The 70,238-nt window shown below is 44.8% G+C and overlaps 3 protein-coding genes and 6 non-coding genes across 9 annotated transcripts in view; 1 reads left to right on the top strand and 8 right to left on the bottom strand.

Annotated features, from left to right (window-relative positions):
- Positions 1-5,858: 5,858 nt before the first annotated feature.
- Positions 5,859-10,939, bottom strand: AURKB (aurora kinase B). Its single transcript, XM_007952234.2, has 8 exons — positions 10,892-10,939; positions 9,164-9,266; positions 9,000-9,057; positions 8,552-8,743; positions 7,934-8,072; positions 7,675-7,823; positions 6,385-6,559; positions 5,859-6,032 (listed from the first exon to the last, which is right to left on the bottom strand). The coding sequence occupies exons 1-8, from the start codon at positions 10,937-10,939 to the stop codon at positions 5,859-5,861; spliced, it is 1,038 nt and encodes a 345-aa protein (XP_007950425.1).
- A 6,523-nt stretch (positions 10,940-17,462) lies between these two features.
- Positions 17,463-17,534, bottom strand: TRNAW-CCA. Its single transcript has one exon. It is a non-coding gene; the product is annotated as a tRNA-Trp (tRNA).
- Positions 17,535-19,160: 1,626 nt separating this feature from the next.
- Positions 19,161-19,232, bottom strand: TRNAD-GUC. Its single transcript has one exon. It is a non-coding gene; the product is annotated as a tRNA-Asp (tRNA).
- Positions 19,233-19,834: 602 nt separating this feature from the next.
- Positions 19,835-19,906, bottom strand: TRNAP-CGG. Its single transcript has one exon. It is a non-coding gene; the product is annotated as a tRNA-Pro (tRNA).
- Positions 19,907-23,065: 3,159 nt separating this feature from the next.
- On the bottom strand, positions 23,066-23,139 carry TRNAT-AGU. The gene has a single exon. It is a non-coding gene; the product is annotated as a tRNA-Thr (tRNA).
- A 295-nt stretch (positions 23,140-23,434) lies between these two features.
- On the bottom strand, positions 23,435-23,516 carry TRNAS-AGA. The gene has a single exon. It is a non-coding gene; the product is annotated as a tRNA-Ser (tRNA).
- A 418-nt stretch (positions 23,517-23,934) lies between these two features.
- TRNAI-AAU lies at positions 23,935-24,008 on the bottom strand. Its single transcript has one exon. It is a non-coding gene; the product is annotated as a tRNA-Ile (tRNA).
- A 1,120-nt stretch (positions 24,009-25,128) lies between these two features.
- Positions 25,129-52,603, bottom strand: CTC1 (CST telomere replication complex component 1). Its single transcript, XM_007952348.1, has 23 exons — positions 52,568-52,603; positions 49,964-50,127; positions 42,700-42,937; positions 42,340-42,551; positions 41,854-41,998; positions 39,216-39,500; positions 38,986-39,114; positions 38,036-38,268; positions 37,713-37,890; positions 37,397-37,597; positions 30,478-30,604; positions 29,762-29,876; positions 29,305-29,632; positions 29,125-29,214; positions 28,674-28,867; positions 27,681-27,766; positions 27,414-27,585; positions 26,855-26,932; positions 26,274-26,418; positions 26,115-26,179; positions 25,663-25,828; positions 25,426-25,552; positions 25,129-25,268 (listed from the first exon to the last, which is right to left on the bottom strand). The coding sequence occupies exons 1-23, from the start codon at positions 52,601-52,603 to the stop codon at positions 25,129-25,131; spliced, it is 3,654 nt and encodes a 1,217-aa protein (XP_007950539.1).
- An 11,792-nt stretch (positions 52,604-64,395) lies between these two features.
- Positions 64,396-70,238, top strand: part of PFAS (phosphoribosylformylglycinamidine synthase) — a 17,127-nt gene continuing 11,284 nt past the window's right edge. The window contains exons 1-10 of the mRNA XM_007952233.2: positions 64,396-64,567; positions 64,649-64,784; positions 65,853-65,958; positions 66,337-66,526; positions 66,630-66,735; positions 67,336-67,476; positions 67,580-67,704; positions 67,854-67,982; positions 68,820-68,951; positions 69,097-69,225. Of these exons, the coding sequence (XP_007950424.1) occupies positions 64,426-64,567; positions 64,649-64,784; positions 65,853-65,958; positions 66,337-66,526; positions 66,630-66,735; positions 67,336-67,476; positions 67,580-67,704; positions 67,854-67,982; positions 68,820-68,951; positions 69,097-69,225 (1,336 nt within the window). The 5' untranslated portion in view covers positions 64,396-64,425. The remainder of the gene's footprint in view (positions 64,568-64,648; positions 64,785-65,852; positions 65,959-66,336; positions 66,527-66,629; positions 66,736-67,335; positions 67,477-67,579; positions 67,705-67,853; positions 67,983-68,819; positions 68,952-69,096; positions 69,226-70,238) is intronic.

Raw genomic sequence — 70,238 nt, 5'->3', positions numbered from 1 at the left:
TGTAGTGTTTTGTACATTCTAAGCTATTCTTTAGGGTTGCATAGTATTCCATTGTGTGTGTGTACCATAGTTTGGTTATCCGTTCTTCTGCTGATGGACACCTAGGTTGTTTCCATCTCTTTGTTATTGTGAATAGTGCCGCGATGAACATGGGTGTGCATGTATCTGTTCTTGTCCTGGCTCTCACTTCTTTAGGATATATACCTAGTAATGGGATTGCTGGATCAAATGGTATTTCTAATTCCAACTTTTAAAGTAATATCCATACTGCTTTCCACAGACTTCCCCTTCTCTTGGGATCTCAGTCTGGGTATTATTGCAAATATTAAAATTCATTCAGTTTGAACATAATGTATATTCTCAGCAGTTATTCTATATGCATATAAGTAGACCATTCTGATTGCAGAAAAAAAAAATGGCTCCACAAAGACAGGTGCAATGGGGCTTATAAAGAAAAGAGGAGGGAGAAATGTATAAAAAAAGAGGATCAACCATTAGCAAAATAATTAGTCCAAGGGAGTAGCGGGCCATGGGAACCTCAGCCTACAGGACCCTGAGACCAGAAGAACTAGATGGTGACCAGTTACCACTGTCAACCACTTGGAAAGGGATCAGTATAGGAGATCCTGGGTAGAGTGGGAGAAAAATGCGGAAAAAAATCTCAAAATCATTTAAAAGGACCAGGCTTACTAGTCTGATAGAGACTGGTGAAGTCTCCAAGACTGTGGCCCCCAGTCACCCTTCAGGCCTGGAATTGAACCCACTGCTGTGGCTTCCAGCCAAACAATCGGCCTGTAAGGTGAACAGTTACACCAGGTGGGTACACTCCTTAGGACAATCAACCACGGGAGGTCAGAAGGGCAGCCTTAGCACAGGGGGAAGCTCAGAGGGCAGGAACGCAAAGGGGAGAGGGACACAGGGGAAAGGTAACCACAGGGAGGAAGTGGGAAGAGAGCTGTTACACCATGGGGATTGCCATCAGTGTTCTGAAACAAAATGTCTATGAACGATTGAATGGAAAATGCATTTGCCCTGTAAACTTTCACCCATATCACGATAAAATAATAATACCGTTCTGCTGGAGTAGCAGAAGAAAAAAGTAAAGTCTGAAATATCAACTGTTGGTGAGAATGTAAAAAAAAAAAGATCAACCATTGGTTACCAAAATTCAAACTCACCACTTTCAAGTTGGATCTGACTGGAAAGTAGATTGTCTACCCTTACTCCCGAGGACTGGCTGGTGGGTTTGAACCGCCAGCCTTCTAGTTAGTAGTCAAATGCCTTAGGCACTATGCCACCAGAGCACCCCAACTATTGGTTAGCTAATCTTAACATGATCACTCAAACCTTGCCTTCTCCTTTACTGAGATCAACTGATATCAGGTTACTTCTGGACCTTCTACCCACCTGCAGCCATGAGACTTTTTTTGAGATTTAAATTAGGAGATAGTGGTTTGGTGAGTGTCCTTTTCTAGGAGGATGAAACAATTTATATTGCTACACAACAGTTTCTGGCAGGCTTTCGCAGTTTAGGCCTGGCTTTGTGTGGTTATTTGTTTTTGTCTGCTCCTCATCTGTCAGTTTGTCATACTGTGGTGGCTTGCGTGTTGCTGTGAGGCTGGAGGCTATGTGCCACTGGTATTTCAAATACCAGCAGGGTCACCCGTGATGGACAGGTTTCAGCAGCTTCCAAACTAAGACAGACTGGGAAGACGGAAGGGGCCACCCACTCCTCAGAAAATTGGCCCGTGAAAACCTTATGAATAGCGGTGAGACACTGTATGATACATTACTAGAAAACTTTGTGAATAGCCCTGAAACATCGTCTGATATAGTGCTGGAAATTAGCCCCTTGGGTTGGAAGGCACTCAAAATATGACTGGGGAAGAGCTGCCTCCTCGAAGTGGAGTTGACCTTAATGATGTGAACAGGGTACATCGTTCTGGGTAAAGTAGAGGGTCAGCAAAAAAGTGGAAGACCCTCAACAAGATGGATTGACACAGTGGCTGCAACGACGGGCTCAAGTATAGCCAGGAGCGTAATAGCTGGGCAGTGTTTCATTCTGTTGTATATAAGGTCACTATGAGTCAAAGTTAACCTGTCGGCACCTAACAGCAACAACATTTGGTTTTGAGGCTAAGGAAAACTTTAAAATCAAAGCAAGATGTCTGTTATTAATTTTCTGTTCAACAATATTATTTATTAGCTGGGGCAGCTTGTCCATCTTCTGTGGCCAAGAAGAAAACACTGTCTACAGAAGGAGAGAATGAGGCTGATAAGTCAAGGGAACTACAGATTAAAAATAGAGAGAGAGAGGCATGGGCCTGCCAGCATTTAAATTCCTGTGTGTAAAAAGGACATGGAGGCGGCATCTTCTGACCTCCTCTGAGTTCACAAGAGGAAGACAGAATCACCAGCAGCAGCACGTGGCTTATTCCTATGAAGCCAGACATGTCGCCACCCTCCAGCCTTTTTACCAACTTTGACACCAACCGTCCCTCCCACAGCACTCGCTACTTCTCTGCTGCGTTTGATGATTCATTGCAATGGCCACACAGAACTCACAGACAATACTCATGATTATGGGGTTTATTAGGGAAGTAACAGGCTACAATTCAGGTTCAGGAATGCACTCAGGATATAATTCTTTGATCAGGACAATCTCCCCTATGCTGTGCACTCAGACATGCCTCTCTGGCCCCTGGCCTCTCTGGCCCCTGGCCTCTCTGGCCCCTGGCCTCTCTGGCCCCTGGCCTCTCTGGCCCCTGGCCTCTGCCTCTGTGGGCCAGGTAAGCCTGCCGCTCTGTCTCAGGCCTCTTGGTTCCACTGCCACCATCTCTGCTGGAGCATCTCCCTGTCAGGACTTCTCTCAGCTAAGGAGGTCCAGCATAGAGATCTCTGCTTGGTGGGGACTTTCAAATAAGATGTTTGTGACCTACCAAGGGGAATAGAAGGAGCTCTGGTAGCACAGTGCCTAAGGCACTTGACTGCTAACCAGAAGGCTGGAGGTTCAAACCCACCAGCCACTCCTCGGAAGGAAGGTTGGGCAATCCTACTTCTGTAGTGATACCGCCTCGGAACCAAAGGGGGGGTCGCTATGAGTCAGGGCCGACTTGATGGCATATCACAACAACAACAACAAAGGGGAATAGACAGTTTACTAATAATGCAAATAAGGTCCATGGAACCCTTGCAGGGGTGGGGCTAAGCAGAACCCTTGTAGGGGATTGGTAAGTTTTGCCTAAAAAGAGAGGCAATCCCAAAACAGAGGGATTCTACCATCAAGAAAGATACATTATTAAACTGATATTCGTTTCTGCTGCTACTTAGAAAGTACTTGAACTACGGTGTTGGTGAAGAATATTGAATATATGGAAACCGAGTAAAGTGTTCCCCAAGAATGTGGAACAGTATCTATTCTAAGGGGGAATTGAAACCCAGTAAAGTCAAAGATATTTCCCCCACCCTGGTTAAAACAGATAATTAGAACAGATAGGACCCCAGATGGGAATAGATAAGTAAACTTAATTACCCCCAACTATTTCCCCACTCTGGTTAAGACAGATGAGTAAACACATAGGACCCCAGTTGGAGATAGATGAGTAAACACAATAAACTCAGTTCCTTAAGAACTGAATGGAACAAAAAATATTTTTTCCTGCTATTTCCTTAAACACTGATGATAAATGCATTAATGTGTCTTAGGAAACAACTTGAAAATTGACTCTGGTGGCCCGTGGACATGCACATTGGACAGAGAGGAGCCAAGTTACTGGGAACTAACGCTCTCCCCTCTGCCTAAGCCCCAATCAGCTGATGACAGGAAGCCGGTGTGACTCATCCAGTATGCAAGACTACTGGATTAAAACACTACTCTCCCTTTAAACCAAGGCGGTAGAAATTTCAGCCAATCGTCAACCATGTCATGCCCAAATTCCTGAAATTTTTATGAATATGCATAACCCTCTCTTCTGAAACCTACGAAACTAATTCGATGGAGATTCGGGGAGTCAGATCTGGGTACAGACCCCTGCCTCCTTGCACTGTCACTTTGCAATAAATAATTTTCTCTCCTCTTAATCACTTGGTGTGTAAACTGTTTTGGCCTGACTGTGCCCAGGGCAGGACCTGCGTTTGGTCCTATTACAATACCACTGACTGCTAGAAGAATGAACAAATCTGTCTTGGAAGAAGTACAGCTGGAATGTTCCTTAGAAGTGAGGATTCCAAGACTTGGGTCTCTCATACTTTGGTCATGTCATTAGGAGGGACCAGACCCTAGAGAAGGACATCATGCTTGACAGAGTGTCAGCAGAAAAGACCTTCAAAGGGATGGATTGACCATGGGCTCAGACATAGCCAACTGCCTCATCTTTCTCCCACAGATCAGCTGTTGGGTTCAAACTGAGAACCTTTTGGTTAGCAGCCAAATGCATTAACCACTATACCACCAGAACTCCTTTAGAGTTCTAAAGATAATCAAGAGAGCAAGATGTAAGAGAAGGCAGGCAGAGATGTTCAAGTGAGGTTGGGGCACCTGAGGTTTTTCAGCCCCCCAGGTTCTAGGAGTCCGAGCCAGGGAAATAAAGGTGAGGGTGTCACAGCCCAAAAAGCAGGGTGTTCCCATGGGGCAGCTATGTACCCTTGGCATCTAGGGTGGGAACCCACCACCTCACATTCCCATAGGGCACAGCTTCCTCTATCTATAAACATCTCCATGCACCTGTATAAAGCTTTAGCCTCAAATGATCAGGTATGGCTAGGCAAAAGGGAATATATCCATGGCCATATATAAGGGTGGCAGACAATATTTCTACATAAGTATTTGTATGTGCTATTAGAATGTCCAAATACATAATAACGCTAACAAGGGACAAAGTTATAACTTTTTGGCTGCAGCCAACCATCCTGATGGGGTGAGTAGTTGGATTTTGGGCTCGGGACCATGGTCGTAGGGGACATCAAGCTCAATTGGTGTAACATAGTATACAAAACTGTTGTTCTACATTCTACTTTGGCAAGTGATGACTGGGGTCTTTAAAGCTTGCAAGAGACCATCTAGATGCAACAATGTGGGTCTCCTTGTCCAGAGCAAAGAAGAATGAAGAAAACCAAAGATGCATAGAAACAATTAGTCCAAGGACTGGTGGACCATGTGATCCTCAGCTTATATGACCCTGAGACCAGAAGTAGATGGTGCCCAGCCAGCAACTACTGTCAACCACTCAGAAAGGGATCAGTGCAGGAGATACTGGAGAGTGAGAGAACAATGTGGAACAAAACTCAAAATCATAAAAAAAAAAAAAAAAGACCAGGTTTACTGGTCTCATAGAGCCTGGTGAGACCCCTGAGACTATGGCCCTTAGTTACCCTTCAGATCTGGAACTGAACTCACTCCTGGAACTAAACTCACTTCCAACCAAACAATAGACAGGCATATGGGGTGAACATTTACATCAGGTAGATACACTCCTTAGAGCAATCAATTGTGGGAAAACAGATGGGCAGTGTTTGCACAGGGAGACAGCTGGGGTGGGGTCTGTGGCACAAGAATGCACAGGAAAGGACACAGAGAAAAGCTAACTACAGGGAGGAAGTGAGAAGAGAGCTGTTAGTTACATTGTGGGGACTGCAGTCAATATCATGAGACAAAATGTGTGTGAACTGCTGTATGGAAAATGAATTTTCTCTGTAAACTTTCACCCGAATCATTAAAAAAAAAAAAAAAAAAAAGCTTTAGCCTTTATTAAATAAAAAGGAGGTGTAAGACAGGTAAGGGAACAGGCCAGGGACACCCCCTTATCCCTACACATAAACAGACATACAAACACAGACACATCAAGTAAATAACGGACAGCTCAATGGGCAGACTGAAGGGCAGAGGGAGGTAACACCCTCCGAGAGTGGGCTCGGACCCAAGGGTGGGCTGAGACCTGGGCCAGGGGCAGCCGTTCTGAGGGGTTATGCTTGAGCAGCTTGGAGATGAGGTCCTGGGCTCCTGTGGGCACGGAAGAGGGGAACTTCAGGTCCACCTGCAGAAGTAGAGCATGGAAAAGGGAGGACCCATTAGTTTCATCCTGGCTACAATTTCTTTCATGTTGTTGTTGTTATATGCCGTGGAGTCGGACCCGACTCACAGTGACCCCTCCTAGGGTTTCCGAGGCGGTATCACTGTGGAAGTAGACTGCCCAACCTTTCTTCCAAGGAGTGGCTGGTGGGTTTGAACCTCCAGCCTTCTGGTTAGCAGCCAAGTGCCTTAGGCACTACACTACTAGAGCTTCAGAGGGCTGCATAGGACGCTATCAGGTGTCACTCTGCTTACTCCTGGACCTGGCCCCGACAACCCACATACAGTTCAGCCAGGCAACAGGCCAGCCTGCCCACCTTGACAATGCGCCGATATGTCTCGTTGTGTGAAGAACTCTCAAAGGGTGGATTTCCCACCAGCAGCTCATAGCAAAGTACTCCAATGCACCAAAGATCCACCTTCTCATTGTGGGTGCGCCCCTCAATCATCTCTGGGGGCAGGTAGTCCAGGGTGCCACACATCGTCTTCCTCCTGGGTACCAGGGTAGGGGGAGAGTGGGCAGGGTCTCAGGGACAGGCAGCCTCTCCTTTCCCCACTGGCTGATGGCATGGAGCCAAGAGACTCCATTGTGCAGGGGAGCAGTGCAACCAGCCTCTGATGGGCCACTGGGGTGTGGATAGGCTTAGCCCTGTGGGACTGGGGTGGGATGAAGCTATGAACCAGAGCCTCAGACTAGGCATACATAGGCCCTGCATTTCAACCCTGAGATATGTGTCTTAATAAAATAATCAGATATGAGAGCACTGTTCATCTTAGAATAAAGAGAATAATTGGGGATATACCAAATGTTTAAGCACGATTGCCTTTAAACAATAGACAGGCATCTGGGGTGAACATTTACATCAGGTAGATACACTCCTTGGAGAGATTAATCACCGGAGAACAGAGGACAGTGTTTGCACAGGGAGACAGCTGGGGGGCGGGAGGGCATGGGAGGGAAGGACGCAGGGAAGAGGTAACTACGGAGGAAGTGGGAAGAGAGCTGTTACATTGTGAGGAACTGCAGTCAATGTCATGAGACAAAATGTGTATGAATTGCTGTATGGAAAATGAATTTGCTCTGTAAACTTTCACCCAGACCACAATAAAAATCAGGAAAAAAAAAAAGAATGTTCGGCTAAAATAAATCAGGTCATATCCCAACTACATAGTACTATGAACCCATTAAACATGACATGGGAGTGTTCTTCATAATATGGGAAGACGACCTCAATCTACTGAGTGCAAAATCTGGACAACAGAACTGTGGGGACCCTATCCTTGTTCAAGCACTTCTGTGTCTGTTCCTGCATGGGGAGTCCCTGGGTACAAATGGCTAAAGGGCTCAGCTGCTGACCAAAAGGTTAGAGGTTCGAGTCCCCCCAGGGCACCTCAGAATAAAAGCCTGGTGATCTACTTTGGAAAACTCAGCCATTGAAAACTCCATGGCACACAGCTCTATTCTGACACACGGGTCGCCATCAGTCGGAATTGACTGGACTGCAGCTGGTCTATCTGCATGAGAACAAAACCAAATTTCTCTGCCTAACCAGATTTGGTTTCTTTCCACCTTCCCAGGCTCCCACCCAGTGCCCACCATTGTGTACCTCAGAGACGGGGCATGCACAGACCAGCCAAAGTCGGCTATCTTCAGCTCTCCCCGGAGCCCCAAGAGCAGGTTCTCCGGCTTTATGTCTCTGTGGATCACTTTCTTCCCGTGGCAGTACATCAAAGCATCTGCCAACTCCTCCATGATCTGGAAGGGCCGAGGACAGACAGTCAGACAAGGACGGACCTCCCAGCCACAGGCAATGCACCCCCAGGCTCCAGCCCCTGCCAGCGGCCCCGGTGCCCACCCGCCCCGACCGTGGCTGTTCGCTGCTCATCAAAAGTGCGGCTCTTCTGCAGTTCCTTGTAGAGCTCCCCCCGGGGGGCATACTCCAGAATCAAGTAGACCCTCCGTCGGTCATAGAAATAGTTGTAGAGACGCAGGATGTTGGGGTGCCTGGGGGAAGCACAGAGAAGCAAGCCTCAGGCCACATCCTGGTAGAGGAGCAGGGGGAAATAACTGGTCCTATATGGGTGGCATAGTGCCTATGGTATTTGACTGCTAACCAGAAGGCTGGCAGTTCAAACCCACCAGCCACTCCTTGGAAGGAAGGCTGGGCAATCTACTTCCATAGAGATACCGCCTCGGAAACCCAAGGAGGGGTCGCTATGAGTCGGATTCCACTCAAGGACAGTGAGTTTGGTTTTTTTCTTATATGGGGCAAACAGGGCCAGGCCACCACCCCCAGGGCTGGAAGTGGTGAAGGGCAACACAAACGGGGATAGGGGCAGCATTCTGAACTCAAGACTCCGGCCCAGGTGGGAGCTAACCGGACACAGCTGCCAAGAAACAGTCTGGATATGGTGGGAGAGCAAAGGAGCTTGGGGCTGGGGGTGAGGTGCGGAGGGGCCGGGCTCAGAGGGTGTGGGTCGTACTGTAGGTGGGCCTGGATCTCAATCTCCCTGCGCAGCTGGTGCTCCACACCCTCCTTCTCTATCTGAGACTTGAAGAGGACCTTGAGCGCCACGATGAAATGGTTTTTCTTCTCCCGAGCCAAATACACATTTCCAAACTTGCCTTTGCCCAGAGGACGTCCAATCTCAAAGTCATCAATTGTGAAGGGCTTCCTGATTGGAAAGTAGGGGAAGAGCACTCAGCGCTGGGAGGTGACATGTGTTTGTCAGTCATTTCCAGTGTTTGCTTTCTCCCCGCTCCCTGAGTCCTTCCTGCTCTCAACCCTATTTCTCTTTGAAGGGAGCTGAGAAGGGATCAGGCTTTCCTGCCCCGTGCCGACTCCATCTGCCTCTGGGTTTTACCTCCCCCATTTTCTGCCTGCTTAATGTTGCACCTCCCCTCTTCCATCCCAAGGCTTGGGGGACTTACATTAAGAAGCTGGGTGTCCCACTGCTATTCTCTACTGTCTTTTTCTGGCCAGGAACAGCTAAGGAGAGAACAGGTAAGCTGAGGCCCTCATTTGACCTCATCCCTACATTCTCCCCATAGGCACCAGTCCCTTTGGGTGAATCCTCTCTCCCCATCCCAGTTACCTGTGAGCTGGGCATTGGAGCGGCTCATGAGGACAAGCGCAGATGAGTTGGCAGCCTCCTTCTGGAAGACTCTCTGGGACAGGATGTTTAGGCCAGATTGAGCCTGAGAAGGAGCAGGGGGTAGCTCTGAGGCGCCTTTGTCCTAGTGACCAGGCTGGAATGTGCTGCACGCAGCCTTCCAGCTACTTGCCATGGAGCCACACACCCACCCATCCCCAGTTCAAAGAGGAACATTGATACCACAGTTCTGCTACCCAGCCCCAGACTCTGTTCAGAGCACCGTATTAAAATGAGCTATTAATAAACAACCTAAGTTGCCCTTAGGTAAGGGGCAAAGGACTTACCCCAACATCTAACATTTCACCTCTCTGGCCCTGGCCCACAGCACATTCTCAGGCACAAAGCTCTCCAGCTTCTATAGTCCTGTCCATAACACCCCATGAGGTCACCCAGGCCCTCTTCCCGGGGAGCAGTGGCCACTGAACACCCACCATCCAAGGAGTTTTACACAGATGTATTCTCACAGCCCCCTAAAAGCCCGGTCTCCAAGGTTTGGAGAAGGTCCTTAAAGCCATGAATATTGCAGTAAATACCACTGTTTACCTCTTTGCACCAAGAGGCTTTTCCAGACACCGAGGGCTACTCTGGTGGCCTGGGGACCATTTCTCATTTTCAGCCTCTCAGGTTAATATACACAGCTTTCTTTTGGGAGTGACCAATGTAGAGGCTCATTCAGTCTCGACAACCTCACTAAGCACTCTAGGCGGGAGAGAGCTGATGGACACAGGGCGGATGGGCCCTCCGGGCTGCCTAAAACCAAAAATAACCCAAACTCACTGCCGTGGAGTCCATCCTAACTCATAGCCACCCCTCCTCGGGTTTCCAAGGTGGTATCTCTATGGAAGAGATTGCCCAGTTTGCCCTCCGAGGAGTGGCTGCTGGGTTTGAACCACCAGTCTTCTGGTCAGCAGTCAGACGCCTTAGTCAGTGCACCACCAGAGCTCCTAAGCCCCAGCAGAAAGGGAGCTAAGCCAGTGAAGAGTTTCTTCAGCCAAGAGAGGAAAACCCCAGTGCCCTTAAAAACCTGTCCCAAGAAAGCAACAAATAAACAAGTCCAAAAATAGACCCACGTATTATGTGGGAAAAATATATAATAAAGATGACATTTCATATCAGAGTGGACTCTGCAAAGAAAGGTGTTGGGACAAATGGCCAACTGTCTATACAATAATGTTTAGATCTTTACCGCAACTAGTTATTAAAATAAATGCCGAGTCATTTAGACTTGTCTTTCTTGACCTTTTAAACAGTCACTGTACCGAAATTTTTTTAGAGCTTATTTCTATTTCCTGTCCAGACTATTTCTTTCAGGACAAGGGTGGGGAATCGTGGCTTGAAGGCCAGGCTTTGACTCTGGCCAGATGCTCAGTCCCAGACATCACTTGCATGTGTTAACTAGGCTCAGTCAGCCCAGCAGAGGGGCCAGTGGTTGGTCAAATTCAAGTTCACAGCATTTGACAGGCCTTCCCTAGGACACGGCTGCAAAAGACTAGACCTAATTCTGCTAGCAAGCTCTTAGGGCTCATATATTAGCGCAAAATAGATAAGAAAGTGCTAAGAGGATAGACCTTTTCAGGACCCCAAAGCTGGGACTGGGAGCCTTAGGCAAACTCCAAGCAGGAACTCCGCCACGCGGGTAGAAGGAGAAGGGAGAGGAAAGGGCCTTACCGTCTGCCGGACGTAGGGCCAGGGGTAGGCGTTCTCCTTCTGGGCCATCCTTAGAGGGAAAGGGGGCGTGGAGCTGGGAGGGAGGAGGGAAACAGAGAAGTGAGAAGAAAATAGAAGGAGCGAGAGAGGGAGGGGTCGGGCCTATCTAGCCGGAAGCGCCTGCCTGGGGCTGGGGGAAAGGAGCGGCTATTTCCTTGCTACAGTACACTGACCAGAGTAGGGGGCATCCAGGCGCTCGCCTTGTCGTCCCGCCCATCTACTGGTCCCACTCCCCTCCAGGACCCTCTCCCACCTTTGTGCGCCCGGTAGCCCGGCGGAAGACACGCAGAACTGCCCAACGGATCCCTGACCTGCTTGCTCACCGGTCTTCTCCCAGCACAAGGCCCAGGGACCGGGGCCAGCTCACCTGGAGCCCGCAGTACAGCTGCACTCCAGGCCTCCCGCAAACGATTGAACCTGCCCCGCTGAGTCCCAGTCGAGGCGCTTTCAAATCTCCCGCCCTGGCCCTATTGGCTGAGCGTACGGCTTATGCCAAAGCCTCATTGGCTGGATATTCCATGACGTAGTCCGCGAAAGCTCAGTGGAAAGGGCTGAATACCTGTTTCCGCACTCTCGGGTTCTGGTTTAGGGAAGGTTTCTTTCTCCCAGTTAAGTATTCCCTTATTTCTTATTTTATTATTATTTTTTTTTTTGTCAATTTAAATCTTTAATATCTCTGAAATTTATCTGTGTGTATTAGTTCTAACAGGTGGATAGCCAATTATACCAAGAGAATGTGTCACATTGCCATTCCCAACGCAATTTAAATGCCATCCTTGATATCTAAAGTTGTATATACTTGAGCATACTTCTGGGCCTTCTATTCTGCCCCATTATTTGTTCATTTGCATGTGTCTGTTTCCTTGTGTCATTACTACTTTGTTCTTAAAAGTTTTCAGCTCATGCTGTATGAAAAGTGAATTTACTCTGTAAATCTTCTCCCAAATCCTTAAAAAAAAAAAAAAAAAAAAAAGTCTTCAGTTCACAAAGGGATCAGCGCAGGAGATCCTGGATAGAGTGGGAGAACCATGTGGGACAAAACTCAAAATCACACACGCAAAGAAAGACCAGGTTTACTGGTCTGATCGAGCCTGATGAGATCCCCTAGACTATGGCCTCTAGTTACCCTTCAGGTCCGGAAGTGAACTCACTCCTGTGGCTTCCAGACAAACAATAGGCATATAGGGTGAACATTTACATCCGGTAGATATACTCCTTAGAGGGATCAATCATTGGAGAACAGAAGGGCAGTGTTTGCACAGGGAGACAAGGGTGGGGGCAGGAATACATAGGAAAGGACACAGAGAAGAGGCAACTACAGGGAGGAAGTGGGAAGAGAGCTGTTGTGTATGTTGTGGGGAATTGCAGTCCATGTTATGAAACAAAATGTGTATGAACTGCTGTATGGAAAATGAATTTGTTCTGTACACTTTCACCCAAATCACAATAAAAATTTTAAAAAGTAAAAAGAAAGTCTTCACATCTCCAGCACGAGGTACATGGACACTTCTCTGCAAGTCCTCCGATGGCTCCGATGGCTGTCAGGTTGTTTGGACCCACACATTTCTAATTTTTCATTTATTTCATCATTTTGTTGTTGTATTGTCTTTCAAAATTGTTGTAGGGTTTTCTCTGTGTTTTCCTCAATTTTGTCAGTGTTTTCCTTGATCTGTCTCTCAATTTGTAGAAGATACCTAAATATCATTCTTTTGAATTCCTTATCAGGGAGTTCCAATGCTGCGTCTTCCTCAGGGATGTGTTTTGGGTCTGTATCCTGGTTCCTTGTTTCTCCTGCTTTATCTTGCTTCTTTGTGGGAACTGTCATGCTCTGTTGTCTCCAAGGCATTGTGACATTTTTGTGTTTATATTTAAGTGATGATTGTATGTTGGAGTGACTTGCCTACGATTTTCGTTTTCTTTGTTTTGTTTGTATGTTATCTACGCAAGCAGGGTACTGTGCTGTGCTGCTTTATTCACTAGTTGACAGCACTTATACACTCACCACCTGTCTCCTTTCCAGTTGTCAGCCTCTCCTATGTCCCTGCCGTCCTTGGCAAACAGAACCTATTCTTAGGTCCCTGGAATCCAAATGGGAATGCTATCACTTTAAAATCCAAAATGGTTGCCACTGGTAAAGATTTAAAATGGCCGAACTCTCGGTCACTTTAAATATCCAAAATGGCTGCCACGTGAAAACAATCAAAATGGCTGCACCCTCCAGACAGAGGAAAGCCAAAAGCTCAATTTGCCTCCCTCCTTGCTGTTTCCCTTCCTAGTCATAGGCCACCAGCACAGTCATCCCTGCAGCTCTTGGTGACCAGGGTTGATCTTTAGGTCAATTCTCAGGTCCCAACACCACTTGGATATATTCAGGCTGTTGGTCCTGTCAGAGTAGCTGACAGTCTGCAGCTCCAACTGTGTCTATACTCACTGTTTTCATTCAAGTTTTTCCACTAGTTGGTGTCTAATCCACTTCTGTATAGTTCCTTTCAAAGCTCAGGGCTCCAGGATTATCTTCTGTATCTCTGTCAATTGGGTTTTCTTTTCTTTATTGAAGAGGGTCTGTGTTGCTTGTCTGCCTATTCCTCCATCTTACCGGAATTCCCTGTTTTAAATTTGTTATCAGACTGTTCTATAAACTTATTTGTATCTGGAGTGAATCCATATTCCCATTGTTGATTTTTTCAGCTCTCTAATTATAACATTTTTCATAAATTTTGAGATTTGTTTTTGCAAGATCTTTTTATTTTGTTTGTTCTCTCTCTCTCTCTCTCTTCTTTTGAGGGGTGTTGGTCACTCCTCCCTGACCAACAATTGGGCCATTGCCATTAAATAGCTTCCTTGCTCCCAGTTAAAAAACAAGTCTTCTAGTGGTGTTTTGGGGTTCCTGCCCCACTGTGATATTGGGGGTATCTCAAATGTAGTCAGTGAGCAGAGGGCAAATAGGTTCAGTTCTAGGTCTTGAGGCTACATCTGTGTCTTCCTACCTTTCTGGGCCTAAACCTCCAGGCAAGGAGTTGGTAGTTTATGGCCTCTTTTTCAGATATAGGGATTCCATTCTTGCTCTGGCTTCAAACACTGAGTCTGGCTCCAGCTCCCCATCCCCAACTAGGCCCTGTTTCTGTACCAGACATGAATACCCAGTTCCTGCTGTCCACTTGTAGGCCTCAAGCCCTGCAAATCTGTAACAGCCCTGTTTAAGGCTTTGTATTTGTTGTACTGAATTGTTTATTTTGTTCTTATGCTAGCTATGGCCTTTTAGTTCACATTTTTAAAATATTTTTGTATCAATGCTATGCATTTGAAGCAAAAGGGGAATGGCAGAGTGGGGACTTATGATGCTGCCCCTACCAACAATCCAGGGTCTTTTCTGAATGCCAGGCTTTCAGAGTATATGTCAGCCAGGGTGGTAACAGCAAAACAACTGGAGCTTCAGTTGGGGAAATGATAGGGAATAGTGGAGAATGTGGCAGATGAGAGAGTATGTGCTGCAAAGAACAAGACAATACTCAGTTCTACTGGCTTGTTACTATTTGGCAGTGTAGGTCTAGCATGGCCAGGCTTTAAGATTTTTAAAAAGAAGCTAGATATCTGGATTTCCATGGTTAATTTGTTGTTGCTGTTATGTGCCGTCGAGTCGGGCCCCCACTCATAGCGACACCTCCTTGGGTTTCTGAAGCAGTATCACTACGGAAGTAGATTGCTCCATCTTCCTTCCAGGGAGTAGCTGGTGGGTTTGAACCGCCAGTCTTCTGATTAGCAGTCAAGTGCCTTACGCACTATGCTACCAGAGCTCCCATGGTTAATTTATTGAGTTGCAAATGTTGGCAAATAAATTACCAAACAAGTCCATGGGCTTGATTTGGTCTGCAGATTATCAGTATGCCCAGGGAGGAAATCTGGTGGTATAGTGGTTAAGGTATTTGGCTGTAACCAGAGGGCGGTGGTTTAAACTCAACAGTTGCTCTGTGGAAGAATGATTTACAGCCTTGGAAACCCAGTGGGAGTTGCTATGAATTAGAATCCACTCGATGACTTTTTTTTTTTTTTTTTTTCAGTATGCCCAGGACTCTGGATCATAGCCCAGACCTCATTCAGTCACCCATCACTCAGGCTCTTATGGAACACCATGCAGCAAAATGTAGTAGAAACGGGCTTGCAGGTCACAGGTTTGACTCTGGGCTTGCCACTTATAATCTGCGTTGCTTAGGCAATATGTTCAATCCTTCTAAGTAAGAGCTCTAAAATGAGCTTATGTACACTGCCTTGCAGGACTGTTGTCAAAATGAAGTAGGGTCATTGAAGCTTTTAGCATAATGCCTGGCACATAGTAACCTTCAACGTTAACTATTCTTACGAGTAATAAGTCACCCAGCCCCAGTGAGTAAGAGAAGCATGTTTACCAACAAATGTCAGCTAATAATAAATGTAGAAGAAAAGATAGAATTAGAAAATTACCATTTTGTAATCCCTATAAAATAATTCAGGCAAGGTGCTCTGGTTTCAGTGGGCTGCCAAGAGGATGCAGGATTGCAGGACCAGCTGCCTCCCACCATTCCAAGTGGGCTGCCAGAGGTCCTGGGCCATTGCCTTGCTAACTCATCAGCAATTCTTCAATTCAAGCAAGCACAGCTCCTGCAACAAGGCCTGGTCTATTGTCTGCCTCTGTCTTGGTACACGTGACACAGTGCCCGCTCTGACAGAAGGCTGGGCAGGGGCAGGGGAGGGAAGGAGAGGTCGAAGCACAGTTTCCATCCTGGGAGGATGTCTGGTGGGTGACTGGTGGTGACTAACAGGGGCAGGCTTCATTTTAGACGTCAAGGAAAGAAATCTTCCATGTGGGAAGACAAAGCTGAAGGGGTGACTGGCCTGGATTGTTCCTTCCTTCCTTTCTTTTTTTTTTTAAATATACCAGAGGCAGCAAAAAATGCATATGGCTCCCTCCCAGCTCCTAGTGATTTCCAAGAAGTAATAGGCAAATGTAGTATTTGTATTTAATATCCTTGTGTTCTACTTCTTGTTGATTGGGTAGAACATTGGAGGTGTTTAAAAACAATTTTTTTGTTTTAAATTTGGACCAATATTCTAAATACAAGAAGACAACAATGAAAACAATAATACAAAGAGGAAAAGAAAGAAGGGAAAAGCATTTTTGCTTGAAAAATGTCCTTTGGACAGTAGTACAGTTGCGGTAGAAGTTGGGGCCTGGTGATCGCCTTCCAAATATCAGCCGGTTATTACCCCACGGATCCAAACAGTTGAATCAACCAATCATGGGAATGACGCAGGACCAGGCAGCGTTTTGCTCTGTTCTGCACCTGGTCATCATGAGTCAGGGGTGAGTGGATGGCAGCTAAGGACACCACTATAGTCATCAGTATGGCTAAGGATGACCTTTAACCCAGGGATGCAAATGTCAGGAATTTATATTTTAGACCTAATTCTGCATTGGCAAAGAAAAAAGGATGCACAAAGATGCTCGTGGCGATAACAAGAAAAAAGTACAGGTAACAAAACCACCCAAATGTCTGGCTTTAGAATAATTGCTTAATAATGTGCAGAATTGCTCTAGAATTTTAGGTGGTTGTTAAAATGTAATTATGAAGACTAAAGAGCTGGACAGGAAATAAGAAGGACCAAAGAAGAACTGATACCTTTGAATTATGGTGTTGGTGAAGAATACTGAAAATACCATGGGCCGCTAGAACGAGCAAATCTGTCCTGAAAGAAGTGCAGTCAGAAAGTTCCTTGGAAGTGAGAATGGCCAGACTCTGTCTCACCAACTATGGTCATGTTGTCAGAAGGGACCATTTCCTGGAGAAGGATGTCATGCTTGGTAAAGTGGAGGGTCATCGAAAAAGGGGAAGGCCCTCAACGAGATGGATTGACACAGTGGCTGCAACTATGGACTCAAGTATAGCAAGGATCCTGAGGATGGCACAGGCCCCAGGGGAGTTTCGTTGTGTTGTATGCAGGGTCGCTATGAGTCAGGTGACTCGACCACATCTGACAACAACAAAGAGCCATATATGTATATTACAAGGAAAAGTCAAAATAATGAAATGCAAAGTTATGGACATCACTGGGAAGTGGAAGCTCATTTGCCAAAAATGAAAATAGTGCTTAGGGTAATGATTATAAATGACTATTGTTAGTTTAAAAATTATCAGTTATTGTAGCAATCTTTGCAAAAAAAGAAAATTTATTTGAAATGAAGTGTGCCAAAAACGTTTTCTGAACAAGATGAGAGACTGTTCATTAACAATTCTTGTGTTAAAATAACCTAAAATATCTGTGAGATTAAAGGAATTACTAGTTTAATTGGTTCATTGAGGAAACAGTAAAATGAAAATAAAATTTCCAAATTTGGTCTTTAAAGAGAAAATTCAGATATTATAGCGAAAACAAAAACACAGAAACATTCAAGTTTTTATTCCCTCGTATAATAAAAAGAAGGGTTGTTATATGTTTTTCCTCTTAGGAAAACCAAAAGGTTAAAAACTATCTTGACATTGAAAAGATGTGCTCATTTTGACCCCGACGTGATTTGAACACGCAACCTTCTGATCTGGAGTCAGACGCGCTACCGTTGCGCCACGAGGCCTTTCTGAAAGCGTTATTTCACGGATCTCGTGAACAGATGTATCATCAGCACTAACGGGTGGCGCCTTGTCCTCAGGCTCCGCCCCCAAGGTTTTGAGTCATTTCCCAGCCGGGAGTTGACTAGATGCGCCCGCACATAGCAATTTTTTTTAAAAAATATTTTATTTTAGGTGAAGGTTGTTCAATGACATTACTTATATTCTTCACAACCGCACATAAAAATTTAACTCTTCTTGTGGGGAAATGACAAAGAGATGCAAATTGTGGTTAGATGAGCTTGGCTTAAAGCCCAATCTTTTAACCTAGTATGCATTGAACTCAATCTACAGGGAAGCGAATTTTATGTTTTTGGGACGTTTTTCCTGCGGGTAAATCATTATGGTCTGGCTGCACTTTTTTTTTGTTGTTGTTAATTGTTTAGGCGCACATTTACAGAGCATGGCGGCACTCTTTGTACCCTAGACAAATCTTAGATTTAATCTAAACTCTGAGGGTGACTCTGTCTAGTTAACGTCTCTGGCTGGATGTTGGTTTACTCATCTGTAGATTGGGTATGATCACACAGTCTCACATGGGGTGACTGAAGAGCATTAGAGGTGATGGGAGACGCGCGCCTCGAACCACAAAAGTTGCCTCCACCTTGGACCCTCAGACTCATTCGTGACCGCCCCTTCATATAACCCTGGACCAACCCCGATCATTCATCTCTGAAGCTGCGACCCTGCTGAAGAGTTTGAGCCTTAACTATGTTCCAGGGAAAACAACAGCCAGCCAGGGTTGGTGGTGAAGTGGTGGAAAAATCTTCCTTCCAAGAGTTAGCCCGGATTCGATTCCCAGACTTTTTTCCGGTTTTTGTCTTTTTTTTTTTTTTTTTTTTAATATTTTCGTCTGGTTCCCTGAGCTCCAGCGTTGCGCGGCAAGGAGTTTCCCGAGGACCCCTCCTTTCCAGCGGATCTACTCTCCTTGCCTGCAGTCTCAGCCCAGCCGTAGGTTCCAAAGAAACCCTGCTGGTTACAGATGCTCCCTTGCACGAGAACAGAGAGCCAGGACCCCGCTGGGATTGCCTACTCTTCACGGTTCTCTGTGCAAATCTACAGCCGCCAGAGGGAGGAGGAGAAAGAAAAGAAACAAAAAAGCAATCTTGACATCTCGGACAGTGCGAGGCTTCTGCCTGGGTCCTCGCGGCCGATGGGGGAGGGATGAAAGTCTTTTGCTCAATTTAGAGCTGAGACGGAAAATGCACATTTATATCGAGAAGAAAACACGGTGTAAAAGTGATTATGTCTGGCGTTGAGGTTATGCGGCACGTCTCTGTTTGCTGCTAGGTGATTTTTAAGTTATCGTCAATGAACACAGATAATCATATTTAATAAAGAAAAAGAAAGATAAATTAGCTACACGTTTAAAATGCAGGTTACTTGAAGTAAAATATAAAGTAGAAACTCAGAATGGGGGAATGAAGAGTCAGGGCAAAATCCTCCGAACTCTCTCTCCCTCTCTTTTTATTTCCGTTCCAGGGCTCAGTACAGGTGTTTTCTAAACAAATAGAATTCAACGGATTTGGAATGGAAAAGAACAAAACAAAGGTGGAGGGGGTAAAGAAAAAAAAAAAAAAAGGCCACCAGCTCTCCCCGTCGGGGAATCGAACCCCGGTCTCCCGCGTGACAGGCGGGGATACTCACCACTATACTAACGAGGAATGAGCTGGACAAGCATGCTTGTTCTAAGCCTTTGATCTAAGATCTTCGCCCAGAGCAACGCGCTAAACGCTGGATTCTTGGGGATTCTGTCCTTCCGACAACTGGAAATGTTGAACAGAAAACCATACACATAATAGATTACCACGGAACGCGAATCCCTAAGAGGGCAGAAACCAGCGGGAGGGTCTGAGAGAGACCATCCAGAAAGACAACCTTCAGGACAGCAGAGACTCGAGTTCTGACAGTCCCTGGATCCTCCCTAACGCATCTCCCCAATCTACTTCACTACGTGTCATCCTCAACTCTATTTAGTGGCATTATTCAAACAGAAACTAGGGCTTTGGTGGCCGGAGTGGGGCACCAAGTAGGAAGGTGTGGAGCAGAAAGTGATCATCTTGTCCAAGTCAAGGTGTGCCCCAATCTTCCTCACGAGCCAGCCGGGGCAACGTCTTGTGAGTTTCTTGCCACAGACGTGTTCATTCAAACAAAAGAGCTCAGTGCAGTGTCACCTCCTCCAATCACTCTATTCATACCGATGGCTTTCAAGTTCAGTCAACAAATACCTTTGAGGCACTATTTACGCTCCGCAAAAGTGAAAACTGGGCTCGTCCGGGATTTGAACCCGGGACCTCTCGCACCCGAAGCGAGAATCATACCCCTAGACCAACGAGCCGACGTGCGAGCAGGACGGCGGACTCCTTTAGAGGTCGTATCAGGATTGCTGTAGTCTTCGGGCCGCGAAAACGGCGAAAGGTCTACCCGCTTGCTCTGGAACCACCAGCAGCGCAGCAAGGGTCTGGGAACCTCCCTTAGCTCCCGGCTGGCGAACTCCGACTCCTCGCAGAATATAGCGTCCTGCAAGTGGGAAGGAAGGGTTTCGGCCTCATCCCCGCGCCTCCCTCCAGGGTCTGCCTTGAATACTTGGGTTCCCGCTACACACTGTCATGGTCTCGGCGCCATTCCGTAATCTAAGGTTCGCAGTCTTCGGTCCCAGCCCCGCGTTGCAGAGCTTTGAAGACAAGCGATAGAGTTGCCGGGTTTCGGGACGGGCTGAGGGACAATTAACCCACCTGAAACCTCTACGTGAACACCAGCTTCTCCGTTGTTTCTGCATGTATTCATTCCCTTGGAGTGACAGGCCGGGCAAGCACCGGGCCAGAGCCCTAGACGGGCTACATTCTACCCAGAAGCATGGCAGTGCCCAGGCGAGAGTTCAGAGGGAGTAATTCCTGGGACCATGAAGACCCACGGAGAAAGCTAGGTGGCTGGCGGCCTCGAGGAAGGAGACCGGCTTTCCAACCTGCGTGAGTGGGGAGAGGCGCCAGTTCTTGCCAACAGGACTGTCAGTGACGTCTAATACACCTGCCAGCACTGGTTTCAAGGGCTCCCTGTAAAATTCGGCTCCCCCTCTCCTTTCGTCTAGCCTCCGCTCTCCAGTTCCTTCCTAGGGTGGCTCAGGAAACCCTTCGCCCTGCCGCCTAAGATGGCCGGAAGGTAAAGGGTAAGTACCCACGTGGAGATGGTCCGAAACCGGCAGCCCCAGCTTTGGGACCTCACACTCTCAGGGTCGCTGACTGAACCTATGAAGTCTTCATACACTCCTCATGCTCTTACCTGAGGGCTGCCAAGTCTGGTGGGGTAAGTTCCAGGCCCTAAGTCCTGCTTTCCCTCAGCTCAGTTTGAGCTCTGGCGAGTCCCCCCAGTAGTTAACTGTTCTCGTCTGCCTGCTGTCACCCCAGAACAGCCTGCTAGGATCTCTGGGCTGTCAAACCATTTTGTCCCACACCCCAGTCCAGTTATGTGATTTGTGGGACCAGGCCCTACTTAATACCCAACCTGCATACACTGCAATGAAGAGTTCAGCTGTTTTTTCTTTCCCGGGGGTCCCTGGCCACACAATGCCATAGGATAGCACTAGGCAGCCCAGCCCAAGCCTTTCAGGTGGATGAGTAGGCAACAAGGACTGATCTTCTGGTATACTTCCTTTTCTAATTCTTGTCGCCTTCCTTTTGGACCCTAGCTTTCCCACCACCCTCCCTCCTCCCCAAGTCCTTCAGGCGCCTCCTTCTTGCCTGGTCTCAGGCACCACTTAATGTGCACTGAGGATGAGGCATAAATCTTTTATAGAAGATTATGGAAGCTCTGAACTCTCTTCCTAGAGAAGTTACATTACAATATCAGAGAGTTAACAGACATTGTGCAGTCTCATCAGAGGACCCCATTTTTAGAATCCAAAAACTAAGGTTAAATGGTTGATCATTGTTTTAACTTTGGTGGAAATGTTTTACACTTTAACAGAAGTTAAACTTGACATTGAAATATTGAGTTCTAAGATGTAACTTTGGGTAGTCACAGTTTGAAAAAAAAAATTGGGCATGAAAGGAGAGAAGATAGTCTTAGTGAATTAGTGATACTCTTAGTGATGGTACCCCCTAAGGAAGAACCCTGACATCCTAAATTTTGCTCTTCTTCAGCCTCCACATACAATTAGTTATTGAGTCTTATTGTTTCTTTATCCTAAATGTGTCTTGAATTTGTCCCCTCCTCTCCACCTCTTCTACAAATACCCTGGTGCAAATCTTGGACATTTCCACAACCAACCCTTGCCAAACTCCACATACACTCACTCTCTGATCCCTTGTGTTACTTTTCTGCGTAGCATTTATTAGCATAATACAATTTCATTTTTATTTTGTGATGTGTATTCATTGTTGCTCCCTCCCCTACCCCAGTATAAACTCCCGAAGAAAGAGATTTTCTCCCACTTTATCCCTTGCTCTGTTCCCACAACCCAGAACTATGCCTGGTAGAGTAGTTGTTTAATAGAACAGATGGCACATTTTTTCTTGGTCTGAAGACTTTAGACTTATTTTGCCTCACCCAGAAAACCTTCCCTCACCATTCTACCTACAGGCGGATGAAATGCCACTTCCCAGTGTTCCCACAGCACCCTGTTGTCTTGTCACTGCTCTTAGTGTATTGGTTTGTGATTATGTTTTCCTGTGAGTGTTTAAAAAGAGGCTGTGCCTATTCTATTCCTCTGGTATAGTTGGTCCAGTCCAGGGGTTGGCACAAACGTGGTTTCACCCGTGCTGCAATTACTTGTTTGACCTGTCATCTGGAGATAGCAACTCCTTTAAGCCAACAATTTTGCTTAGACTCTAACAATGGTTCCTGGGCCAAACATTGGTGTCTAGACCTTCCTTCCAAGGACGTTTAGGACGTGCAGACAGCCCACGGATCCTACCTTTTGTCTTCTCCCCAGCATTTACTTCTACCCTCACCAGCCTGGCTTCATTGCAGCAGAAACGCCCCCTGTGCTTTCACACCAGAATCTCTGGAGACCCCACTGAGAATGGCGTTCCCTTTTACTTCTACTCCTTATCAATCCACAAGATCTCGGCCCTTCAGCGCCCACCAGCAGGAAACCAGATAGCGCCTGACCAGCTGTCTCCTCTTGCTAACTCCTAACCTTGATTGCCTACTTGTGGAGAGGAATAGCAGTAACTCTGGTCAAGGACCTGATCAGGGCCTGCACTTAGAAGCCGCACCCACCACCCATTCACAAGAAAAGGGGCCCAAAGGCAAAAGAGAGCAAAATAAACCGGCTTCCGGTTCTAGGTAGTTCCTAGTTCCTAGTGGGGTACGCTTCAGCTTGGCAAAGGAAGGCGTAAGACTGCGCAAATTCCTGCCAGGTCAGAGGGTGGCCACCTTAGCATGAATTCTGGGTTATTCCATCACAGATAATGGAACGCTTGTGGATCTAGGATAAAAACAATTTAAAAGACATCCATTCAGCAACAAAACGAAGCCCTTCCTCAAAGCCAAATGAAGGCACCGCTGGGATTCGAACCCAGGATCTCCTGTTTACTAGACAGGCGCTTTAACCAACTAAGCCACGGCGCCAAGGCTGTCTGCTGATTCTTGGAAACTGCCCTACAGGAGTATACTGCTTAGGGCCTAGCCATGGCGTGCAGATCGTTCTAAAACTAATTTGGTGAATCTACAGGTTTTGCTCTATCCACCCATCCATTCAAAGGAATTGCCCATTATTAAAAGGTATACATCATAGGTCTCACCAGAATTTCCCCACGGTAAATTGTCGGCACACTACCCGAGGCTAGGCTTCCAGAATGGGTAATTTTTCGGGGGACGACTGGACCTAAGAGAAATGTTGTCAGTGAGTTGAAAGAAAACTATGCGTAGTCGGCAGGATTCGAACCTGCGCGGGGAGACCCCAATGGATTTCTAGTCCATCGCCTTAACCACTCGGCCACGACTACACAGCTCCGGCAAAAGGCTCTTGTTCTGTACCTTTCTTAGCTTCCAAGCACCGTAACACCTCACCCTACCCAAAATTCTTTTCTGCTCTGGGCCTGGAAGGGCCAACCGACCTGGATTGGGAAACCGAACGGTACGAATGCCAAAATAGTACAGCATTTCGTTCACCGCCTCGCGTCACTCCTGTCTGCCTTTCTGGAATTCTTATCTTGGATCTAGCAACGCGCTTTCAGGGACGAAAAGTCGCGGCAGAAGGTTCTCTCCACCCCAGCCATGGAACTTTCTAACCTTAAGCCTTGTAGTGCGCAAGGAATTGAGGTTGTTTAGAAACAGTCGATAGGATGTAGTTTTGTTTTCGGATTGAAACTTCTCGGTAAAAGAAACAAGTTAGGAAAAAACAAAAAAAGAGGTAATCCCGTGTGGCCCGTACGGGGATCGAACCCGCGACCTTGGCGTTATTAGCACCACGCTCTAACCAACTGAGCTAACCGGCCCCCTAGGTACTTGTTCCTGTGTGTTTTCCTATATGTAGTAACTCTAAATGTAAGTGCGTGATAATTATTTCAAGCCTGCCCTCAAACGCAAACTAGACTTGCTCCTTTATGGCCAAAACCCAGTACCTTCTGAATAGCTTTAAGAACTATGGCTTACCCTTACCTCTTTACTAAGGAAATAAATGGGGGAACACCAGCTAAATACATGAGCACCCCAAAATAATTGCTCCTGCAACCCCTCTGTACGGGTTCTGATTTGGAGTTTTTGCAGGTCACATGGTGTTGATCAATCTGCCTTAGGCCTGGCCAGTGGGGTACTCAAAGCACTGACCTCTGAGTGGGTTCCGGGCACCCTTTCCTCACACACCCTCACATGCCCCTCCTGGTGCCTGGCACCTCCTTCTCCTCATATTCATCTTGTGCCTGCCAACAACTCTAGAGTCTCATTCTTAACTGCTTGGGACAAACCTCGCTGAATTGTGACCATCACAGCCATTGTCTGCCCTGCCCCCACACCCTAATTTACTTTCCTTTAAGGTTCCTGACTCCTGCTATCATTTCCTCTGCTCTTTGAGTGCAGACTGCACCTCTCCTCTAAACCTCTTTCCAGCTCTGGCACTGGTGGCAAATAACAGTAAAAATGACAGTAAATAATGGGCCAGCTGCTAGCAGATCAGGAGGCCTTGGACCCTAGTAATGAACACAAGTGAGAAATACCACTGGAGAGTTTTTTTGCAGGCCAAGAACCTATCATGGGCATGCCCCACAAAGCACAAGTCTTTTATTTCTCTGGTCTCTGGCACAAAGGGAGGATCCAGGTGCTCAGGGTTATCTATGAACACAGGTGCCTTGACCCCTACCAGAGAGGAAATATGAACAGCACCATAATTTGCCCGTCTTTACAATTTCCTCCACAAGGCAGGCTGATTCCAGGATGTTAGGTCCTTCACCTAGGACCAAGGAGGAGAAATTACAGTGAGCAGCAGTTTGCGAATCCAAGGATCTATGCTCCTCGTTCAAGCACAGAGAAAGCAGGAGCAACACAGGGGAAGAGCTAGGACCCAGGCCTTCAGGTTTTCAGCAAAGCAGGGCAAAGTTTCAGTCATTCTTGTAGTGTAGGCTAACAGGAGGAAGCAAAGGCCCCCAGAGAGCAGGGGTACTCTGGCTCCCGAACAGAGATGCATGACAGCTGAAGTCTGGGATTCACACGGGTCAGGAGAGGGAGATCTCCACATTGGAAACGCTGTAGTCGGGGAGGTTCTAAATGGGAAGAGAAAAAAAAAAAAAACATGCCCCACGTATGTGGTTTTAGTCCCATTCACCATCCTCCTTCCCAACTCCAGAAATCCCCAATTGTTCGTCCCTCTGTTCCTGAGGAGCCAGCTATCTGCCCACCTCCCGCCAACTCCACCCTTACCAGATGGGAGGATCTTGGAGGGCTTCCTCTCAAGCTCAAAAGAAAGTACGATAGGGCGGAGGACAGAGAGGCTGGTACAGAGTGTCCACAGAAAGAGGGTCACGGGCTCATCAGTCTTGGCTGAGGACTAGAAAGGGAAACTCAGGATGAATCGGAGCCCAAGCTCCAAACCCTCTACCAACCCAAACCTCCAGGCATCTGGGTCTCTGAGCCCCCCACCCCCTAGTGACATCTCACCTCAAGTTGGGCGCCGGGCCCTGTAAAGTACAAGACCACTCTCCCCGGCACTCGAACACACTCCAGGAGGGAGGTCCACTCACTGGGACACAGCCCTAGTGCTGCCGCCACATGATGGTCCCTACAGGTCACCACAGCCTCAGCAGTCCCATCTTCCACCAGGAGCCTTGGGGGAAGGGGAAAGGAGCAGGGGAGCAAAGTTACTCACTCCCACAGCACATACAGGGGCCAGTCTCCTGGACCCAAAATGCTTCCCTACCCCAACTGTTTCCAGTCTGCAGCTCACCTTACCCTCATTCCAAAAATATGACACAATTCCCATGAGCTAGGAACTTTGCTGGCACAGGGATAACAAGACAGATATAGTCCCCATTTTTGCCACAAAAGTATGGCAAGTCATACAATCAACTGGGAAGTAAACGGTGCAAGGGGAGCCCACCTTGTGCTCTCACCTGATTCGGGCCTGGCTGATGGATGTCTGAGTAGGGCAAGCTGGGCCTCGATGAGTACACCTTTCCTGGGATGAAGAAAGTGGTTGGAAGAAAAATCCTCTTGGTCCTACCTAATTCTTCTGGCACCCTGCACCCAGCTCAGTCTGGCCTCTCACATACCTGGCGGCAGAGGCTGGTACAATGAGTACACACCCAGAGAAGCTGAAGGCTCAAGACTGAAACAATATGACAAGAGGCAGTGGCCTGGAATGGGGCCTGGTGACCCTGCAGAAGTTGAGCCAGGTAGATGTGGGGCAAGGGAGTGCTAGAGAAAGAGAGACAGGGGTCAAGTAACAGCCAAAGGGGTTCTAAACACAGGGTGAGTCTGGAAGGAGCTAACAGGCATGGGAACAGGGATAGCAGTAGGTACCAGCGCTCTCAGAATCCCCCAATGCCCCTCTCTTTGATTGCTGATCTCCGATTGTCCTCATTCATTTCATCTTGAATAACCAAGATGTTAGCCAAGAAAGAGATATTTGCTTATTTCCACCTTAGAATAAAAAGCTGGCAAGGCCTAGAGCACTATATCTTTCTGACTAAACTGACAGGTATGGGGCATATTTTACTTAGAGCAGAGGATATCCTTCTGACAACACATTCTGCTGGGATTGGAGAAGACTGTAAATATGGCAAAAATTCCAAAGATAGGGACATGTGCATGTGAGGAAGGGAAGTTAGGAATCAGGACTTGGGGTACTGACCTGATGGTGGTCTCTGGGGGAAAGCTCAGGACCCGCATGTAAGTGGACGACTGGAAACAGCAGTAAACATTGTGGGATCTGCATGTGCAGGGGAAAGAGTGATGATGAGGAGTAAAGAAGTCAAACTGGGGTAGAAGCTGGAACCTCAGAGATTATGTATCACAGGCTTGGCCACTCCCCCTGAAGATGGGCCTTGGCTCTAACAAAGCTGAGGGAAGAACAAGGGAAGGGTTGGTCTAGAACTTCTCCATGGGGATGAAGGAGATCAAGGTAAGACTAACGTACCAAAAGCTGTCAAAGAAAGATTCACTGTAGTGTAGGTAAGTGGGAATAAACATGAAAGATTCACTGTAGTGCAGGTGAGTGGGAGTAAACATGAAAGAGAACCACTGTAACTGTTCCACAACATGGTGAATACAGTTAACGTCACAAAATTGTCCACAAACATGGTTGAAATGTTTTGTTACATGTACGCCACCAAAATTAAAACTTCTAAAATTTTAGAAGAAAGAACCACATTGATAGAGGGAGGAGACAGTCTCATAACCTAGCTCTTCACCTGGAAACTCTTTTTTCCAGCTGTTTAAAGTAGACTCGAGCTCCTGGAAGGAGTCCTAGTGGAATAGGCAGGTGTCGGTCAATATATATGCACAGGTGAGGGGGAAATTCACAGCCAGCAGTGTCTACAGCTACGGTTAGCTTCACACACCCTCTCACAGCTCCTGTGCTCCCTGCAAAAGGAAAGGGGAGAGTCAGCCGTGTCTGTTGGGACCACAAGGTCCCACCATTCTATTTCACACTTTCCCCCCAGAGGAGGTGTCATTACCATGCTTTGTCCAGTGAGGGGCTGGAAATGGCTTACACAGAGTCCGTGACAAAATCTCAGCTGAGAAAGACACCAAACCTGTTAAGCTGGAGGGTCAGAGAAAACACTGAGAAAGGAGGTGTAAGGAGGCATAGAATGAAGAGTCAGGTCAAAAGTTAGAAAAAGGAACTAAAGTACAGGCATTTCCTCTAGAACACCATAGAGGAGGCCCTGAAAAACCTCCTGCTTTGCCAAATGGCACAGTAAAAGTAACAGGACTTAGGGGAAAAAATATAGTGTGGCAAATGACTCCAAACCTACACAACTCTGTAACCAGAGCCCTCACAAAAAATTGTAGTATGGCTAAATTTCCATTTGAATTCACACTTAAAACTCGTAGTCCATCATTATACCCTGGGCTCACACCCCCTCCTTCAATGTAAGCTACCCAAGAAGCTTACCTGAGGAAAGTATAGTTATTCCTGATGCCATAAACCAGCCACTTCTTGCACTAATGGAAGACCCTTCTTAGATTTTCAGCTTTTTTCCTTATATTTCCTTTTTTTTTTTTTTCATTTCCCTTTATTTGCTAAGCCCTTTCCTTAACTGGGAAGGAGCCCTGGTGACACAGTGGTTAAGTGCTTGCCTGCTAATGGAAAGGTCAGTGATTTGAACCCACCCAGAGACTCTGTGGGAGAAAGATGTGGCAGTCTGCTTCCATAGAGACTTCAGCCTTGGAAACCCTATGGGACAGTCCTACTCTGTCCTACAGCATTGCAATGAGCCAGAATCCACTGAACAGCAATGGGTTTGGTTAACTGTTGGAAAGCCTGCTCACGATCACTCCAAAATGAACATGCTGGGAAAAATCAGGTATGAAAAATGACTTCCATCTTACACTGACACCAATCCCCTATAAGCAAAATCACATCCTGTAAAGAAACACATGCTGTGGCAGACAACAAACTGTTTGCCAAAGTCGATCACAGAATCGGCTGGAGGGGCCTGATTTACTTGTCATTGAGGAGGTCACTCAGTGAGGGTTCAGGAAGTATCTTGTTTATATCCAGTGCATCTGGAACGTCCTGGGGGTGCTCAAGCTCCAGCGTCCACTCATCCTGGACAGTGAGGCAGGATGCACAGCCAGCCAACTCCAAAGGCCGCTGAGATATGCAGGATGAACCATCCTCCTTGAACAACGTTGGTGTCTGCCAGGAAATGGGAAGATGACGGCCTGAGCGTGTTCTACTGCTGAGGGGAGGGTTATATAATACCATGACCCAAGTCGGCCGGCTTTCTGGAGACTGGTGAAGGAAGTGATCTAAACACAGGCAGGCCTTCTATTATCTCTAAATCTAGCCTTCTTCTAGGAATCTTAGAAAGTGATGAGGCACTGGCTTACCCTCCCTAAACCTCAACATAAAAAAGCTTTCTGAGGAAGAGTACGACGATGTATGGTACTCACAGGGGGGCCTGGAGCCACAAGTCGGTACACTTGCCCTGGGTGTAAGAACTCAAACCAGCGGACTGATGGGCCAAAGAAGATGAGGAGAACCTGTGATGAGGAAGAGTAGGGAGCTGAGTGGTTCCAGTCAGGAGCTGAGCACAGAAGGGCAGGTCCTAGGTCCCTGAAATCTCACTTTACCTTCTGATTCCTGTTCTCATCTCCCTGGAGCTCAGGTGGGCCCCATCCAGTCCCCTCCTTCCTCTGGGTGCTCCCAAGCCAGCTCCCTGACACGTGGAAACTAAGGGTGGGCTTGGGCACCTCTAGACTGGCTCCTGGGGTGGCACAAAAGTTCCGATACATCAGGGCCTCCTTGTGGCATAGCAAGAACAGCCGGCTCTGTCCTAGGTGGGGTCCATCTGGGTGGGTGGGTTCTGTCTGAGGAAGTCTTGAGGAAGCGGCTGAGCAAGGGAAGGGTCTAGGCATAGGCAGGATCAGGGCATCAGCCAGAAAAAACTGGACATAGACTCTGTTCAGAGAAACAATAGCATTCCTAGCAATGCAAGTGCTAGGGGTTTGAGAGAAAGCATTCCATCCCTTGCCACTTCCCCTTCCCCTCAGAGCCTCAAGAGTATAGACTCTACCCCAAGGATCCAACCTGGCTTGCTGCTTCTGGATGAAGCCTGCCATGCTCAGCTCCCTCCAGGATGGGAAGTTGCTTCTGACATCCCTCTCTACTATCAATTGGAACTTCTCTACCCTCACTAGGCAGCCTGGAGGAAGAAAATTTTATTTTAGGCAAGAGAACTATAGGATAAGCAGTGGAGCCCACCATCCTGCAAGTCTCACTGCTCAACTGCTTAGCCAGCGCTGCTCCCCTAACACAACATGAAGGCCCAGAGCTGACCCCACCTTTGAGGGATCAAGGGAGAAAGCATTCCATTGTCATGTCCAGTATAGCCTCTAGCCTCCAGGCTGACAGGCCTTGATTCTACTTTCTCACAGATCCCTAAAGTGCCCATTAAAGCTAAAAAACTTTTCCTCTCCAGTGTTTCCCTATCTAAAAATCTCTGTAAGTACAAATTAGACCATTATTCTTCCAAACTAAAAATGTGGAAAACAGGAGTTGGAATCTTGGTTTATAACATTAGGATCTATGGTAGGAGAAATGATGTTGAGAACTGTAGTTCTGGTAGGGATCCCCTTTTCCCTATCTGCCAATACTGGTCTACCAAACTGCTCCCAAAAGATGTTGATCAACATGTGCCACTTCTGGGACTCTAGTCAATCCCAGGAGATGCTTCCTCCCAGGCCCTTCAGGTTCCAAGGACTTCTCCCCTGCCACCATCTTCTCTCCACCTCTGAACTCCAAACCTATGAGCCGAGGGTCAGTGATGGGTTGAGAGTGCCTGGCCAGGAGAAGGCAGGGCAGGCAACCACTTTGGTCCCGAAGCTGCAGACAACCTTTATGAGATGACGGTACTAGAACCCCGACTACAACCTAAAGGGAGAAGAAAGCCAAGGATTAAATAATTAGTGAGCATCTCCTATGTGCCAAGAATTGTATTAAATGTTACAGCTACAAAGTGAACAAAAAAGACATGGTAAGGCTTCAAGGAACTTATATTCAGTGGGAAAAATAGACACATATACAAAAATGCAAACATTAAAAAAAAACATGCATTTCACACACTTAGTAGTGGGAGAAAGTAGTACAAATTAAGGATAGAGGTAGATGATGCAGGACCTCACAGGACATAACAAGGAATCTGGGTTTTATTTTACATGCCCCGGGAGAACCATGGAAAGGGTCTGAGCAAGAGTTATGGAGTCCTCATTACATTTTACCCAACTCCATCTCGTTGTTGCAGGGAGAATGAATTAGAGGGAGCAAGAATGAACAGGGCAGTAAAGTTACAGGGCCAGTGCAGTTAAAATGACAAAACATGACAGGAACAGGAGGAATAAATGGAATATGTGGCTAACTGCCTCCATGAACAATGCTTCCTATGCTAATGAGACCAGAAGAACCAGATGGTAAATATTACTGAACATTTTGATCAAAGATTTGATAGAATAATCCTGATCAAAAGGGGGAAAATGTAGAACTGCATTTCAAATTCTCATGGATGCTAGACTTTCTGGAGCCATGGAGGGTAGATGAGCCCCTAAAACTACTCGCCAAGATCATCTTTAAACCTTAAACCAAGACATCAATTAGCAAATGAGGACAACTACAAACCAAAAAGAGAAGAAAAATTGTGTAGTTACAGAACTTCTAAATGGTGAGGAAGTCAAGACAATTGCAAGATAGAATGGACTGTTCTAAACTTGGGAAGAAAACTATATATCACAGGATAACCTCAAAGAAAAATGATAAACCTTGACACCACAATAAAAAAGAGGACAAGTAAAATATTTAAAATACTAAATACTAAAACAATAGCAATGAAGGAAGTGATAACACTATTCATAAACAAAATGAATTCAGCACAGAAAATTAAATGGAACAAAGAAATCAGCAACATCACAAAAAACACCTAACAAAATAAAATAACAGCAACAAATTCATACTTGTCAATAATTACATTGAATGTCAATGGATTAAATGCACCACTCAAGAGACAGAGAGTTGCAGACTGGATAAGAAAACATAACCCATCAATATGCTGTCTACAAGAGACACAACTTAGGGATAAAGACAAAAATAGATTAAAAATCAAAGGTTGGAAAAAGATGTACCAAGCAAATGGCAATCATGAAAGAGCAGGAGTGGCGATATTAATTGACTTTGAGACAAAAACCACCATAAGAGACAAGGAAGGACATTTTTTATGATTAAAGGATCAACTAAATGAAAGGACATAACAATAGTAAATATCTATGCACCCAATGAAGAGCTCCAAAATACATATATTACACTTTAACAGAATTGAAAAGACAAATAGATGATTCTACAGTCATAGGAGGAGACTTTAATACACCATTTTCAATCAAAGATAGAACAGTTGGAAAGAAACTCAACAAAGACACAGAACTAAACAATACAACCCACCAACTTAACCTTATAGACACCTACAGTGCACTTCACTCAACAACAGCACAATATACATTCTTTTCCAGAACACATGGAACAATTTCCAGAATAGGCCACAAAGCAAGTCTTAATAAATTCAGAAACACTGAAATATTGCAAAGCATCTTCTCAGATCACAATACCATAAAATTAGAAATCAACAATAGGAAGATGAACGGAAAAAGAGTAAACCCATGGAAACTGAGTAACACCCTCTTTGAAAACAACTGGGTAATAGAAGAAATAAAAAATGAAATTAAAAAATTCCATGAATCAAATGAGAATGAAAACACAACATACCAAAATCTTTGGGACACAGCAAAAGCTGTGATCAGAGGTCAATTTATAGCAATAAATGTACACATCAAAAAAGAAGAAAGAGCCAAAATCAATACTTTAACCCAACATCTCCAACAATTGGAAAAAGAGCAGCAAAAAAAGCCTACAGTCACCAGAAGAAAAGAAATAATAAAGATTCAAGCAGAAACAAATGGAACAGAAAATAGAAAGACAATAAAAAAATCAACAAGACTAGAAACTGTTTTTTTTAAAAGATTAATAAAATGAACAAACCACTGGCAAATTTAACAAAGGAAAAGAGGGAGAGAATACAAATAACATGAATAAGAAACAAACTGGGCAACATCACAACAAAACCAACAGAGATTAAAAGGATAATATCAGGAATACTATGAAGAACTACATTCCAACAAATTTGGAAATCCAGAAGAAATGGACAGATTTCTAGAAACATACCACTTACCTAAACTAACATAAACTGAGGTGGAAAATTTAAACAGACCCATGCTAAAAGAAGAAATAGAACAGGTCATAAAAAAAATTACCAACAAAAAAAGCCCCAGCCCAGATGGCTCCACTGGAGAATTTTACTAAACATTCAGAAAAGAACTGACACCAGTCCTACTCAAACTGTTCCAGAACACAGAAAAGGATGGAATCCTCTCTAATTGATTTTCTAAAACAAGCATAACCTTGATATCAAAACCAGGCAAAGACATCACTAAAACGGAAAACTACAAACTAATATCCTTCACGAATACAGATGCGAAAATCTTCAACAAAATCCTGGCCAACAGACTCCAACAACATATCAAGAAAATCATTCTTTGTGACCAAGTGGGGTTCATACAGGTATGCAAGGATGGTTCCAATTAGAAAAACAATTAACATCATCCACCACATAAATAAAACAAAGGAAAAGAACCATATGATTATATCAATCAATGCAGAAAAGGCATTTGATAAAATCCAATACCCATTCCTGATTTAAAATGTCAGCAAAATAGGAATAGAAAGGAAAATCCTCAACACAATAAAGGGCATATACGCAAAACCAACAGCCAACATTATTCTCAATGGAGAGAGACTGAAACCATTCCCCTTGCGAACAGGAATCAGACAAGGATGCCCTCTATCACCACTTGTATTCAACATTGTACTGGAAGTCCTAGCCAGGGCAATAAGGCAAGAAAGAGAAATCAAAGGCATCCAAATTGATGAACTAAAACTATCCCTATTTGCTGACGATACGATCCTACACATAGAAAATCCAAGAGACTAAGCAAAAAAACTCCTGAAACTAATTGAGAGATTTAGCATAGTGGCAGGATACAAGATCAACATCCAAAAATCAGTTGGATTTCTCTATACCACCAAAGAGACTGCTGAAAAAGAAATAAGGAAAACAATACTACTTACAATGGCTACCAAAAATTAAATACTTGGGAATAAATCTCACTAGGGACACAAAAGACCTATACAAAGAAAACTATAAAACATTGCTTCAAGAAACCATAAGAGATCTACATAATGGAAGAATAAACCACGCTCGTGGATAGAAAGACTGAACATTGTGAAAATGTCACTAATACTCAAAGCAATCTATATATTCAATGTAATCCCAATCCAGATCCCATCAACATTCTTTAAGGATATGGAAAAACGAATCACTAATTTTATATGGAAAGGAAAGAGACCTCGGATAAGCAAAACACTATTGAAGAAGAAGAAAGTAGGAGGTCTCACACTCCTGGATCTTAAAGCTTACTACACAGTCATAGTAGTCAAAACTGCCTGGTATTGGTACATCAACAGACACATAGACCAGGGGAATAGAATTGAGAATGCAGAAATAGATCCATCGACCTGTGGTCAGCTGATCTTTGGCAAAGGGCCAAAATCCATTAAATGGGGAAAACTGGTTATCCATTTGCAGAAAAATGAAACAAGATCTGTACCTCACACCATACATAAAAATTAACTCCAGATGGATCAAAGACTTAAATGTGAAACCTAAAACTATAAAGTTCCTCAAGGAAAAACTAGGGGCAAACGTAGGGGCCCTAATTCATGGCATAAATAGACTGTCAAGCATAACCCAAAATGTACAAATAGCAGAAGATAAACTAGATAAATGGGACCTTCTAAAAATTAAATTTTTATGTGCTTCCAAACACTTCTCCAAGAGAGTCAAAAGAGAACCTACAGACTGGGAAAAAATATTTGGTAATGACATATCTGACAAGGGACTTAGCTCTAAAATTTAAAGAAAACTCTAATACCTCAATAACAAAAAGACACATAATCCAATTAAAAAATGGGCAGAAGATATGAGTAGACACTTCACCAAAGAGGATATCTAGGAAGGCAACAAACACATGAAGAAATGTTCACGATCATTAGCCATTAGAGAGATGCAAATCAAAACAACGAGATACCATCTTGCCCCAGCACTAGCAGCAAAGTTCAACAAGACAGAAAATAACAAATGCTGGCAAGGATGTAGAAAGATCGAGATTCTCATACACTGTTGGTGGGACTGTCAAATGATCCAACCACTATGGAAAGCAGTATGGTGATTCCTTAAAAAGCTGGAATTAGAAATACCAATTGATCTAGTAATCCCATTATTAGGTGTATATCCTAAAGAAGTGAGAGTCAGAACACAAACAGATATATGCACACCCATGTTCATCACAGTGTTATTTACAATAGCAAAAAGATGTAAACAACCTAGGTGCCCATCAACAGAATAATGGGTAAGCAAACCATGGTACATACACATAATGGAATACTATGGAACACTAAAGAATAATGTAGAATCTGCAAAACACTGCATAATGTGGTTGAACTTGGAAGATATTATGCTGAGTGAAATAAGTCAATCACAGAAGGACAAATATTGTATTAGTTTATTATTGCAAAAGTCAAGGAAAGGTTTATATACAGAAGAAAACTTTCTTTGTTGGTTACTAGGGGTGGGAGGGGAGGGTAAGGAACACTGCAAAATTTTTTTTAAATAAATTATTTAAAAAAAAACAAAACCTTAAACCAAAAATATCCCGTGAACTCTTCTTAAAACCAAACAACAGTTTAGCTTAACTAGTAAGAAACATCTGTCCTATACAGCTTAGTGGAACCGCTAAGACTATGGCCCCTAGCTGCCCTTCAGGTCTGGAATTGAAACCACTCCTGTGGCTTCCAGCCAAACAAAAGTCAGGCTTATGAGCGGAACATTTACATTAGGTAGATACGTTCCTTGGAGAGATCAATCATGGGAGAATAGAAGGGCTATGTTTGCACAGGGAGACAGCTCGGGAGGCAGGAGTGCAAGGGAGGGAAGGACATAGGGAAGAGGTGGCTATGGGGAGGAAGTGAGAAGCGAGTTGTTACATTGTGGGGAATGGCAATCAATGTCATGAGACAAAATGTGTTATGAACTGCAGTATCGAAAACGAATTTGCTCTGTGAACTTTCACCAAAATGACGATAAAAATTAAAAAAAAGAGAAAAAAGTCTGCCTTGAACATTATGTTCTTTTAAGAACTATCTACATAAAAAAAAAAAAAAAAAAAACAACTATCTACATGGGATCATGGCAAACACTGATCTACAGGTGGGTACATGGATAGACAGGCTAAATGATCAGGTATGTCTAGGCAGGGGGGCATGTGCCCATGACCATGTATAGGGTTGGCAAATACAAGCATGTTTGTATGTTATGGAAGAATGTCCATGTATCTAGTAGAGCTGATAAGGGACAAGGTTGTGGTGGCTTCTTGGCCACAGCCAGCATCTGGAGGGAGCAAGTAGTTGGACCTGTGGGCTCAGGACCATGGTCCCTGGGGACATCAAGCTCCACTGGCATAATATACTACACAAAAACACTGTTTCACATCCTACTTTAGTAAGTAGTGACTAGGATCTTAAAAGTTTGCAAGCAGCCATCTAGATGCAATGATGTGTCTCACCTCGTCCACGGTAAAGAAGAATGAAGAAAACCAAAGATGCGTGGAAACAATTAGTCCACGGGACTGGTAGACCATGCAATCCTCAGCCTATATGACCATGAGACCAGAAGAACAAGATGATGCCCGGCTACTACTGTCAACCACTCAGAAGGGGATCTATGTAGGAGACCCTGAACAGAGTGGGAGAACAATGTGGAACAAAACTCAAAATCATTAAAAGAAAAAAAGGATCAGGTTTGCTGGTCTGATAGAGCTTGATGGAACCACTGAGACTATAGCCCCTAGCTGCCCTTCAGGTCTGGAACTGAACCCACTCCTATGGCTCCCAGTCAAACAAAAGACAGGCATATGGGGGAAACATTTACATCAGGTGGACATACTCCTTGGAGAGATCAATCACGGGAGAAGAGAAGGGCAGTGTAGGCACAGGGAGACAGCGGGGGCAGAAGTACATGGAGGGAAGGACACAGGGAAGAGGTAAGTATGGGCATGAAGTGGGAAGGGAGCTGTTACACTGTGGGACATTGCAGTCAATGTCATGAGACAAAATGTGTATGAACTGCTGAATGGAAAATCAATTTGCTCTGTAAACTTTCACCCAAATCACAATAAAAATTAAAAAAAAAAAAAAAAAACTATCTACATGGGATCAATCTGACAACAGCAATTCAAAAGCTTAGATAGGAGCCTTAGGAGGCACTGAGTTTATGTTAATGGAGGAGAAACAGAAGAATAGAGTGAGAATGGCTATACAACTTGAAGAATGGAATCAATGTCATTGAATTGTAAACAAAGAAACTTGAATCAGTGTATATTTTTTTTGCTGTATATATTATCAACAACAATAAAGTATTACAAAAAAACGACAAGACATAAGAGTGACCTAAACAAGGGGAGTGGCAGTGGGGATGGAAAAAAGAGGGAGCCCTGATAGAGCCTCATTTACCTGGGTTGGGTGGAAGGCAGAGGGCAGCAGGCTGAGCCAGGACCAGGCCAGATGCTGATTGAGCCGGCAACTGGGTAGGTGAGAAACCTCTGGGAGGGGGAGAAGGGCCTTAGGGTCAAAGGAGGCCCAGGCCCTGGACTTCCCTTCCTTTTTCAGGATGGCCAGAGCAGGGAAAGAGCAGGGAGTCTGCAGTCGAATATACTGACAGGGAGAAGACAGAAATCAGGTTGTGTGCCACACACCGTCCCAGGTATGCCTTGGCTAGCCCCTTCAGTTCATTAGCCAGCCCACCGATCCTTCCCCCACACCTTCATACTTTCTGGAGGGGACAGCGATGAGGCTCTTCCAGGATCTCCTTGTTTGCATTCCGAATGGGGCCACCTGGCGGAGCTAGAGTATCCAGGGTAGGAGCCAGAAGTTGCATCCCTAGGCTGGGGTTTCCAGGAGAGGAGCGCTGCAGGAACTGGTGATGCCTTAGCACATGGGGACACAGCCTTGACCAGGGAAAGAAGCTGGGTCACTTCCTCAAAGACCCAAGCTACCAGCTACTGTTCCTGTCTCTTCAAGGACCCTACTTTCCCGAGAGAGGCAGCGTCCCACTCCCACCACTCCCCACCTCAGACCCCCCATCCTCCTCACTTGCAGGCCAGCTCTTCCAGGGCCTTGGTAGCCCACAGGTAGACAGGAAGTCTTAACTGATATTCCCATACCAGCTGTTCATACAGAGAGGCCCCATGGACTTGGTGGGATGACTGACTCTCAGTCTTCCGAGGTGAGAAGCCCCGAACTAGGACGGCACCACCAAGACAGGAGGCTAGCACTGGCCTTGTTGTTCCTCCACCCACTGACTGGAGAAGGTGAACATCCTGGAGCTAGAGAAAAGCAGAAAAACTGAAAGAGCAGAGGTGAAGCTCCTAACTCCATGACCCCAGGCAGAGGTAGTTACAGTTTTCCACTGCCTGGGTTCCAAGAGAAAGAACACAATTTCTAAAGACAAGCTATTACTTTCTTCCAGCCCCTATGCCTCATGTTCCATCACAACCCGCTCCACCATAAGCCCTCATTTCCCACATGCTCCACTCCCATCTTTCTGTGGAACTGGTGGCTCCTCGTGGCTCAGGTGGCCACCTGGGACCATCCCGGCCTGTGTGCCACTCTAGCCATCTCTTCCAGTTAGAAGGTCCTTCTATGAGAAAGGTGCCGTGGCCTCAACCCTTCCTCACGGCGAGTAAGATTCTACACCCTTCTGATCTGGACGTCCTCTCTGAACTCTTGTCCAAATCATTCTCAACAAAAGCACTCTCCCAACTTATATTTATTTTTATGTTGTTCACTATAGAGGCTCCCACCTTGCTTTAAATAAAAATAAAAATAAAAAAAGCACAGCCTACAAAGTTAAAAAAAAAAAACTAGGACCATTATAATTATTTGTGATATTTTTAAAAATGGTCACCTAGTCTCTTTAACATCTAACTTAGCTTTGAAACAAAAAAAAAAAAACCAAACCCAAAAAAATAAAAAAAAAAAAAAAAAAAGCTGCTTAACGGGCCAGCCTCTGTTCCTGTCACTAGCCCCAACCCCTTGCATACCTCCAGACTGACTCCTGGCCGCACCACCCGCCGGAAGCCTTGGAACTGCTGGTAGGCAAGACAGAGCCCTAGCTGCCCATCCAGCTCAAAGAGGCCAGCAGGCTCATTCAGTACGCTAGTGACCACTCCCTGCAGAGAGGATAAAGGTTTAGCTGGTCATTATTTCCTTCCTATTTGGAGACCCGCATTTCCTCCCCCTTTGAGTTCTAGGACTTCTCCTTTATGCTCACTGTATATGTGAGAAGTTTGGAGTTCTGGACAACACTTTTCTCCCCCATCCTGTCTTGAGAGTTGCTGGGCATAGGGAGTGGCTTGAGGTCAGTCTCCAAAACTAGTCCTTCCATCTCCAGTTTCAGCTCCTGCACACATTCTGGTTTCAGTGGCAACAGACGGGAGGAGGGACTGGTCGTCCAAACACGGTAACGATGATCACGGATCTTGGATATTCGCAGCTCTGTCAGCACATAGGCCCTACCTGGCTGAAGAACACGGTGCCACACCAGCTGGGCCGGGACCTGGCTTATGCAGAGGCAGACGAGTACATGAGCCACTTCCCATGGAAGCTGTCCCTCTGCCAGAGTCCCCTTCCATCAGGATTTGACCTCAAAGACTCTGCTCCTCACAGTTTGCCCCCTGCCTCTCCATCATCTGTTTGCCAATTAATCTCAAGCCACAGAACTCCTCTCAGAAGAAAGATTCCAAATCTTTCCTAAACCCTCTCCCAAGACATAAACCATCCCTAGAATTTCCTCCAATGAGAAAAATTATACCCTTTTCAGCATTTCCCTTATCCGTATCCCATAACATACAACCAAGCTTCATTTATTTAAATCAGTAATGTATTGGGTACATGTTGTTGTTGTTGTTATGTGCCATCGAGTCGGACCTGACTCATAGCGACCCTTCCTTGGGTTTCTGAGGCAGTATCACTACGGAAGTAGATTGCCCCATCTTCCTTCCAAGGAGTGGCTGGTGGGTTTGAACCGCCAGCCTTCTGGTTAGCAGTCAAGTGCCTTAGGCACTATGCTACCAGAGCTCCTGGGGTAGATGTTAAGGGAACTACAATAAACGGTTCCCTTCTTTCTAATATATTTCAAACCACTGGAAAACACAAGCACAAAGCTACAAAATAATGTGGAGCCATATATGATTAAGTGTAAGAAACAATACTTATTTAGTAAGGTTTCAGAAAAGGCAAGATTAGGATACATTGGCATGAGCAGGATGGTCTAGTGAAAGAAGTGGCACTTGAACAGGGTCCTGAAGAACATATCTTGTTGTTAAAGTGGAGAGAAGAAACAGGAGACAACGATATAGCAATACTCAGAACTCAGAATGAGAAAGACATGATTTGGGGGCTGGGAGAACACTGGCCAGGATGGAGAAGAGGCAACATCTTGGGAGGTGCTGGAGACAAAATGGAAGAGCTGAGATAAGGGAAAAAGAAAGAAAAATGAAACTCAGAAATGTCATGCAGAAGACCTCACAGGCAAATGAGAAACAGAGTAAGACAACGGAGATAACAATCTGACAGCAAGGTATAGTGCGGACTGGAGAAGGAAGACTGCAGGGAGGCTGCTGAAGAAATTTACGGAGGAGGAGGAAAATTTCAAGGAAGAGACTGCTCATAAACGTAACGATCTTCCAGAGCGTGCCCCTCCCACAGGAGTAACACATCCCTGCTGCCATTCTCAGGGCTTCCAAACACACTGACGACTCAAGGCACCGGAACTTCACAGTCTCTCACGCTCAATTTCCTAGACCTCTATTTCTACTCTAAAACCAGCTGAGGAGCACCAATCAGACTTTGGACTTCACACCTCATCGTAAGGTATTACAAGTACCTTGTTAAGGTCCCTGGGTGGTAGAAACTATTAAGTGCTTTCTTAGTTATCGAGTGCTGCTATTACAGAAACACCACAAGTGGGTGGCTCTGACAAAACTCATTTCATCACAGTTTAGGAGGCGAGAAGTCCCAATTCATGGCCCAGCTCTAGGAGAAGGCATTTTCTCTGGCAGCTTTAGAGGATAGTCCTTGTCTCCTTTCAGCTTCCATTTCTCAGTTCCTTGGAGATCTCACGTGGTCTGACATCTGTCTTCCCCCTTCTCTCTGCTTGCTTGCTTATTCAAACTGCTCTTTCATATCTCAGGAGAGACCGACTTAAGACATACCCTACGTTAAGACTGCCTTGCTAATGTAAACAAAGACAACCCATTCCCAAATGGGATTATAACCACAGATAACAGGGGTTAGGATTTACAAAACCTGTTTTTGGGGACACAATTCAATCCATAACAAATGGTCATCTTCTAGCCAAAAGGCTGGCAGTTTGAACCCACCCAGAGGCACCTCAGAAGACAGGCCTGATGGTCTGCTTCTGAAAGGCCACAGCTTTAAAAACTCTATGGAGAAGCTTTAAAAATTCTGCACACGGGGTGGCAAAGGGTGACAGCAACCAACAATAACAAATGTTACTATTTTGCCAAAAGCAAGCAGTTAATAACAGTTTGATGAATGGATGAATACTGATGCTTCCACTCTCCACCCCTTTCACCTTATATATACTCTTTAAACTTACATTCTGATCTCTCACTAGGACCTCCAGTATCTCACCCCCTTCTTCATTCACACTGAGAGCCTTCCCTTCCAGTCTGAATACTAGAACCAGAATGCCTGTCCCCTGAGTCCTGCCTCACCACCACTTTTACCCCTCACTGTGAGTCTACCAATACATTGTTCCAGAGAACAACCCTTTTCTCAGTTGTCTTCCCTTCCTATGTAGTTCTCCCTCTTATGCTGTCTTTTCTGTTAAGAGTTCTAACACCCCTTTCACATCTCCATGGCCCTTAATCGACCCCAATCCTCACCTGTACAACAATGGACACATGGCTGACAGCTGGGGATGAATCGCCAAGACACAACACAAAATACGTCTTCCTGTGGCTGCTCACCAGAGCACTCAATCGAACCAGCTCCCCAGCCAGGTTTGGCTGCACGTCTCTGAGCCTGCTTCTAGAGCCGGAAGAAGAGAGAGAAGTTATTTTTAATTTTCTTTTTTTCCCTACAAATGTTTTCCCTCCTTATATAAAGAATAGTCTGACAGTGATGTAAAATTTTCATAGCCTAAAGCTGTTATTCTAAAAGCTTCCTTCTAACTCTCCTGGCTCTTAGATAAGGCATATTTCCCTTGAAGAGCCTTGCTCTTAACATTCTGGGAAGCCCTGTAGTTGTTTTGATTTAGAACACTCCATCTGTATTACTATCAATATCCTTTTTTCCCCTCCTTCTGCTGAGTTACCAGCATCTTCTAAGTTTCATAGCGTTCCTTGTACCCCTAGAGGGGGAAGACTTACCTGTGCCTGAGCAGGCGGGAAGCAGTCTCTGGGTAGAGGACAGGAGTAGGTGAAGCAGGGCCAGGACTGATGGTCAAGGGGAACACTGGCACGGGGGCACCCCAGAGTTCCAAATGCCCTTCCCCCGAGGAATCCCACCTAGCAGGAGGGAGGTAACTCCAACTGCGGAAAAGGAATAGGTGGCCCAACCAAGAAAGGTCCAGATCTATGAGCTAGAAAAGACCAAGGTCAAGAGTTAACCAGAACCCCTGCATCCAATCTACCTCTTCCCCCCCTTTACTCCATGAGACTTCATTGCTTTGTTCCCTAGACACCATTCTCTTTAAGATCTGAGGCATCTGATTCCGCCTTCCCACTCACCTCACAGCCCAGAATACCGGTGTTATCTCTCACATACAGGCTTCCATCCTTGTGCTCTTGTTCCAAGTCCCCCGATAGATCTGTTAGTGTCCCTAAAAGTAATAGTCGCTCCCGGGGTAGAGCGACCCCATCTGGTCCGGCCTTTTGTGCCCAAGCTTGGTATGCACTACTGCTCCAGGACAGATGGCTGCAGCACGGGAGGCACTGGTGGGCCCTGAGGTCCTGCACTGAGACAAAGCTGTAAAGTGAAGGGAACAGAGGTTCTGCAAAGTGGTCTAAGCCTGGGAGGTTACCCTCAACCCCAACAAATCGCCTAAAGAAAGCTGGTGCTGGTGTCAACATGGACTAGGGGATGACTAGTTTGACTGGATGAAGGGGCCAAACTGTGGGTAAAGAGCTAAGAAAATGAGGATGGAGTCTGGGTCCAAAGGCTAGGTAGGTAGTAACTAGGGAAAGCAAGAAGAAAGTGTGTGCCAACTGGTATCTTGAACAAAACGGTTTCAGGGAGGACCCCAGAAAATGAAATAAGAAGGTAAGAAGAAGCTGAGATAAAACACAATTATTATTATTATTATTATTATTATCATTATTGAGAGTGTGTATTGTAGGAATCCACATCTAAAAGCAGAAAAACAGACAAAATCCATCTATGGTATTAAAAGTTAGGATAGTGCTTACCCTTGGTAGGAGGATGATGACTGGGAGAGGGCATAAGAAGGGTTTCTGGGGAACTGGTCATTTTCCATTTCTCGATTTGGGTGATGATTACACGGGTGTGTTCAGCTGGTGAAAATTCCATCAAGTTGTTCTATTCACATGCACTTCTCTGTACATATATTACACTTCAATAAAAAGTTTTAAATGCTTTAAAAAAAAAAAAAAAGCGGAGGCTGAGAGTGTGTGTATGGGGAGAACGCAGTACAGATACCACAAACTGCTCTCCCGAAAGCATCTCAGCTCTCATCTCCACGGAAAACTCCAAAAGGGCCACTTCAGCATCTGACTAATGGGTCAACCACAATGGCCCCAACCAGATTTCCTTTCCAGTCTAGAATATCACGATAGTACTAGAGATCAGCTGGAAAGCTGAGGCTGAGGGGGCAGTTAGTATCAAGAGAATTTCCAAATCTCAATAGGATGTTTTAGATCAGCAACTGTTAAACAAAATGTTGCAATACTGCTGTGTCACTAACAACTGTAAGGTGTGTCACAGATAATGTGATACAAATAATAATTAAATCATCAAAGTTGTGACAGATTCACATTTTTATAATACTTTATTTCTCACTGGCACTGTTTTGGGCTGAATTGTGCCCCTCAAAAATATGTGTGGGAAATCTATCCCCTACACCTATGGAAAGGAGCCCTGGTGGCTCAGTGGTTATATGCTCAGCTGCATATAAGATTCAAACCCACCAGCTGCTCTACTGGAGAAAGATGTGGCTGTCTGCTTCCATAAAGATTACAGCCTTGGAAACCCTATGGAGCAGTTCTTCTCTGTCCTATATGGTCATCATGACTCGATGCCAATGGGCTTTTTGTATACCCTCACCTACATTGGTCATGTTGTCAGAAGGGACCTTTCACTGGAGAAGGATATCATGCTTGGTAAAGTGGAGAGTCAGCGGAAAAGGGGAAGGCCCTCAACGAGATGGATTGACACTGTGGTACAACAATGGGCTCAGGTATAGCAAGGATTGTGAGGCTGGCATAGGACCAGGCAGTGTTTTGTTCTGTTGTGCACAGGGTCACTCTGAGTTGGAGCTGACTCCACAGCACCTAACAACAACAACATAGACACAGAGACAAGCAAGCACAAACAGGGAAGGCAGATGACATGTGAAGGTTGCCAAGGAACCAAGAGAAACCAGGGCTAAGAGATACTGAAAGAATCAAAGGGCTTCACCCAGAGCTGACAGAGATGCCCTGGATTCAAACTTCTGGCCTCCTAAACTGTGAGAAAATAAATTTCTGTTGTTTAAAGCCACCTACTTGGGGTATTTCTGTTACAGCAGCACTAGGAAAAAACACAACTCCTATAATGTTTTTGAGTGGAAAAGAAAGAGAACAGAGTTACAAAACATCACAGTTAATCTGAATTTCATACCTACGGGCATTAGCCACATTAGTATTAAAGATCGGGCACGTGTTCTAGATGGCCACCTCCTTCTGGATATGTTCTCATTCCTTCCCAAACAGTTTTGGAGATGATAAAAAACAAAGAAAGAAACGAGTATGTATTGAGCCCCCGCTATTTGTACTGCACTCTACTGGGTCCATTCATGCCCAATATTGCAGTTAATCTTCAAAAAAAAAAAAAAAAAAGAACCCTGTAACCATCACCAATGGGGAACTCAGAGAGGTTGATACAAATAATATCACAATCAAATATATACAAATAATACGCAGCAGCACAGGCAGCAAAGCTTGGTGTGTCTCACTCCTAAGTCCATGCTCCCTTACTGTGTTTTCCTACTTTTCTAAAGGTCCAGGAAAAACAGAGAATGGTCTCTTTATCTTAGATAGCCTCAGGACAGAAAAGAGTAAGGATAGGGATCCTTTCCCTAGATCCTTCAGAGTCTAGGTCAGGAAACTGAAGATAAATAAGCATTTCAATCCTCAGCATTTATCATTGTTAACTTTCAAGGCATACCACAATGCCTGGCACACAGCAGGCAATCAATGAAAGTAAACAAAAAATAAGTGAGTGAAAATATTTTTATATCTGTCAAATAATCTCCATTTTTACCTTTACCCATCATTCTTTATGGACTCCTCCTATTGTTCTATCTTTCTATACCCATTCTTCAATTATGGACATTGTTAGGTTTCAAAGACCAGGTTATTATGTAAAAATGGAGGATGATTACATTATTACATAACTCCCAAACCACTGAGAATCATGGGCCAGCCAAGTTGACACATTACCGTAACCATTACAGTCAGCATTACTCTTGCCTTGCACCTTGGCTTTCATTACTGCTAGATGTATATCACTGATGTGAAAAATAGTCTGACAGGCTGTTTACTATTGTCATGAATGCATAATGTCAGATAATGAGATACTCGATAAGTGAGAAGTAGGTGTATTTCATATTTATCTTGAATAATAAGAAAATTTAAAAGACTCTTAAGTTTCCCAAAAAATGCTTACCACTTTTCAATTATTCCAATGATGCTAGAATTTTGAGATATGGATCTTCTTTCCTTTAGACTTTGATCACTGAGGGCACTAGGCCACACTCAATTCATCTGCAGGAGACTCTAACCTCGCTGTAATAGAGACCATAGGAATCACAATTCCCTGCACTAAGAATAGTTGATAGATAGCTCTCCTGTCTCAGGGCTTTTCTGACATTGGCAGGATCATTTTCAAAAGACGTTTCTATGAATTTAATCTTAAGAGTTACAGACATGAATGAAAATTGTAGGAAAAGAGAGGAAAAACAGTCCAATGGAGTAAAACAAGAAGAGTTAAATAGAAGAAAAAAAAAGGCCCTTAGAAATTACTGTGAAATTAAAGTAACAAAATATCACTTACTATTAAGTAGGGTGGGAGCTCTGGTGGTATAGTGCCTAAGGCATTTGACTGCTAACAAGAAGGCTAGTGGTTCAAACCCACTAGCCACTCCTCAGAAGGAAAGTTGGGCAATCTACTTCTGTAGTGACACCGCCTCGGAAACCCAAGAAGGGGTCACTGTGAGTCGGATGCTACTCAATGGCAGTGAGTTTGGTTTGGTTTATTAAATAGGGAAAAAAAAATTTAACATGGTAAATACCAGATTTAGCAAAGGCTGAAGATACAGGTGTATGCTGGTACGTGTATAAACTGGTACAACTCCACTGGGGATCAATGTGAAATCACTAATAAGGTTGATGGTGTGCACTCTCTATGAGCCTACACTTTCCTTGAGGACAATGGTGACCGCTGGGGAGGGGATAAGGAAGAATTTGATCAGAACAGAGTACTTAGGTAACTTCACTAAATCTGTAACTTTTCATTTCTTATTGAAAAAAGGACTGATACAAATATGGATGTAGAAAAATATTAAGGTTTTTAAAAAATTAGCGTAAGTACATGGGTATACACAATATCACTAAGCACATTATTTACTTCAGTTGATCCTTTTCGCAGGCAAGGCCTTCTCAATGAAGGAAATATGTTGATTTACATTCTGGGAACAAGTACCACTGGTTTATAACCAAGTCCATGAACGAGAAAACTACAGAGAATTATGAAAATGATGTTTTGGATAACATGGAATACAATTAAGCTGTTTCCTCACCAAAGATCCCTTGCCTTTACTGACTAAGACAGGCAGCCTGGTTGAATGTTGTGTTTCCCACACTGCCATAAGCACGTTAAAGAATGCTAAGGAAAAAAAGTACTCTGTGCTCAAGTAGCTTGGGAAATAACAAATTAAACAAAGCTTGACAGATTTCCAGCTTTTTTATTTTTAAAAGGATAAACTGTGATGTGTATATTCACATAATGGAATACTATACAGCAGTTAAAATAAACAAACTACAATCATATGTGTAATATGAATAAATCACAAAAATATAATGTTAAGCACAAACGCAAATACAGAGACTATGTAAGCTATGGTACCATTTATATAAAGTCTAAAGGTATGCAAAACTCTACTGTACATTGCTTAGAGATTGATGCCACGTATAAGATATCTTTAAAATATAAAGATATTCATGGGAATGATATATCTCATATACAAGATAGTGGTTATAGGTTTCTTTTGCAGGACTTTTCAAAGCCTTGAAGATGTTAATGAGCTTTATGACTGTCCTAGAGAAGGTTATGTACCCAATGTTTCTCAAACTCTTTTGGCCATAGAATCCTTTTCTGTGGTACTTTTTCACATTGCCTAGAATAGTTTAGGAAATGGCAGTATAGTTTAAAAAAAAAAAAAAAAGAAAGAAAAACACCCTCAGAAGAACCTAAACTCAGTTCTTAAACATAACTATCTGTACTTGCTGAAGTCATGTAATCTCTCTGTATCTTAGTTTCCTAATACACAAATGAAGATAATACCAGCTATCTCTTCCCTTTGAGAGCTGTTTTTCCAAATTTCCTTTTTATTTTTCTCTCTTCTTTTTTCCTCTATTCATGGCATGAGCCAATTCAGGAGAGATTTAAGAAGAAAGGAGCTTGATGGCAAATAGGAAAGTTTGGCAGAAAGAGGTATGTTTAGACCACCCTGAACTCCCCTCAGCAAGTTTCCCTCACTCTTTTCACTCCCCCTTTTTCTAACAACAAGGAGCTCTGGTGGTGCTGTGATTAAAGCCTATCAAGAGGTTAGCAGTTTGAACATATCAGCCAGTCCACAAGAAAAGATAGGCAATCAGCTTCCATAAAGATTTACAGCTTTGGAAACCCTATCAGGCAATTCTACTCTGTTCTATAGGTCACTGAGTTCGAACTGACTCGATGGCAGTGGGTTTTGTTTGTTTTTTTTTCTAACTACAGTTATGTTATAGATTGAATTGTGTCCCCTCAAACATGTGTTATAAATCCTAACCCCTGTACCTGTGGCTATAATCCCATTTAGGAATGGGTTTTATTTGTTTTGTCAATATGGTAATATATAGTATTGTTTAAAAAATATTGAAAATACCACAGACTACAAGAAGAACAAACAAATCTGTCTTGGAAGAAGTACAGCCAGAATGCAACTTAGAAGCGAGAATGGTCATACTTTGTCTATTGCACTTTGCTCATGTTAACAAAAGGGATCTGTCCCTGGAAAGGATATTACGCTTGGTAAAGTAAAGGATCAGCAAACAAGGGGAAGGCTCCCAACAAGACAGGGATCGATACAGTGGCTGTGACAATGGCTCAAGCACAACTGTGAGGACGGAGCAGGACTGGCAGCGGTTCGTTCTGTTGGACACAGGGTCACGATCAGATGGAACTGACTCGCAGCGCGGTCAGTGCAACATGAGTGCAGGGTGTGTCTCAAACCAACCTTTTGAGATATAAAAGAACAGATTAAGCAACAGACGTAGAAGAAGATAGATGCCAAGCCACATGAAGATCACCAAGGAATCAAGGAACAGAAGCTGAAAACGAGCCAAGGACATCCCCCAGAGGGGATAGAGAGCAAGCGAAAAAGAGAGCGAAAACCTTCTGGTAGAGCCACAGCCTTGAATTTGGATTTCCAGCCTCCTAAACGGTGAGAAAATAAATTTCTGTTCATTGAAGTCACTCGATTCTGGTATTTCTGTTATAGCAGCACTAGATAACTAAGGCAAGATACTTCCTTTTAAAACTCAAATCCATGGGTAGGCAAACAGGAATAAATTCAGGACCATATACAGGTTTGGCAGACAATATCCCTACATATGCATTTGTATGTGCTATAAAAATGTCCATTTGCATTATAGAGCTAGAAAGGGACAAAGTTAGGATAACTTCTTAGCTACAACTAAACATCTGAAGAAGTAAGTCACTGGGCATGTGGGCTTGGGCCCACGGTTACAGGGGACATTAAGCTCTATTAGCACAACACAGTACACAAAAACTTTTCTATATCCTACTTTGGTGACTAGTGACTAGGGCCTTGAAAGCTTGCAAGCAGCCATCTAAGATGCAGCTATTGGTCTCTCCTCATCCAGAACAAAGAAGAGTGAAGAAAATCAAAGACACATGGGAACAATTAGTCCAAAGGATTACTGGACCATGGGAACCTCATCTACATGACCCTGAGACCAGAAGAACTGGATGGTGCCCAGCTACCAATGCCAACCACTTGGAAAGGGATTAAAATTAGAGACCCTGGATAGAGTGAGAGAAAAAAAATGTGGAACAAAATTCAAAAACAACCAGGATTATTGGTCAGATAGAGACTGGTGAAACCCCTGAGACTACAGCCCCTAGTCACCCTTCAGGCCTGGACTCACTCCTATAGTTTAACTCTCAGCCAAACAATAGACAGGCCTATGAGTGAAATACCTACACCAGGGAGATGTATTCCTTAAATCATTCAACCATGGGAGAGTTGCATAGGGAGAAAGCTAAGGAGGTAGGAATGCATAGGCAGGAAAGATACACAGAGAAGGGTAAGCATAGGGGAGAAATAGAGAGCTATTCCATTGTGGGGATTGTAATTGGTGCCATGACGCATACTGTGTACGAAATGTTGAATGTAAAACACATTTGCTTTGTAAAATTTCACCCAAATCACAGTAAAAGTGGTGGTTTTTTTTTTTTTAAATTCAACCTCTTCCCATCCCTGCCCCTCCTTACCTATAGCTGAGGGGCAAAGGAAGACCCTGGTTCCTTCCCTCGGACAACCAAACTGTCTTCACACAATCAATCACCAACTGAGTCAACTGGACATCAGGCTCCTTGCCAGGCGGACACAGAGTCTCTTGTATGAAGGCCTGGGCAGCCTCAAGCCAGGCTTTCTCCTGAGAAAAGAGAATCTGGTTAAAATATCTTCATGACCATCCTGTCCACAAAGCAAATGTTTGGGACTAAAAGTAACAGGAGGGAAAAAACAAAACGAGAGGGCGCATGAGACGAAGATTAAAAGTAAAGGAGTTTAGAATTGGAAGAAATCTTTAAAGTGCTAGTCTAATCACGCAGTCACCTTAGACAGCTGGCCCTTCAGCTTTGATCTTGCCTCCTTCTCTGCCTAATAAACTTGTTGTTGTTAGTTGTCACCAAGTCAGTCCCCATCTCATGGTGACCCCATGCACAAGGGGACCGGATCGTTGTGATACATAGGGTTTTTTCCATTGGCTGATTTTCAGAAATAGATTGACAGGCCTTTCTTTCTAGGAACCTCTGCTGAAACCTATTCAGCATCATAGAAACATGTAAGTGACAGATTGGGGTTGTGTTTGAAGGGCACTTGTGAAAATCTGCACCAATCCTTAAAATGCCCAATCAGAATTTATATTCCACTGTGGACCCCACTTTTGCTCATCTTGGGCAGATTGAGCTGCTCTTTCCTTGGAACTCTCATAGCACTTTGCACATACCTCTATTAAGAGCAATTATCACTGTGTATAGCTGTTTCCTATTGTATATGGGGTCTGGTTCTAAAGCCAGCAAGTTGACAAGCAGGAATGGTCAAAATCATCCTTGAAAAAAATACTCTAAATGGCCCTTAAAGAATAGGACATAGTATTGTACAGTAATATGTATATGTGAATGTGTCCAGTAACAGGCAGTATATAAAAAGAACAAAATATAGCTTTTAATTACTGCCATTTTTTAAGTCAAATATATATATATCTGAATTCCCATAAACTAAATGCATGTAAGATTTAAGCCCATTAGATTTGTCTCCTGTTCTGTCTTTTCAGTTAAAATGTGGGCTCCCTAAGGAAAACATGAATCATCTTTATATGTTTGCTAGAGATTATAGACACATGGGTGCCATTATATATAACTAACTGAGATTTAAAAAAAAAAAAAAAACTATTTATGAGATCAAATGGACAACAGCAACTGGAAAGATTAGATAGGAACTTAGGGGGCAGTGAATTTATGTTAATTGGGGAGGAACAACTCAGAAAGGGAGGGTAAGAAAGGATGCACAACTCAAAGAATGTGATCAATGTGCCTGAACCTTACATGTAGACACTGCTGAATCGGTGAATGTTTTGCTGCGTATATTCTCAAAACAACTATACACACACACATATATGTGTACTGCTATTTCAATTCTTACTAACTGAGCAAATACTACCCTCAACAAAATTGTTCTGTCTTGAAATCTGGATATCCTTCCTAATTCCTTGGTTTTCCCACGCAGGCCCCAAGTCCTTTTGTTTTGACCTCAGTATCTTTAAAATCTAGGAGCTCTGCTAGCATAGTGCCTAAGGCACTTGACTACTAACCAGAAGGCTGGTGGTTCAAACCCATCAGCTACTCCTCGGAAGGAAGGTTGGGCAACCTACTTCCATAGAGATATCGCCTCAGAAACCCAAGGAGGGGTCACTACGAGTTGGGTCCACTCGATGGCACATAACAATAACATCTTTAATATCTGTCTTCACCTGTGGAACGTCACCGTTACTTCTCACTTCATTTCAACCACAGCTTTCAGGCTGGTACCCTCCAGCCCACTCTCTACATTGCCACCACCACAGGAGACTAAAATCCAAATCTCAACCTATCACTCTTCTGGTTAAGGCCCTTCAACTCTCAGCTATCTCATCCTCAGGTTCAAGCCGCTGTTTAGCGAGACTTGCAAGACTCTCAGCTCCACCACCACTCAATTGAACTTCGAGTTTTTCAAAGACGCCAGCTCTTGAAACCGCTTTCAGCGCCCCTTCCAGTCTCAGAAGTTCTCCTGATTAAGTTACCCAACACCCCCACAGCTGCCTCCAGGAACCCAAGTCTTCTATTTCCCTCATTAGACTACTTTCGGTTTCCTCGCAAGCCTGGAACCCTAAAGCGAGAACTGATACTGATTTAACGCTCACAGCGGGCGCCGTATATATTCGTATATGTTGTTGTTGTTGTTATGTGCCGTCGAGTCGGCCCCGACTCATAGCGACCCCTCCTTGGGTTTCCGAGGCAGTATCACTACGGAAGTAGGATTGCCCAACCTTCCTTCCGAGGAGTGGCTGGTGGGTTTGAACCGCCAGCCGTCTGGTTAGCAGGCAAGTGTCTTAGCCACTATGCTACCAGAGCTCCCATATTCGTATATATATATATATATGTATGTATATTCGTAGGCAGAACCATTAAGGAGTGTAGGAACGGCCTCACAGGTCCCCACCCGGGCGCGGCGAGGGGAGTCAAGGCCAGAGGGGCAAGGCAAACGGAACAGGAAAAGAAGGAAAATCTAGGACAGACAAAAAAAGGGGGCAAGGAACAGAGAACAACACTCACAGAGGTAGAAGCTGGAGCCCCGCCACCATCCGCCATGATGAGCCCGAGGCTCCACCTCCGGGAGGCGCCGGAGCCAGGGCTCGCGCGAAAATTCAAGGGAGGACCGCTCGGTGACGTCACTGGGGGTGCGTCTCGCTTCTCCTCCAGCTACTTAGCACCTGGTTTAGAGCCTCTTAAGCAGCTGAACCTCCAGCCTTCTGTTCTGGTTAATAGTCAAATGCCTTAGGCACTACGCTACAGAGCTTTTTTTTTTTTTAAAAGGAGCCCTGGTGACACAGTGGTTAAGCGCTTGGCTGGTAATAGAAAGATCGGCGCTTCGAACCCACCAGCCGCTGTGCGGAATTGGCAGTCTGTTTCCTTAAAGATTGAGTAGTTCTGGTGGCACAGTGCCTAAGGCATTTGACTACTAACTAGAAAGTGGGCGATTCAAACCCACCATCCATCACGGAAGGAAGACGGGGCGCTCTACTTCCGTAAAGATTTCCCGCCTCGGAAACCCAATCCGGGTCGGTATGACTCGGAACCGACTTGATGGCAGTAGGTTTCTGGGGTTCCCTTGGAGGTTACATCCTTGGAAACCCTATGGGACAGTTCTACTCTGTCCTATAGGGTCACTATGAGTCGGATTTGACTTGAGGGCAATGGGTTTGAGTTTTTCGGTTTTAGGGCCTCTTGGCTTTCTGCCCCCTCGTCTTCCCACCCCATGTACGTGTTTAGGTGGGAGGCTGTGTGAGAGCTCACACCAGCTCTTAAGCATCCTTCAATCCCCCTGATCTTGCCAAGCAGAGAGACGTGTTTCATTAGTGAACCCAGAGCACATCATGCCTACTTGTGTTATGACTTTAACTCACTGCGGTAATCTGTTTCACTGTTTCTCCCACTGTACTGTGAGTTCCTAGAAGGGAGGGGCTTTGCTCTATTTATAATCTTTGTATTCTGGTGCCTAAGGCAGTGCTTGTCTCTCAATAAGAGCCTGATAATTATGGATAAATTAAAGAAGAAAGCCTCTGCTCTTTTTAATGGGCAGTGGAATGCACAAAAGTCATTCAAGTATATGCCAGGCTCTGGCGATACAGTAGTAGGGGGGGAAAAAAAAAAGAAAAATCCCTGCTGTGATGGAGCTTATGTTCTAAACAAGAAGACCGACTAACAAAATAGGTAAAATGTGTAAAACATTAGAAGTAAGTGTTGTTACTGTTGTTGAATCGGACCCAACTCATCATGACCCCTCCTTGAGTTTCCTGAGGCAGTATCACTAAGGAAATAAATTGCCAAACCTTCCTTCCAAGGAGTGGCTGGTGGGTTGGAACTGCTAGCCTACCAGGTTAGCAGTCAAGTGCCTTAGGCACTATGCTACCAGAGGTTGTAGAAATAAGTGCTATGAAAAGGAAAAAAGAGTGCAAGCGGTGTTCCTTTTTATTATAAAAAAAGGCCTTACTGAAAAGTTGACTTTTAGTCAAGAACTGAAGGAGATGAAGGATTCAAATGATGCAGATCTGAGAGAAAGAGCAGATGGAGGAGACAGCAAGCACAAAGACTATAGCAGGAAAAAAGAAAAAAAAACACCCACTGCCTTCCAGTTGATTCTGACTCACGGTGACCTCCACTGGGTTTCCAAGGCTGTGAATCCTTATGGAAATAGATTGCTTTATCTTTCTCCTGTGGAGCAGCTGGTGGTTTTGCAGCCAAATGTGTTACTCACTATGCCGCCAGAGCAAAGAAATCGATGTAGCTGGAGGAGAGGAGGGAGACAGGATCAGAAAGTAAGGGGAAGGGGTGTTGAAGACCAGCATACAGTTAGAGCTGCTTCAAATAAATATTGATTGTTATTGTTATTGTTAGGTACCATGGAGTCGTCTCCAACTCATAGCAACCCTATGCACTGCAGAAGGAAACACTGCCTGGTCCTGTGCCAGCCTCGTGATCCTTGTTATACTTGAGCCCATCGCTGCAGCCACCGTGTCAATCCCTCTCATTAAGGGCCTTCCCCTTCTTCGTTGACCCTCCATTTTACCAAGCATGACATCCTTCTCCAGGGAATGGTTCCTTTTGACAATATGACCAAAGTAGGTGAGATGAAGTCTGGCCATTCTCACTTCCAAGGAGAATTCCAGCTGCTCTTCTTCTAGGACAGATTTGTTAGTCCTTTTAGCAGACCACGGTACTCTTAGCATTCTTCTCCAACACCACAACTCAAAAGCATCAACTCTTCTTCAGTCTTCCTTATTCATTGTCCAGCTCTCACATGCATAAGAGGTGATTGAAAATACCATGGGTTGGGTTAGGCGCATCTTAATCTTCAAGGAGACATCTTTGCTTTTCATCACTTGAAAGAGGTCTTTTGCAGCAGATTTGCCCAATGCAATACATCATCTGATGTCTTGACTGCTGCTTCCATTGGTGTTGACTGTAGAACCAAGTAACATGAAGTCCTTCACAATGTCAATCTTTCCTCCATTCATCATGAAGCTGGTTTTTTGTACCAATTGTGAAGATTTTTATTTTCTTTATATTGAGGTGTAATCCATACTGCAGACTGTAGTCTTTAATCTTCATCAGTAAGTGCTTCAAGTCATCCTCACTTTCAGCAAGCAAAGATGTGTTGTCTGCATATCACAGATTGTTAATGAGTCTTCCTCCAATCCTGATACCACAGTCTTCTTCATATAATCCAGTTTCTCGGATTATTTGTTTAGCATACAAGTTGAATAAGTATGGTGAAAGGATACAACCTTGACACACTCCCTTCTTGATTTTGAACCATGCAGTATTGCCTTGTTCTGTTCGAACAACAGCCTCCTGATCTATGTACAGGTTCCTCATGAGTACAATCAAGTGTTCTGGAGTTCCCATTCTTCCCAATGTTGTCCATAATTTGTTATGATCCACACAATCAAATGCTTTTGTATAGCCAATAAAACATAAGTAAACATCTTTCTGGTATTCTTTGCTTTCAGATAAGGTCCATCTAAACGAGACTGACTAACAAATAGGTTATATTGACTACAATATGGCAAATAATAAAATTTTTAGCCAAGAAACTTCTAGTCATTTAACAGGAAAAAAAGACTATTTAATTCAACAAGTTATGTTATTCCCTAATTCCACTTTACTTTTGATGCACATTTTATTCCTTTTTACATGAATTAGATATGCACTGTGGTGCCAAGTTCTTTATAAAGTCAAACTTTGTTTGCAATTATTTTCCATTATTGTGTCACAGATGTGTTCGTTCCCTTTCTACCAAAGCAGTGACAGAAAAAAAAATCCACCAGAAGCAGCTAAAATCCCACTGACACCCCTCCAGCCACAATGGCCTCCTTGTTATAGTACCAGTCTGGTTAAAATCCCGAATCTAGTCATTCCTTTTGTTTCAGTATTTTCTGAACTCCGGAAGACCCTTTCTATTTATCAAATTCATGGAAATGTGCTCTATATCCTGGGATTTACTTTTGATAGTTCATCAGTGGGAGAGTTTAGGTTACACGGTCAGAGAAAATTGTATGGATGCAGTCCCCACCCCCACCTCTACTGGTGTGATTTATGTATTTATTTATTTTTATCTTTAACCAACAGAAACTTATTTTCTCACAGTTTAGGAGGCTGAAAGTCCAAATCTGGGGCATTGACTCTATGGGAAGTCTTTCTCTTCCTGTTGGCTCTGAAGGAAGGTCCTCATTGCTCTGTTCCGAGATGATCTTCACACGGTGTGGCATCTTTCTTCCCCCAACTCTGCTTGTCTTTCTGCTTGCTTAATCATGCTTTTTCATATCTCAAAAGGAGATTGATGTAAAATACACATTACACTATTACTGTCTCCTTAACATAATAAACAAAACTCATTCTCAAATGGAATTATAACTACTATGTGGGTGAGAATTTATGACACATATTTCACTGTTCTTGTTGTTAGGTGCCATCAAGTCGGTTCTGACTTATAGTGGCCTTATGCACAACAGAACAAAATGCTGCCCAGGCCTGTGCCAGCCTCACAATTGTTGCTACAGTTTGGCCCATCGTTGCAGACACTGTGTCAATCGATCTCAGAGTGTTTGTCGATCTTTCGCTGACCCTTGGCTCTACCGAGCATGATATCCTTCTCTAGGGCTTGGTCCCCTCTGACAACACGACCAAAGTAAAAGAAATGAAGTCTGGTCATTCTTGCTTTTAAAGAGCATTCAGCTGTACTTCCTCCAAGACCGATTTGTTCGTTTTTGTAGCAGTCCATGGTACATTCAATATTCTCCACCAACACCACAATTCAAAAGCATCAATTCTGTGGTCTTCTTTATTCATTGTCGAGCTCTCACACTCATATGAGGCTATTGAAAAGACCATGGCTTGGGTCAGGCGCACCTTAGTCTTCAAAGTGACGTCTTTGCTTTTAAACACTTTAAGGAAGTCTTTTGCAGCAAATTTGCCCAATGCAATATGCCTTTTAATTTTTTGATTGCTGCTTCCATGGCTATTGATCATGGGTCCAAGTAAAATAAAATCCTTGACAACTTCAATCTTTTCCCCATTTATCATGATGTTGCTTATTGGGCCAGTTGTGAGGATGTTTATTTTCTTTACGTTGAGATGTAATTCAAACTGAAGACTGTGGTCTTTGATCTTCATCAGTAAGTGTTTCAAGTATTCCTCATTTTCAGCAAGAAAGGTTGTGTCATCTGCATATCACAGGTTGTTAATGAGTCTTCCTCCAATCCTTATGCTGTGTTCTTCTTCATATAGTCCAGCTTCTCAGATTATTTACTCCACATATGGATGGAACAAGTGTGGTGAAAGGACACAACCCTGACATGAACGCCTCTGGATTGTAAACCATGTAGTATCCCCCTTTTCTGTCTGAACCACTGCCTTTTGGTTTATGTACAGGTCCCACATGAGCACAATTAAGTGTTCTGGAATTCCTATGGATGTGATTTCAGTGTTGATTAGACTAAGATCTGGTGGCAGTATGCAGAACCAAATGAGAGGGGCATAGGGAACAGGAAGCCAGTGAAACAGATCAGATTTGCATTAATAAAGTTAAGGGGAGAGGTTAGGGAAGCATGGAGAAGAGTGGCCTATCATAAAGAGGGGGGAAGTCAGGACAAGAGGTTGCTCTCTGAGATTGGATGACATTGAAGCAGGCTGCGTTTATCCAAGAGACAGCTGGAGATAAGGCACCGCAGTCAGGAAAGGAGCCAGACGAGAGAAACGAACCTGGAAGTTACTATGTGGGGCGTGAAACATTATGACACACTGGGAGCTAAAATGTGGATGAGACAGGGCCACACGGACAGACAGTTGAGCAAATTAACTCTCCTAGAAGGAACTGAAAAGAAGGTACGAGAAGAAGCCAGGGAGTGCCTGGAGGGAAATAAACCCAAGAGTGCGCAGGTGCCAAGGATCTATATGGGGCTTCTGTCAGAAGAGAACCAGAGAGTACTTGTTTCAATAGCCTGGAACCTTACATGTTGTTGTTGTTGTTGTTATGTGCCGTCGAGTCGGCCCCGACTCATACCAAACAGATAATAACAGTTCGCTCAGGGCAGGGCAGGAACTAGGGTGAGATAAGTGAAATTTCTTAGGCACAAAATGTAAGGAGATGCTCATTTAAAATTTCCACCCTAGGCACCTCATTTGCCTCACTCTACTCCCAGCCCTACACTAAGGAGAGGAATGGAATGAGAAGAAGGACGAGAATGAAGAAAGACTTCCACTTTTTTACTCTGAACATTTCTTGGTTGCCTGACTCTTGTTAAAAAGACATCCTAGCCATCCTAGAAGCCAGTATCAGAAAAATGGAAAATAACAAGTGTTGATGAGGAATTGGAGAAATTGGAACCTTCCTCCACTGCTGGTGGGAATGTAAAACAATGCAATGTGTGGAAAACAGTTTGGCAGTTACTCAGAAAGTTAAGCAATTACCATATTTTTGTTGTTAGGTGCCTTCAAGTCAGCTGGGACTCATAGCAACCCTATGTACAACAGATCAAAACACTGCCTGGTCCTTTGCCAGCCTCACTCACAATCTTTGCTACACTTGAGCCTGTTGTTAGAGCCACTGTGTCAATCCATCTTGTTGAGGGCCTTCCCCTTTGCCAAGCATGATAGCCTTCTCCAGGGAATGGTCCCTTCTGACAACAGGACCAAAGTAGGTGAGACGAAGTCTGGCCATTCTCACTTCTAAGGGACATTCTAGCTACATTTCTTCCAGGAGAGATTTGTTAGTTCTTCTGACAGTCCGTGGTACTTTCAGTATTCTTTGCCTACACCACAACTCAAAACCATCAACTCTTCTTTGGTCCTACTTATTCATTGTCCAGCTTTCACATGTACATGAGGTGATTGAAAACATCATGGCTTGGGTTAGGTGCACTTCAGTCTTCAAAGAGACATCTTTGCTCTTCAGCACTTTAAAGAGGTCTTTTGCAGCAGATTTGCCCAATACAATAAGTACATCATCTGATTTGTTGACTGCTGCTTCCACTGGTGTTGATTGTGGAACCAAGTAATATGAAGTTTTTGACAACTTCAGTCTTTTCTCCATTTATCATGACACTGCTTATTGGTCCAGTTGTGAAGATTTTCCTTTTCTTTCTGTTGAGGTGCAATCAATACGGCAGACTATAGTCTTTAATCTTCATCTGTAAATGCTTCAAGTCATCTTCACTTTCAGCAAGCAAGATTGTGTCATCTGCATATCGCAGGTTGTTAATGAGTCTTCCTCCAATCCTGATGCCGTGTTCTTCTTCAATTACCATATGACTCAGCAATTCCATTTCTAGGAATATACCCAAAATAATTAAAAACAGAGACTCAAACAAACACTAATACACCATAGCCCAAAGATGGAAACAATCCAAGTGTTCATTAACAGATGAATGGATAAATAAAATGTGGTACATCTGTACACATAGAGAGAAAGGAAGTTCTGATACATGCTGCAGCATGGATGAACCTTGGGAACATTGTGCTGAGTGAAATACGTCAGATACAAAAGGACAGATACTGTATGATCCCACTTACATGAAAAATCTAGAATAAGTAAATACATAGAGATCAAAGTTTATTAGTAGCTTTAGGATGATGGAAAACTGGAAATGAATAGTGGTAATGGTAACGGTTGCACACATAGTGAATGTAATTAAGGTCACTGAATTGTATAGGTAAAAATGGCTGGCAGGTATTTCTTTATATACATTTTAACACACACACACACACACACAAAGACCATTCAGCTGGCTTTTGTCTGTGTGCCCTGGCATATGACCCCAGCTTCCTCGCTATCAGTCTTCCAATTGGGTTTGACAGAGCCTGGACAGTAAGAAGAGAGAGAGAGTTGAGTGTTTACACCCTCTCCTCCCCAACTAGAGATCTTATCAGAGGGCCTCTAATAGGACAACTGTGCCTTCATTGTCCTATTTAGAGGCCTCTCTTGTGTGGCTCAGCTCAGATAACATTTGTTTCTTCAAGCCTCAGGGTAATAACAACTTCCTGATGTTGCCAGGCTCTAAGCACCCCACTGTACATTGTTGGTTCTTAACCCTACCCACAGCTCTGTAAATACACTCTATTAAATTGTTGTTAGTTAAACCATTTTGAGTGTATCATCTGTCTTCTGATAGGATCCTGACTGACATGTATTCCTGTATTATGAGAGTTTAAAAATTGTGCAAAAGAGATGTACACAGGTACAGCGCACTGCTTGCCAGTTACAAAACTAAACAAGAGCCTCATGCAGGTCCTGAATCATTAAAATGATTTTTTTTTTTTAAATGTGGACATCAAATGAGATCATGTCAAGATGTCAGCTCAATAAATATTTTCTATTTCTATTTGATCATTATTAATAGGGAGCCCTGGAAGTGATTAAGCGTTCAGCTGGCTACTAAGTAAAAGGTCAGTAGTAGAAACCCCACACACACACCGCTATTCCCCGGGAGAAATGTGACAGTTTGCTTCCGTAAAGAGTATACAGCCTTGGAAACCCTATGGGGCAGTTCTACTCTGTCCTATAGGGTCACTAGAGTTGAAATCCACTTGACGGCATCGTGTTTGATTTTTCAGTTATCATTATTAGTTACTGTTACTAGCAATGGTATGAGAATCGAAAACGGGGTCTTCCACTCTGAATTAAATAAATTAGTTGATTTAGAAAAAGAAAAAAGAGAAAGCAAGCCAAAGGATAAGAGGAGGGAAATTGAGTCCTAGACATTGGAAGATGCTTCTCATTCCGTTTTCTCTATTCAAAGCATCTTAGTGTCTGTCCCTCACAGTTTGCGCGGGGACAAGAAAGGCGAAGCCATGGGACTGATTGTGTTTTCACAAAGGATAATTCGAAACAAATTTGTGATATAAAACCAAACCAAACCAACCCCACTGCCGTGGAGACGATCCGACTCAGAGCGACCCCTTCTTGGGTTTCCGAGGCGGCATCACTACGGAAATAGATTGCCCAAGCTGCCTTCCGAGGAGTGGCTAGTGGATTTGAACCGCTAGTTTTCTTGTTAGCAGTCAAATGCCTTAGGCACTACGCCAACAGACGTCCCATCCAAAAGGAACCCAGCCGCAGCTCCGCCCCCAGCGGCAGGAGATGTCACTGAGTATTCTGGCAGCCTGTAGACCCTCCTCTTCTCGCGGCGTATGTAGATGACGCATAGCCCGCGACGATTCAAGGACTTCACGGGCTTAGAGAGTCGCTTCCACGTGAGTATGGCCGGCGGGTCTTCCCGGGACAGTCGTTCACCGTTCATCCCAAGCCTGACACGGGCAGTTTAGGTATTCCCAAAAGACCGGGCTGAGTCCAGCTGGGGCCTGCATGGCTGCTTCAGAGCAAATGAATATTTGTACGTGCGTGGTTTTCGTAGACTCTCGGCAGGGCCTGTCCCACGTAAATTAAGCCCTCTTCCGGCATTTATTCATTCAACTAACAAATCTGTTGAAAGCTTATTGTATCAAGCTCTATGCTAGTCACTGGGCAGACAACCGTGACCTAGACACAGCTTGTACCGCACTCTAGGAGCTTAACGTTTCACAGGGAATGAGACACGAAAATCAAGTAGCTTAAACAGCAAATAGTGATTTCAGGATACGATCATTCCTGTGAAGGAATTAAGGAGAATAATAGTGATGCACCTACTTTGGGAAGGGCGATTAGCGTGGTGTGGGGAGCGCTAATAGAAAGGAAGCAAAACACATTGGCAGAAGCGCTGGTTACTAAAATTGGGAAGAGTGGTCCGAAGTTGAGGGAGGGGACGTGGTGGGTGGTAGTGCTGGGGATCAAGAGTTGAGTCAGTCAAGTTTTTTTTTTTTTTTTTTTTTTTCAGCCCTAGGTGTTGCTCTAAGAGGAGTTTTTGGGTTAAGCATTCAACTATTAGCTGAAAGTTTGGCAGTTCAGAGCCATCCAGAGGTGTTTTGCTAGAAAGTCCTGTTGATCCGCTTCTGAAAGCCCTATGGAATGCAGTTCTACTCTGCACACATGGGGTCACTGTAAGTCCAAATGGACTCAACTTTTTAAAAAAAAACTTGTTCTAAGCCTTGGGAAGTCATTGCTTAGAATTGAAATAGCTACAGTCCCTGCCTACAGAACATTTAATTCTAGTTAGGAAAGTATAGGAAAAATAAATAAAAGTATCAGGTAATGGTAAGTACTATATAAAAATTAAAATAGGACCATCTGATTGATAGACTACTTCAGAATTGTTAGTCAAAGAAAGCCTTTCCAAGAAGGTAAATTTCACCTGAAAAGGAGATAACAAATAGCTAGGCATGTAAATATCAGGGGAAGAAAATTGCATTCCAGGGAGAGCTTGGCAAGTTAAAAGAATAGAAAGAAACCATTTTGTGCCTTAGAAGGAGATTGGTGTGAGATAGGGTTGATGAGGTAGGCAGTGGCCAGGTCATATAAACCAGGGTTCTGAATTGAGATTTTATACCATATGTGATGGAAAGCAGTGATTTCATTTATGCTGATCTGTGGCAAATGGATTGTGGTTGGGGCACTGGCCAGGAGGCCAATGCATTAGTCCAAGTGGATCATGATGGTGGCTTGGACTAGAGTGATGATAATGGTAGTGAAGAGAAGTGCAGGGGGTTGGGATATGTTTGGAAATAGCACAACTTGCTGATGGATTGAGTGTGAAGAGGGGTAAGGAAAGAAGAATTAATGTTGACTTTGGTGTTTTGGTTTGAGCAACTGATTGATGGTGATGTTTACTGAGATGGGGAAGATGGAGGGAACAACACATTAGAGAAATGATAAATCAGAATTTCTGTTTGGGCCCTAATAGGCTATATGTGGTTTTCATGAGATATCCATGTGGAGGTAGCATGTAAGCATTTGAATGTACTAATCGAGTTTCAGGGAGAGTCAGGGTTCAATAAAGTCGTAGAATACATTGGCAAATATCTAGAACCATATGAAATTGCCATTTTGGCCAAAAATGGTTGATTGCTGGCAGTTTCATTGGTTCAGTCTCTAAGATGGTATTTAAGCTGTGGGACCGGATACACACATAGGAAGAGCATATGGAGAGGAAAGAAAGCAACCCTAGGACAGAGTCCTAGCCATCTAACATTTAGGGGTTAGAAGATGAGGAGGAGCTAGCACAAGTCTCTGAGAAGGAGCAACCAAGTAGGTAAGAGGAACATCAGAGGAGTGCACTGTCACTGAACCTGAGAAAGGAAGGTGTTCCAAAAAGTAGGGAATGAGTCGGTCAAGTGCTGCTGAGAGGTCAAGTAAGGAAGGAACGGATAAGTGACTTCTGGATCAGCAACATAGAATCCTTAGTAGTCAAATACTTAATTCAGATCCTTATAAGTTATGCAAGTGCAGAGGTCAGGTTGTGAGTGTCCCTTTCTCTTGCTTTGTTGGGAAGAGGTAGCACACATCTGTGAGCCCTGTATGTGAGGTCATGGCTAAATGACTGACGCTGAGGAGGAGTGTCCCTGAGGGCTGGGGCAGTGAGGAGAGCATCCCAGAGGAGGAGAGACTGCACTTATCCTGGAGGATAAGGAAGCTTTGGATTGGGTGGCATAAGACTAGGAATTCTAGGAGGGATGCAAAGGAACAGGTAGAAGATCATGCAGGGTGTGGTGAAGAAAGCAAGGGTCCTGCTGAGAAGCTGTGGTGTTGGAAGTTGGAAGTAATTGGGGATAGATATGGAGGTCAGGCTAAAGGTTTTAGATTTACCTTGAGTAGGGACACAATATTTGAAAAGCACTAAAGTAAAGGAAGCATCATTTGACTTCACCAGTCAGGCCCAATCCAACTCCCCTTTACTCCTAAAACATTGGGTTGATACCTGAGTCCCTTGACCTTAGCCACACTGGACTAGATCCTTGCCCATTTTCCTCAATAAATTGTAAGCTAAGGCACTTGACTGCTAACCAGAAAGCTGGCAGTCCAAACCCACCAGCCACTCCTCAGAAGGAAGGTTGAGCAATCTACTTCTGTAGTGATACCACCTTGGAAACCCAAGGAGGGGTCGCTATGAGTCGGGGCCGACTCGACGGCACATAAACAACGTAAGGGCATAAATGGTTCCTGGCTTGTCCACAGTTGTGTTCTTAAGACTTTGCCTGAAGCCCAGCAAATGTCAAGGAACAGTTATGGAGTATTTATCTGGACACCTTCTTCCCACATTGTTAAAGCCCACATTTTGCAGGACTAGTTAAAACTCCCAAGGTTGCTGTTTTCGGGTTACCCTTGTATCTCTGAATATCCCTATGAACTCCCTTTTACCCCTCTCTACTGCTTCCAAAGCCTCAGCTGTCCTTAAAACTTGAAGTTGGTTCAACAGATGGACTGTGGTTGGTGTTATTTTTCAGCACCCAGCTCATCTCTCCAGCAAGGGCAACCTGCAGAGATGTCCCCAGTCCTTCGCTTCTATGTCCTTTCCTGTGGCCATGAGAGTGCAGCCTTTGGACAGACTCGAACGAAGCTGCAGGAGAAGCTGCCAGAGCTGCAGGGTGTCAAGATGGAGCTGTGCTACAATGTTAACTGGACAGGTTGGGCCCGGTGTTGAACTTGTGGGGAGCTGCTGGGATGCTGGGAAAGTTTTAAGGCATCTTTGTCCTCTCTCCCTACAGCTGAATCCCTCCCAAGCACCAAAGAGATGAATAAGCTGAAGTGGCTGTTTGGCTGCCCCTTGTTGCAGGATGATGTTGGTCACAAGTCCTGGCTCTTTCCCGGCCCCAATGACCTGGTGCTGGAGGTCGGGCCCAGGTAAGTGTCCTGCTTTGAGCAGCCTTTCCCAGCTTGGTCTCCAGACCCCACTGCCTACCCCTGCCATGTCCCTTCCTCTGCTTCCACCCTTGTGGTTTTGGGGGAGATGCCTTGTTTTTCACGCACTCTATCCTATCTCCTTGCCTAGCAGGCCATGCACATGCCTTCCATATTTGGGAAAAAGTCTTTGAAGGCTGAAGTAGCTCCCAAAGGTGTTCTAGAAGAAAAACAAGTTGCATTCTGAGAAGTTGAAATTGCAGCCCTCTTTTTGTTCTTAAATTTTTATTGTGATTTGGGTGAAATTTTATAGAGCAAATTTGTTTTCCATACAGCAATTCATACACATTTTGTTTCCTGACACTGACTGCAGTTCCCCACAGCTCTTTTCCCACTCCCTCCCCGTAGTTACCTCTTCTTCCCTGTGTCCTTTCCTTTGCATTCCTGTCTCCTGAGGTATCTCCTTGTGCAAATACTGCCCTTGTGTTCTCCCATGATTGATCGTTCTAAGGGGTCTACTTGATATAAATGTTCACCCTAGGTGCCTGTCTGTTGTTTGGTTAGACGCCATGGGAGTGAGTTCATTTCCAGACCTGAAGTGTAAGTAGGGGCTATAGTCTCGAGAGTCACTGGCTCTTTCAGACCAGTTAAACTTGGTCTTTTCTTTAATTTTGAGGTTTTTTTGTACATTGTTCTCCCATCCTATCCAGGATCTCCTGCACTGATCTCTTTCCGAGTGGTTGACAATGGTAGCCAGGCATCATCCAGTTCAGGTCTCATGGTCATATAGGCTGAGGTTTGCATAGCCCACTAGTCCCTTGGACTAATTGTTTTCATGCGTCTTTGATTTTCTTCATTCTTCTTGAAATTGCAGCACTTTTGATGGTAGAAGGACAGTCATGGTTTGATTTGAGTGACCTCTTTGAAAGCCGGTTTCTTGGTACTTAGGCTTGAGGCTGGAGACCAGTGGTGGGGGCCTGAGGTTAAAGGCTGGGGCAGGACCAAGCTGCCCAGGTGGCTCCAGGTGGCCTGCCTGGGGCTCTCTGGTCCTAACCTTCTGACCCCCCTCAGGCTGAACTTCTCCACCCCAACATCCACTAACATCGTGTCAGTGTGTCAGGCTGCTGGGCTGGAAGCAGTGGGTCGTGTGGAGACTACTCGGCGCTATTGGCTCTCGGTGAGACAGGGGGCGGTCAGGAGGAGGAGGTGTCCAGAGATAAGAGATCAGGTCCTAGATCTAGGGGAATAACAGGAGAAGTGGGGAAATAATTCCTTCTTCGGGTCTGTCTTTATATGGTTGTGGGAGACATGGACTGCCTGAGGGTACCTTACTGCGGGAGGTGAATGGGGCAAAAATACATCCTGAGTTCCCCTTACTAACTTGTGTCTCCTGAAATGGACTCTGCCTGGAAGGGGTGTCTCTTTCTAATCTAGACAGAGGTGCCCATGGGCTAGCGGTGTCTTGGTCCCGGAGGACTTGGAGGGCTGAGGGTGGACCATTTCTCTTCAGATCTTCAACTCCACCCTCTGCCCTCTGTATGTGTCTCTGCTCCAGTTTACCCACCCCCCTCCAGCTGTGGTGAAGACCGTCGCTCTTGTTACCCTGTATGACCGGATGACAGAACAGTACTTCCCCCATCCCATCCAGAGCTTTTCTCCTGAGTGCACCCCAGCATCCCTCAATGGCCCCATCGACATACTGGGCGAGGGCCGGCCTGCCTTGGAGAAGGCCAACCAGAAGTTAGGTGAGCCACGGTCCCTGGAAGTCCCAGGATAGGTTAGCAGGCGTGCTGAGCCCTGGAATACAGTGACCTGAGTCCCACACCTGTTCTGGGGTTTGTTTCCTAGGTTTGGCCCTAGATTCCTGGGACTTGGATTTCTACACCAAACGTTTCCAGGAGCTGCAGCGGAACCCCACCACCGTGGAGGCCTTTGACTTGGCCCAGTCCAACAGGTGGGAAGGAATGGAGGTGTTTAGATGTCTGAGTTTGTGGAGGTTGGAAGGGAGTACCGTAGGGCCCACTTTCAAGACTCTCCCTCAGCTTAGAGGCCTCTCTGGGTCTGTTTTGAGGACCTGCACTCGCTTATGCAACCAATAGTCTACATTCAGATTTGGGTTTTGTCACCACTGCAGATCTGGGTAATCCACAGTGATAAAATAAAGATTATGACTTTTTGGAATGTGTTTTGGTCTATTATCAGCCAATTATCTAAGTGCAGGTTGGCTGTAGCTCTGCTGCTAAATATTATTGGGTGTCATCAAGTTGATTTCTATTCGTAGTGACCCTGTATGACAGTGTAGCACTTTGCCCCGTAGGGTTTTCTAGGACAATTGATGACCAGGCCTTTCCCATGGAGCCACTGGGTGCATTTGAACCACCAATCGTTTATTTCACAACTGAGCACTTAACTGTTGGGCCACCAGGGCTTCTTTGTTAAAAATTATTATATGTCAAATGCTAGTGTGATGACATGGCAAGGCCTGAGATGGCCACTGTATGTGTGTTGGGTGCCCCTCCCCATCCAATCTCCCCTTCTCGCGTCACCCTTGCAGCGAACACAGCCGACATTGGTTCTTCAAGGGCCGGCTCCACTTGGATGGGCAGGAGCTGGCTCACTCTCTGTTTGAGTCCATCATGAGCACCCAGGCATCCTCCAACCCCAACAACATCCTCAAGTTCTGTGACAACAGCAGGTGGGTGCTGTCCTAGGTTGGGGTGGCCTCAGGGCAAGAACTCTGGTTGGGTTGGTGGCAGATCCCAGGAAGGAAGCGGAGTCCAGAATGGATGTATTCACAGTGCAATCCAGGGAAAGGAAGTCAGATTCCTGCGGCCTGAGGACCCTACACAGCCAAGCTGCTTCCAGGAACAGCAGGGGCTGAGACATGTTGTCTTCACAGCGGAGACTCACAATTTCCCCACAGGTGACCTGGGTCCCTAGGAGAGCTAGGAGAGTTCACAGAGTAGGGCAGGGCAAGGTGGTGGAGGCTGGTTGTCCTTATATTTGATGGGGGTGGTCAGAGATGGAGTCTCTCTCTGTGTTGCCCACATCTCTTCCCCTCTCTCTTCATAGGAGTAGCCCCTTTCAGCGGTGCCACTACCGGTACTGGGGGCCGGATCCGAGATGTTCAGTGCACAGGCCGTGGGGCCCACGTAGTAGCTGGTACTGCCGGCTATTGCTTTGGAAACCTGCACATCCCAGGTCTGTCTATTTCATCTCTACCCGCTTCCCCTTCTAGTTTCCTTGTCTTGGCAGATGGTGACACTTAGATCTTCGAGGTCAGAGAGTCATCCTGGGTCTCTTTTCTTGGGATTGAGGGCTCTATGGTAGTAGGCCTTTTATATACCACGATCACAAATACAGTCCAGGGGAGGCCTAGGTTACCAGCCTGGCATTGCAGAACCATGGTTTTCTTAATAAAGAAATATCCACTTACCATGAAAACAGGATACTGAGTCACTCTTAAGACCATAACATGCCTCCCAAGGCCACTTTCTTTTCTTTTCTTTTTTTTAATTGTGATTTGGGTGGAAATTTACAGAGCAAATTCACTTTCCATACAGCAGTTCACATACACTTTGTCTCATGTTACATCGACTGCAATTTACCACAGTGTGACAGCTCCCTTCCCACTTCCTCCCGATAGTCACCTCTTCCCTGTGTCCACCCTCCATGCACTCCTGCTTCCTGAGCTGTCTCCCTGTGCATAAACAGCCCTTCTTTCTCCCATGATTATTCTCTCCAAGGAGTGTATCTACCTCAGGTAAATGTTCAACTCATATGCCTGTCTGTTGTTTGCCAAGGCCACTTTCTTAGAAAGTCTTTCAGACTCTTCCTTCTACAGGGAAGGCTGGTGTAGGAGGTAGGGAGCAAGACCATGCTTCGTTGCAAGCTGTACACCTCCCTAAAATGGAACTTCCTAAAACAGAACGTTCGAACTGTGTAGGCGATCCTTGGTACCTTGATCTCTTCCCAAAGTCTCTGGCTCCTCCATCTTCTGTTTTTCCAATCTATCCCAACTTTTTCCTTCCCTCCCAGGTTACAGTTTGCCCTGGGAGGACCCGAGCTTCTTGTATCCTGGAAATTTTGCCCGGCCCCTGGAGGTTGCCATTGAAGCCAGTAATGGGGCTTCTGACTACGGCAACAAGTTTGGGGAACCGGTGCTGGCAGGTGAGGCTGGCGATCGTGTGGGGCGATGGACACCTAGTCCTGGAGGGGCTGGTGGGGTGGGACCAGGGCTGTGCTATTGGGTGAGTGTGAGGAGGGTGGCTCTGGGTAACTATACACTGTACCCCTTCTGCTGTTTACTTTCCAGGCTTCTCCCGCTCCTTGGGCCTCCAGCTCCCTGATGGCCAGCGGCGTGAGTGGATCAAGCCCATCATGTTCAGTGGAGGTATCGGGTTCATGGAAGCTGAGCATGTGAGCAAGGAGTCCCCAGAGCCAGGTAAAAGCCTGTCACCTGTCTCCATGCAACCGACTTTCTTCCCAGCACGTGGCAGCTTCAGGAGGGGAATTGAGGAGGCACTTCAGCTCCTTGGTTAGTTCTTAATCTCCTGGCTCAGATCTCGTCTTCCAAATACAAGTTTTCAAGGACAAGGCTTTATGCCAGCCAGACAGTCCTGGTCTTTGCTGCCTCTGTCTCATCCGTAATTTCCGTCTGCATAGCAAGGTACGTTCGCACCACCACTCTGTGGTGCTGGGTCACACCTTGTTAAGTCAAGGTAGCCAGTATTTATTTAGTGCCTGCTGGTGCCAAGGGCTTTATCTTATTTCTCAGGTCATTCACTGTGTGCTGGGTACTGTGCCGAGTGCTATGCTAGAATCAAGATAAAGTCTAAACCACTCCCTTTGAGTTGATTCCGACTCATAGCAACTGGATAGGACACAGTAGAACTCGCCGTAGGGTTTCCAAGGCTTTAGAGCTTTATGGAAGGAGACTGCCACATCTTTCTCCCGCGGAGCAGCTGGTGGGTTTGAACCACTTTCAGTTAGCAGCCCAGCGCTTTAACCACTGCATTACCAGGGCTCTGATAAAAACTAGGTCCCATTTCTTGAATAGGTAACCCAGTCACAGGGTTCACAATTCAAAAGGCAAAAAAGATTATGCAGTAAAAACTCCTGTTCCCCCAGCCACCAATTCCTCTCCCTAGAGACCACTGTTAATTGATTACTTTTGTATCCTACCAGGGGTATTTCCTGCCTAAATAAACAAAACCCTGCGTATATTTTCTACTTTAAAGAAATGACATATGGCCCACACTTTTTAAAAATACCTATTTCATTGAGGTATAATTCATATACCATAAAGTTCACCCTTTTAAAGTATACAAGTCAGTGATTTTTATTATATTCACAAAGTTCCACATCAATCACCATTTAATTCTAGAGCATTTCATCATCCCAAAAAGAAACTACCCATTAATAGTCACTCCCTGTCCTTCTCCCCTTTGAGCCCCC

Source organism: Orycteropus afer, unplaced genomic scaffold, assembly GCF_000298275.1.
Source record: "Orycteropus afer afer isolate SDZICR_OR568_19922 unplaced genomic scaffold, OryAfe1.0 scaffold00330, whole genome shotgun sequence".
Taxonomy (NCBI): domain Eukaryota; kingdom Metazoa; phylum Chordata; class Mammalia; order Tubulidentata; family Orycteropodidae; genus Orycteropus; species Orycteropus afer.
Note: the sequence above shows the minus strand (reverse complement) of the source record. Positions and strands in the feature narration are given on the sequence as shown.

What these genes read in the sequence shown, in the direction of transcription:
- AURKB (XM_007952234.2), bottom strand. Translation starts at nt 10,939, where the DNA reads ATGGCCCAGAAGGAGAACGCCTACCCCTGGCCCTACGTCCGGCAGACG. An exon ending in CTCCAATGCCCAGCTCACAG is followed by an intron (nt 9,058 to 9,163) that starts GTAACTGGGATG and finishes TTCTCTCCTTAG; the next exon opens with CTGTTCCTGGCCAGAAAAAG. An exon ending in GGGACACCCAGCTTCTTAAT is followed by an intron (nt 8,744 to 8,999) that starts GTAAGTCCCCCA and finishes CTTTCCAATCAG; the next exon opens with GAAGCCCTTCACAATTGATG.
- CTC1 (XM_007952348.1), bottom strand. Translation starts at nt 52,603, where the DNA reads ATGGCGGATGGTGGCGGGGCTCCAGCTTCTACCTCT. An exon ending in CTGCCTTCCACCCAACCCAG is followed by an intron (nt 30,605 to 37,396) that starts GTAAATGAGGCT and finishes TTCTCCCTTTAG; the next exon opens with GTTGTAGTCGGGGTTCTAGT. An exon ending in CTGGAAAAAAGAGTTTCCAG is followed by an intron (nt 26,933 to 27,413) that starts GTGAAGAGCTAG and finishes CTGCACATGCAG; the next exon opens with ATCCCACAATGTTTACTGCT.